The 72089-nt window shown below is 40.1% G+C and overlaps 1 pseudogene; it reads right to left on the bottom strand.

Annotated features, from left to right (window-relative positions):
* Nucleotides 1–30599: 30599 nt before the first annotated feature.
* Nucleotides 30600–58399, bottom strand: LOC117084443 (annotated as a pseudogene).
* Nucleotides 58400–72089: the final 13690 nt, after the last annotated feature.

The following is a 72089-nucleotide window of genomic DNA, read 5'->3' as shown; positions in this document are numbered from 1 at the left end:
GAAAGCCAATGTAAAGGTGATCTATGTTAGAGATGAAGCTCTGACTGCATTTTCAGATAAATCGGTTGGTCAAAGTCAGGAAAGTATATCAAGGGTGTTCTGTAAATGTTTAGATGGTAGCTTGTCACCTCTCTCCTTGAACCCCAAATGGCACTTCACAAAATGGCACCCATGGACTTCATTTGGACAAATCAATTTTGAGATGCTTATTCACTCAAGTGGTGTTTTCAAGTAAGTGGCTGGACATATGAGTTAAAATTCAGTTTAGCGGTCAGGGCTGGAATTACTAGCGGTCAGGGCTGGAATTACTAGCATCCAGGAGATTTTCACAGCAATGGAACCATTTAAAGAATAAATAAAGATAGAGATGAAGTAATATCTCAGGTCAAAGGGCTGAGACACCCCAACCTTTATGATGCAGGCAGTTTAGGAGAAGCCTACAAAGACGACTGAGGAAAGAGGGCAGAGAAGCAGCGGGAAACCCTACTGGAAGCTAAGAATGAGAAGACTTTCAAGGAAGGAACTATGTAAGATGCTGCTAAGCTGCCATGGAAGAGGAAGAATAAAATGTCAGGTTTGGAAATATTGAGGATGTGGATAAATCTGACAAGACTGTTTTCTATGCAGTGACAGAAAGAGAAGCTACATGGCAATGTTTGTAATAAAATAGAAAAACACCAGAGATCACCCATGTGGCTATGCCACAGATGAGAAAATTCTCAGGCCTTTTGCCTGAGCACAAACTTCGATTTGCTTTGACCATGAATACACAGCCTTTGCCACCTCTCCAGTATCAGTGGAATGTATGCTCAGAAAAGTCAAAAGCAGGGCATGAAACTGCATTATTCAACAAGCCTCTTAGGCATAGGATGCCTACTAGTTCCTCCAATATGCGTTATTCATGTTTGATGTTAGCAATTATTAGTCTGGAGCCCATGGACTTAAGGGTTTCTGAGGGACCATATGAAAAATTATGTGCAAATGCATTTTTCTGCTGCAAGAGTCCAAAGCTTTTATCAAATTTTCAAGAGTTCCACGACTCTCTCTCAAAAAAGAAAATATTAAGAACTTTGCCCAACAGCAAAGAATTTATACAGCTCACTAAACTGAGACAGACTTTCCCTGAGATTAAGCTCCTATGAGACCATCATTTCTCATCATCCAGGGCACCATGTAACATTTGCTCCACAGTCAAAGAAACTCCAAATAGCCCAGAGGTCTAATAAATCACCCACCCATCTCATCGAGCACTCCGCTAAGCTTTCAAAGGCTCTGAATCCAGAGAAATGTCACTTCTGAGCATGGAGCTTCAGAGGCTGATAAATGCTAAGTGATCCATTACATTGTATGAAGACAGGGCAGAGACTGAGTGGGACGTCACACTGTGCTTTGCCTAAAGAATTGTAGCTCAAGCACAGAGCACTATTTGACGAGGGTCCTCCTAATTCAATTTCTACAATCAGTTCCCATCAGGAACTCCTGCTCTGGGTAAGATATGATGGCTGTCTTATAAGCGTACTCGGCATTCTGATTGGGTCAATACTATCTCAAGGGTTTCATTCCACTTGGAATACTTGGGCAAAGGCTGCTAGAAATGTTCAGCAATGATGGTGAATTTGCTTCTTCCAAGAATGTGAAGGGATTTTAGGACATTTGTGCTCTTTAAAGTGCCACAGGTAAAGTGTAAATTGGCTCTCTATCCATGCAGACCAACTGCACTCCTTGCAAGGCACTGTGAATGGATCAGATGTGAAATTTCAACCTCACCTAAAATTCAGGTTTAACTCTTCAGCTGCTGCCACTGTGTTTGGTCACTACAGAGTCAGAGCTCACATCTAATCACAAACATGACACTTAAATACTAGTGGAAACATAGCTGGCCATACTGTGAAGTATCCTTCCTTAGAAGTACTCTCAGTCTTCAATCAAAACACACAAACGTACAGCCTCTGAAACTTCATGCCCAGAAGTGACATTTCCCTGAAAGTGGCCAAACTGCCCAAAGTAATTTATAGATTTAGTGCTATTTCCATTAAACTGCTCTTCAAAGAATTAGAAAAAAGAAAAAAAACTCTAAAATTCCTATGGAACCAAAAAAGATCCCATATAGCCAAGACAATCCTAAGCAAAAAGAACAAAGCTGGAGGTATCATGTTATCCAACTTGAAACTATACTACAAGGCCACAGGAACCAAAACAGCATGGTACTGAAGGAAAAGAAACACACTGTTAGAAACATTTTACTGCTTCACACAAACCTCGACAGATGTACATATGAGCACCTTGTGTACACTGCTGTTTTAGAATACTCTGTGTGTGTGAACATGGCTACAATTCTACAGATACTCAGCTTCAATAATGTCTTGCTTGTGTAACTACGAACAAATCATCTTTTTAAACCTGATTATGAAAAACTGGCCTAGCAATACCAGGATCTCTACAACAAATAAGTACAACATATTATGCATGGAATACTCTCAAAATTACTGCCATATTATAAGCTACTATCACATGATTATGAAATTCTGAGAGAGAACATACATATATTTTGGAGACAGGGTGTCACTCTGTCACCCAAGCTGGAGTGCAGTGGCACAATCCCTACTCACTTCAGACCTGAACTCCTGGGCTCAAACAATCCTCTTGCCTCAGCCACCTGAGTAGCTTGGGCTACAGGTACCTGCAACCATGCCTGGCTAATTTTTAGATTTTTTGTAGAGATGAGGTCTCAGTGTGTTGCCTAGGCTGGAGCATATTTCTAAAATACCAATTATGTTAGCAATTTTATGGAATGTAATTTGAGAATAACTTTGGAGTTCAATAATCACATTAGGTCAAGTCTATCTGTAATACAGGCAATTTATTACAACAGAAGATTTATTAAAATGTGAGTATGAACAACACATCTATATAGATTTCAGAAGCTACTAAATTGCCTCCAGTTATAGCTAGTTTTAGCCAATTCTGAAAGCAATTAAAAAGCATAAAACAATTTTCAGGCAAGACATATATTATCTATCATACCAAATAGGACTGATGAAGGAAATTCCTCCAGGGAGGCCAGGTTGCACAGGCAGCTGCTGGAAGACAGCATTCACATATGAAGTCACACCAGCATCTCCAGCCCCCCACACACTGAACTGAACATAATGTATCCACTGGTGGAAGGTACTGGAAAAGAGAGGAATAGAGGCCAGGCGCAGTGGCTCAAGCCTGTAATCCCAGCACCTTGGGAGGCCAAGGCGGGCAGATCACGAGGTCAGGAGATTGAGACCATCCTGGCTAACATGGTGAAACCCCGTCTCTATCAAAAAAAGTACAAAAAATTAGCTGGGCCTGGTGGCGGGTGCCTGTAGTCCCAGCTACTTGGGAGGCTGAGGCAGGAGAATGGCGTGAACCCAGGAGGCGGAGCTTGCAGTGAGCAGAGACCCTGCGCCAATGCACTCCAGCCTAGGCGACTGAGACTCCATCTCAAAAAAAAAAAAAAAAAAGAGAGGAATAGAAACAGTAGAAGAACAGAATTAAGATCTCCACTACAGGTCAAATAGGAAATTAAAGGAAATTAAAAAGTGTATAAATCATAAATTCAGCAGAAACTCAGTTACATGTTGAAACCAACCCCCTGAGAGAGCTAAATTCTTTCAAAAATTAACTGCCTGTTTTTCTGTAGTTAGTGAACCTTATCTCTCCTCCCTTCCCAGGCATTCTGTGAGGACCCTGTTTCCCTTGCTATACAGTTACAAGGTCACAAGACAGATAAGCCTCAGTTGCAAAACATGTTTTCCTTGGAAAACAAGAAATGATGTAATGCATGCCTCAACTGATTAACTGCCTGTTTCTTGCTTCTTTAGCGCACTTCCCCCTGCATGTATCTCCCGCCACGAAACACTTAAAAGGGAGCTTGGCTCTTTGTTCGGGGCTCAGTCTTTTGGATGTTAATCGGACTGGGCTGGTGCACCTAAATAAACATCCTCCTGAACCCCATCGGTCTCTCTGATTCCTTAAAATTTCCACAACACAGGCATATTGTCACTATAGCTCTATGGGATGTTTTTCTACAGACCTAAAAAACAAACCAAAGGAAAAATCAAGTGGAAAGCATATCCAAAGCAAATGAATGTAGGTAGTTCTTGTCCTAACATTTAGTGTAAGACAATTAGTTTATGGGTAAATACCACTTTAAGTAAATTGTACACATGAAAATACACTTGGATTCCCAATGTTTTAGGAGTAGGATATTTATTTTTACCAAATCCATCATGATTTATTTCGGTAACAAGCTCTCCCAGTATATCAGTTTGATTATAGTAAACTGCAGTGTGAAATAGTTTTCTAGATAGAGAAACGGTGGCTCAGGACCATTTCTGGCTTGTCAGTATATGGAAAGGGTGGCTGTCCCATGGTGCTACGCCACCCACTCCTGCTGGGTGCACCAGGATAAAGACATAAAATACAGCCTCTTGCATAGCGTTTTCAAGATCTGATGCCTACAGTGGGATCATCTGTAGTCCAACTGAGAGATGCTGAAGTTCTCTGGAAAGAGTCACATTTATTTGTTTCTCCATAAACAACCGAAACAACAGGGTTTGCAGAGCTTCCGGGTTACTGAACACAAGGAGTTGCTGGGAGGGTGCTGTGCCCGACAGAGGGCATGGAAGCTCTGTGCCCCTCCCCACATGACTTGCCTTATGCATCTTTATTTTCTTTTTTATCAAGACAGGATCTGGCTCTGTTGTGCAGACTAGAGTGCAGTGGCACAATCTCAGCTCATGCAACCTAAGCCTCCGCAGCTCCAGGTATTCTCTCACCTCAGCCTCCCCAGTAGCTGGAACTACGGGTGCACACTACTGTGCCCAGTAATTTAAAAAAAAAAAATTGTAAAGACAGGGTTTCACCATGTTGGCCAGGCTGGTCTCAAACTCCTGAGGTAAGTCCCACCTCAGACTCCCAAAGTGCTGGGATTACAGGCATGAGCAACTGCATCCAGCATGTACGTCTCTTTCATTGGCTGTTTCTGAGATGTATCATTTATCATGAACCAGAAATAGGAAATGAACTGGCCAGATGTGGTAACGCACATCTGTAATCCCAGTACTTTGGGAGGCTGAGGTGGGAGGATCGCTTGAGCCCAGGAATCTGAGGCCAACTTGGGCAGCATAACAAGATCCCATCTCTACAAAAAAATAAATTAGCCAGATGCGTTGGTGCAAGCATACAGTCTCAGCTACTGAGGAGGCTGAGGCGGGAGGACCACTTGAACCCAGGCAGTCAAGGCTGCAGTGAGCTATGATTGCCCCACTGCATACCAACCTGAGCAACAAAATGAGACTCTGTCCCTCAGAAAAAAAGAAAATAAACTGTTTTATGAGTTCCGTAAGCTGTTCTAGCAAATGATGAAACCCAAAAAGGGAGTCATAGGAACCCCTGATTTGTAACTGGTTGGTCAAAAGTACAGGTGACAACCCAGGACTTGCCATTGGCATCTAAAGTGAGGGTGGTCTTGTGGGACTGAGCCCCTGACTGGTGCGGTCTGCACTAACTCCAGGTAGCATCAGAAGAAAACTGGGAGATACCCAGTTAATATCCAGAGCATTGGAGAATTTCGTGTAGAAACTCCATACACACATTCAGTCGGAAGTGTGCGAGCAGACAGAAATACAGGCTTTTCTTTTACCTGTCTACATGCTTAACTGCAAAGTAGAGACAATACATGGTGCTCATGAACAAAGCATGCATTAAAGTCAGACCAGACCCAACATTTGACTCAGTCTTAGTATCCATGTGAGCTTGGGCAAATCACCCCTCACTCCCAAGTCTTCATCACTTCATTCATACAATGGGGCTAACTGTGATACCTACCTGTGTTTTTGAGGATTAGTGAAATATTACACTTGGTGTTATTGTGATTATCATAACTATTTCAAACTATTTAACAAGGACAGCGATGGATGATAACATCAAAAGATTAGAAACTGTAATGAGGTCTCATGAGAAATTCCATACAAGCAAATTAATCTCTCTGCAAAGCATTCCTGCCACACTTAATTCACCATTCCCTGAACAAAATGTGCCACCTTGATTGTCCAGGTCTTTCTAGTGCTGGTTTCCTTGCCTGGGCAGCTCACTCCATCCCAGCCCATTCCCCACCCTCTACCACCACTTTCCCTCCCCACTCTCATACAACTCTTCCTCATCTTTCAGGACTCAGCTTCAATGTCCCCTTATCTGGAAGCTTCTCTCACCCTCCAGAAGAGCTTCCCATTGCATCTGATGCATGCACTATTATTTGAACATTTTTCAGTTGTTGTCCAAGTCTTGTAATACCTGAATAACATGCTGCCCAGTCAGTCTCTCTTCCTGGACTCTGAAGTATTTCATGGTTGATCCAGCTGGAGGGACAAAAACACATTCTTAAAAAAAAAAAAAAAAGAATGACACAGACAAACATCAGTACTTAAAAGTTTTTACAGGTATGTAAAAACGAAACAAACTTCAAAGGCTTCTGGGGAACACTTCAAAGGGAAAGAGCTACTTAGAATGTCATAGAGGGTTAATTTTTATTTTATTTTAGTTTTTGAGACAGAGTCTCATTTTGTAACCTAGGCTGGAGTGCAGTGGTGCAATCAGGGCTCAGTGCAGCCTCGATCTTCTGGTCTCATGTAATCTCACCTAATTTTTCTTTGGTTTAGGAAACTCAGCCTTGGTTGAGTGAGGTGGCTTATCCCTGTAATTTCAGCACTTTGGGAGGCTGAGAAGTGTTGTATTTCTCCTCACACGGCACCGGCCGAGGTAAGGCTCCTCATCAGAAGGTATTAGCTGTGGGATGCTGCCCACAGACCCAGACCCAAACGACAGATGAATAAAACGTACACCAACACACAGATATTCCGTTGTGCCAGTCCAGCTGAGTGTCTGACCATCTGCACACCAACAGAGGTTTGTCACTGTGGCTGGCCTTGAGCAGCTCACACTCCAGACATGTATTTAGTATACAATTAACAACGGAAGCTCTGAGTCAGCACACTTGTGGATAATTAGCATGGTTAAGAGAGTAGTTCTAAGAATGATTACAGCTCAGGTACAGTGGTTTAAAGTAAATACCATCGGGGGCAATCTCCAGGGTCCACCTCCCCCTGAGAGGGCTATTTGGCTCAAAGGTTAGTTAATGGAGGTAGGGTCAACAGACTTAACTGGGGAAGCCTCTCCCATCCCTAGTATTTACTCTATGACCTAATGCTCTAAGGTAAGAACTGGCTGCCTTCAGCCTGTTCAATTATTACAAGCTAGGTAACCTTTCGGCCTTCCTAAAGGTTTGTGACTATTTCCTCTAACTTTCCCTAATATTTCCCTTTAATATTTCTGCCGCCATCCTGAGTGAATCCCAACAGAGAAAGGTGGATTGCTCGAAGCCAGCAACTTCAGATCAGCCTGGGCAACATATTAACACCCTGTCTACCAAAAAAACCAGAGTGAATTTGTGGAAGACAATTTTTCCACAAACTGGGGGTGGAGGGAATGGTTTCAGGATGATTCAAGTGCATTACCTATATCATACACTTTATTTCTATTATTATTACATTGTAATATATAATGACATAATTATAGATCTCATCATAATGTGTCATCAGTGGGATCCCTGAGCTTGTTCTCCTGCAACTAGACTGTCCTATCTTGGGGGGCGGGGGGGTGATGGGAGGCAGTGACAGATCATCAGGCATTAGATTCTCATAAACACTGTGCAACCTAGCTTCCTTGCATGCACAGGGCACTATAGGCTCCACACTCCTGTGAGAATCTAATGTCCCTGATGATCTGACAGGACATGGAGCTCAGGTGGTCATGTGAGTGATGGCGAGGGGCTCTAAATACAGATGAAGTTTCCCCTCACTCACCTGCTGCTCACCTCCAGCTCTGTGGCCCTGTGGTTGGAGACCCCTGCTCAAGTTCATTTGAAAGAATCCATCCCATGCCATTCTTCGGAGTCATCTTTACTGCTGCAGTGGTCAAGTGTAGCACCCTTTAGCTCCCAGGGAATATGCCTCAGCTGCCATTTCATCACAATCAACACGTGGTAGCTTGAGTCACTGTGAGGTCACTTCCTGGAAATCACCAGCATTCCATATCCCACTGGGAAGGAGCTGGGCGCTGCTCCTTGGATAACCAAACCTAGGCCCAAATTCAATCAGGAGACATAAACTTCTGAAATGTTTAAACTGCAATGGGTGCAGTGGCTCACACCTGAAATCCCAGCACTTTGGGAGGCCAAGGTGGGTGGATCACTTTGAGCTTAGGAGTCTGAGACTGGCCTGGAAAACACAGCAACTCACCCCCATCCTGTCTCTACAAAAAACACAAAAAGTAGCCAGGCATGGTGGGACATACCTGTAATCCCAGCTACCCAGGAGGCTGACGCAGGAGAATTGCTTGAGCCTGGGAAGTGGAGGTTGCAGTGAGCCGAGACTGTGCCACTGCACTCCAGCCTGGGTAATAGAGTGAGACTCGGTCTCAAAAATAATTAATTAATTAATTAAATATATATATATAATTTAATATAAAGAAATATTAATTGTAACAGGGGATCAGCATGATGAGGGACACCATAGCATAAATAAAGACAACTCTAGAGAATATACAACTAGCAGAGGCCAGGCACGGTGACTCAGGCCTATAATCCCCGCGATTTTGGAAGCCAAAGCAGGAGGATCAATTGGTACCAGGAGTTCGAGACCGGCTTGGGTAACATGGTGACACCCTGTGTCTACCAAAAAAAGAAAGCATTTAGCCAGGAATGGTGGTGGCACACAACTGTAGTACCAGCTACTCGGGAGTCTGGGTGGGAGGATGCCCTGAGCCTGGGAACTCTAGGCTGCAGTGAGCCAAGATCATGTCACTGTACTCCAGAGCGAGACCCTGTCTTAGAAAAGAAAGAAAAGAAAGTGCTAATCTAATCCCCTTACGGGAATCCTCTTCTCCTGCCCTCTCTGGAACCTCACTTGTCAGTTCTTCCTCAAACTTCCCTGTATGTTTACCATGTCCCCCACCAATCACTTCGGTCACTGTGGTGGCCGAAGTAATGCCTCCTACCAATTGCTCAAGTCCTGTGTTACACAGCGCAGTTACAGAGGAAGGGGGATATTAATAGTGCAGATGGAATTAATGTTGCTAATCAGCTGTCCTTGAAACAAGATTATCCTGGAGTATCTGGGTGAGCCCACGTAATTACAAGGGTTCTTTAAACACGGAAGAGGGAGGCAGGAAGTTAAGAACCAGGGAGGGTGGGCACAACGGCTCATGTTTGTAATATCAATACTTTGGGAACCCCAGGCAGGAAAATCCCTTGAGTGCAGGAGTTCAAGGCAAGTCCTGGCAACACAGCCAGGCCCCATCTCTACCAAAAAATTCAAAATTCACTGAGTGTCATGGCGCTTACCTGTAGTCCCACATACTCGAAAGGCAGAGGAAGGATTGCTAGCCTGGGGGTTTGAGGCTACAAAGAGCCGTGATTGCCCCACTGAACTCCATCCTGGGTGACAGAGCAAGATCCTGTTTCTGAATGTAAATGACAAGTTAATGGGTGCAGCACACCAACATGGCACATGTATACATATGTAACAAACCTGCCTGTTGTGCACATGTACCCTAGAACGTAAAGTGTGTGTGTGTGTGTGTGTGTGTATATATATACATATATATAAAGGACATTGGAATCAGGGCATTCTCCATCCTAAGGTTCCTACACGGCATCTCTCTCTGCAAATGAGTAAACATACTCCAACTCTCTGCAGAGTGGAGCAGCAGGAAAACGCACTCACCTCATTTCCGTGCTGCTTGCGAGGCCTGGACAGCAAAATAACCAGCTCCTTCCTGATGAAGAAACCAGGAAATGGCTGGACTTGAGCTAAGGAGAATTTAGTTTCTTCTTTTGGTTCTCAATAGGCAGGGTGGGGGCCAGGCACGGGGGCTCATACTTGTAATCTTTGCACTTTGGGAGGCCTAGGGGAGAGGATCACATGAGGCCAAGTGTTCAAGACCAGCCTGGGCAACATAGCAAGAACCGGGTGGCATGCACCTGTGGTCCCCAGTACTCGGTAGGATGAGGTGAGAGGACTGATCACTTGATCCCAGGAGTTTCAGGCTGCAGTGAACCATGATTGCACCATTGCACTCTGGCCTGTGTGACACAGCCAGATCATGTCTCAAAAAGTGAGAGAGAGACAGAGAGAGACAGAGAGAGAGAGAGAGAAACTATTGGCAGGCACCAGCACATTCAGCTAGTTTTTAAATATTCTGTAGAGACAAGGTCTTGCTAGGTGGCCTATGCTGGTCTAAAACTCCTGGCATCAAGAGATCCCCCTGCCTCAGCCTCCCAATGCCCTGGGATTATATTTTTTGATTATTATTATTGAAGACACTTGTTCTTATACTGCTTTAAGGCATAAAAGGAAAAAAAATGCAGATAATAACACATGTTGGTGAAGGCCAGGCACAGGGGCTCAGCTTGTAATTCCAGAACTTTGGGAGGCTAAGGTGACCAGATCATTGAGGCTACGAGCATGAAACCAGCCTGGGCAACACGGTAAAACCCCATCACTACAAAAAATAATATAAAAATTAGCCAGGCATGGTGCTGTGTATCTGTAATTCCAAGCTACTCAGGAGGCTGAGATGAGAGGATCACTTGTGCCTGAGAGGTCAAGGCTGCAGAGAACTGTAATGACATCACTGCACTCCAGCCTGAGACAGAGCAATCCTCTGTCTAGAAAAAAAATAATGTCGGTGAAGATGCAGAGGAATTGGAGCCACATACATTACTGGTGGGAACATAAAATGGCATAACCACACTGGGAATTTCTTTTCTTGTTATTTTAATTTCCTTTTTAAAAAAAATCAAGACAGGGTCTCCCTATCTTGCCTAGGCTAGTCTTGAACTTGTGGGCTCAAGTCATCCTCCCAACTGAGCCTCCTAAGTAGCTGGGATTACAGGTGTGAGCCATTGCACCCAACTGGTCTAACCACTTTAGAAAACGTCTGGCAGTTTCACAAAAGCCTAAATGTGCAGTCATCACATAATGCAACAATTTAACTCCTAGGCATGTACATATTTCAGAGGAAAAAATATATATGTCCATACAAAAATCTGTATAGGAATCTTCATAGCAGCATTATTCATAATGGCCAATACACAAAAACAACCCAAATGTCCACCACTGATGAATGGATAAACAAAATGCAGTGTGTCTACCATGGAATATTTTTCAGCCGTAGAACGAATGAACTACTGATAAAAGCCACAACATGAACTTTGAAAACACTGAACTAAGAAGGAAAAAAAGCCAGCCACAAAAGATCACGTATTGTACAATTCTATTTGTTCACATTAGGCAAATATACAGTGACAGAAAACCAATCAATGGTTGCCTAAGGCTGAGGGCAAAGGCAGGTGGTAGGGAGTAGGAGGCAGTGGCTAAGGAGTGCGGATTTCTCTACAGGGTAATGAAAGGTTCTAAAAGTGACTGTGGTGATGGGTGCACAGCTCTGTGAATACTGTAAAACCCACCGAATTGCAGATTTCAGCAAATAAATTGCATGACACGAGTTATATTTTTATAAAGCTGTTATTAAAAAAAATAATAATAAGGGGCTGGGCACAGGTAGTCATGCCTGTAATCCCTACACGATGGGAGGGTAAGGCAGGAGGATCACTTGATGTCAGGAGTTTGAGATCAGCTTGAGCAACCTAGTGAAATCCTGCCTCTACAATAAAAAATAAAAAAATTCAGCCGGTCATGGTGGCACACGTCTGTATTCCCAGCTGCTTGGGAGACTGAGATGGGAGGATTGCTCGAGCCCAGGAGTTTGAGGCTGCAATAAGTCATGATCATGTCGCCATACTGCAGCCTGGGCGACAGAACAAGACCCTGTCTGTACAAAGGAAAGAAATGGGCTGGGCGTGGTGGCTCATGCTTGTAATCTCAGCACTTTGGGAAGCTGAGGCAGGTGAATCATCTGAGGTCAGGAGTTTGAGAACAGCCTGGCCAACATGGTGAAACCCTTTCTCCACTAAAAATTACAAAAATTAGCTGGGTGTGGTGGTGGATTCTTGTAATCCCAGCTACTCAGGAGGGCTGAGGCAGGAGAATCACTTGAACCCAGGAGGCGGAGGTTGCAGTGATTCCAGACCACGCTACTGCACTCCAGCCTGGGTAACAAGAGCGACACTCCATCTCAAAATACATAAATAAATAAAAAGAAAAAAGAAAAGAAATGCAAGTTTTTATCACTTTGTGAGTGTAGCCAAGTTTGAGAAGGAATAGACAAGAATAAAAGAACACTGAATAATGAGGGTGAGTGGCTGGTTAGTCTCAGTTGCTAGCCAAGTGGGTTCTGAAAAATTCATTAGTAAAGTTACAGCCCCGGGACAGTCATGCAGTCAAACAATGAATGCTAAATTCATTACAAATGGCCTTGGTCTTTCTTCACATGCCTTCTAGTGAAAAATTCCTAAGTGCCTAAACAGCAAGTTTGCAATGATAGCAGCTATTTATTATAAAGACTACAAAAGAGAAATGGCATCTTCTTCAAGAACAACATAGTGTTGCGTGATAAAGAAGGTCTAATTTTGCATCTGTTCAAGCGTTGATCTGATTTAGCCAATATGACACCAATCTTGGATAAAGTGCAAACAGCACAATTTCATTTTTCATTAATCTAAACTGATTAGGTAGTGTAATGTCAACTCTGATTTTATTAAAAATTGTTAAGTGCCTGGCATGGTGGCTCACTCCTGTAAAACTAGCACTCTGGGAGGCCAAAGTGGGTGGATCATTTGAGGTCAGGGATTCGAGACTAGCCTGGCCAATGTGGTAAAACCCTGTCTCTACCAAAATACAAAGAAGTAGCCCGGAGTGGTGGCGCGTGTTTGTAATCCCAGCTACTCAGGAGGCTGATGGAGGAGAATCGCATGAACCTGGGAGGTGGAGGTTGCAGTGAGACAAGATTGTACTCCAGCCTGGGTGACAAAGTGAGACTCTGTCTCAAAAAAAACAAACAAAAAAAATTATTCCGATAAAAAGTATGAAATGATGGAACCAATTAGATGTTAAAACTTGTCCCAAAGAGAATTCCAAAACCCACACATATCTGAGACCATCAAGACCATTACTACTATATTTAAAAATAAACTGATTACACAGTCAACAATAATTGGGCAGCGGTCTTCTCATCCACAGCCACACAAACCCAATCATGTGGCTATGCAGTTGAAAGGCCTGCATAGCCTAGATGGGACTGGTCTGACTTGAGATTTCATTTTATTTGTATTTGTATTTTGAGACAGGGTTCTGCTCCATCACCCAGGCTGCAGTGCAGTGATGTAATTATAGCTCACTACAGCCTTGACCAACTGACATCAAGAGATCCTTCTGCCTAAGCCTCCCTAATACCTGGGAATGCAGGCAGGTTCCACCATGCCAGGCTTTTTTTTTTTTTTAATTTTTGTAGAGAGAGAAGTCTTGCTATGTTGCCCAAGCTGGCCTCAAACTCCTAGCCTCAAGAGATCTGCCCACTTCAGCCTTCTGAGTAACTGAAACCACAGGCATACACCACCATGCCTGGCTACATTTATTTTACTAAATTTATTTCTTTTATTTTTGTAGAGAGGCGGTCTTGCTATGTTGCCAAGGCTGCTGACTCTTGGCCTTAAAAGACACTCCCATCTCTGCCTCTCAAACTGTTGGAACTACAGGTGTGAGCCACTGGGCCTGGCCTGACTTGAGATTTCTTTCATCTAGCATCCTTTACTTAGTAGGATTGGGAAAGGCAGTAGTGTTTTTTTTAATTACTTAATAATTCAATTTGAATCAAACTCAACCATGACCCCTGCCTTCTCTTACACCCCATGTCCAGTCTCTCAGGAAATCCTGTTGAGGGTCTTCAACATGTATCCAGGTTCTGACCATCTCTCACCGCCACCATGACCCTGGTCAGGACGACTATCATCTCCTACCTGGATGTTGTGACAGCTCGGCCTCCCTGCTTCTACCAAAATCTCCCTATAGTCTTTCCCAAATCAGCAGCCAGGGGGTGCTTTTAAATAGGGAGACGGATCATGTCACCTCTCTGCTCAGAACCTTCCTGCAGTTCCCATCTCAGTCAGAGTAAAAGTCAAAGCCCCAGCAATAACCTCCCAGGGCTTACACAGTCTGTACTGATCTCAGCCCAACACCTCCCTGGCCTCCTCCGCTGCTTCTCTTCCTCCCTCTCTCTGCTGCACTGGACTCCATCCTGAGCCTTAGACACACCAAGGAGTTCCCTCCTAACATCTTCATTCTGTTGCTTCTGCCTGCAATGCTCTTCCCTAAGCGCCTTGGCCAGCTCCTTTCCCTCCTTCAAGCCTTTGTTCAGTTTTCACTTATGAGGACAACCCTGAACACTCTATTTAATATTGCTGTCTGTCCCCATTCCCACTATGCTTACTCATTTCTTTTCTTTTCTCTCCCCCCAAACCTTTCTTTTTTAAGACAAGAACTCCCTCTGTCAACCAGGCTAGAGTGAGGTGGTGCAATCACAGCTCACTGTAACTTTGAACTCACATGCTCAAGCAATCCTCCCACCTCAGCCTCCTTAGTAGCTAAAACTACAGGTGTGTGCTACCATTACTGTTTTTTTGTTTTGTTTTGTTTTTAGACAGGGTCTCACCATGTTGTACAGACTGGTTTTGAATTCCTGGGCTCAACTGATCCTCCCACCCCAGCCTCCTAAAATGCTGGGATTGCAGGCATTAGCCACTGTGCCTGGCTCCGTGTTCATTTCTTCTTGCTTCTTTTACACGCTACCCTACATTGAGTGGCTTAAAACATCACAAGTCCACTATCTGACAGTTCTGAAGCTCAGAAATCCAAAATAGGCATAACAAGGCTAAAGTCAAGGCATCAGCAGGGCTGCATTCCTCCTGGAGGGCCTAGAGAGAATGTGTTCCCTTGCCTTTTCCAGCTTCATGAAGCCACCCACATTCCTTGGCTCATGGCTCCTAACTCTACCTCCAAAGCAAGAAGCAGAGCATCTCACCTCTGCTTCCATCATCACATCTCCTCCAATTCTGACTCTTCTACCTCCCTCTTGCCATCATAAAGACACTTGTGATTGCTTGGCATGGTAGCTCACACCTGTAATCCCAACACTCTGGAACGCCAAGGTGGGAGGAATGCTAGAGGCCTGGAGTTCAAGACCAGCCTGGGCAACATAGTGAGACTCCACCTCTACAGAAATAGTAGTAATAATGAATTTAGCCAGTCATTGTGATGAGCACAGGCAGTCCCAGCTACATGAGAGGCTGAGATGAGAGAATTGCTTTAGCCCAGGAGTTTGAGACCTGTCTAGGCAACATAACAAGACTGCATCTTTAAAAAAATACAAACAGGATCTGGGCGTAGGTGGCATGCACCTGTAGTTCTGACTACTGAGGAAGCTAAGGCAGGAGGATTGCTTGAGCCCAGGAGTTTGAGGCTGCAGTGAGCTATGATCACATCACTGCACTCCAGCCTGGGTGACAGAGTGAGACTCTGTCTCAAAAACAGAAAACAAATGAAGAAGAAGACACATTTGGTCTCTGCCCCTGGTCCTGGCACAGAGCTTCTAAAGCTCTTATAAAGTCCTCAATGATAGAAGTGATAGGAGCATCTTTTGTTGTAATATTTGGTCTTAGTCCTAGGTTTCTAGCACAAGATCCTCCTGTAGATCACCCTACCCCCTACTTCCTACCCCATCCCCCACAAAACAACCCAATTCTTCTCCATAATGGGGCTATATTACAAAAAGTTGTACTCACTTATATTTTGAATTTCATTCATTAAAATTTTGTGGAAATTTGTTTTATCTCATTATACCTACATGTTATTCTTGCTTTTGTCTCTTAGTCTTTGAAGCCTAAAATATTTAGCATCTGGCCCTTTCATGTGCTAACCCTTGGACTAAAGGAACTGGGAGCACTTTAGACTGGAAGAAAGAACACAATATGACAACTGCCCTCAAATGTTTGCTGGATTCAATAGGGAGCTGGATCCATCCATCACCAGGTCATATTTACTACAGAACACTCCCCTACCTATGAAGAAAGAGGCAGTTCTGTCTCTACAAAAACAAACAAACAAAATTAAGCCATGCAGGGTAGTGTGCGCCTGTAGGTCCAGTGACTCCAGAGGCTGATATGGGAGGATTGTTAGAGCTCAGAAGCTTGAGATTACAGTAAGCTATGATTGTGCCACTGCACTCCAGCCTGAGCAACACAGCAAGACTGTCTCTAAAATGAAAGAGAATAGACACTCTATGGAATGGAATAAAATATTTAGACATCATATAGCTGACCAGAGTTTATTATTTAAACTTTAAAACAGGCAAAATACTTGAATAGTCGGCCAAGTATGGTGGCTCACACCTGTAATTCCAGCACTTTGGGAAGCTGAGGCAGACGGATCACGAGGTCAAGAGATCGAGGCCATTCCTGGCCAGCATAGCAAAGCACTGTCTCTACTAAAAATACAAAAATTAGCTGGGCGTGGTGGTGCGTACCGGTAGTCCCAGCTCTTCTCAGGAGGCTGAGGAATGAGAATCACTTGAATCCAGGAGGTGGAGGCGGCAGTGAGCTGAGATCACACAGCTGCACTCCAGCCAAGTGACAGAGCAAGACTCAGTCTCAAAAAAAAAAAAAAAAAAAAGACTTAAATAGTAATTCCACCAAAGATATACAAATGGCCAATAAGCATATAAGAAAATGTTCAAAATCATTCATTATTAGGGGAAGAAAATCAATCCTAAAATGAGATATCACATCATACCTACTAGGATGGCTATAATAATAATTAAAAGATAACAAGTGGTGGTTCGAAGAAGTGGAGAAATTAGAACGCTTGAATATTCTTGGTAGGAAAGTAAAACGGTACAGTCACTGTGAAAAAGTCTGGAAGTTTCTCAAAAAGTTCAACACAGAATTACCGTATGACTAAGCTATTCCACTCCCAGGTGTATACCCAAAAGAACTGCAAAAATGAACTCAGAAACATGCTGAGTGCTGACATGCAACTGCTGATGCTGGCTGGAGACAAGAGAAGAAAGGGAAGTCCGAGGACAGTATTTACTGCAGCATTAATCACAATTACCAAAAGGTGGACACACCCCAGGTGTCCATCCATAGATGAAGGGATAAACAAAATGTGACATATACATGCAATGGAATATTACTCAACCATGAAAAAAATGAAGTTCTTTTTTTTTTTTTTTTGAGATGGAGTCTCGCTCTGTCGCCTGGGCTGGAGTGCAGTGGCCGGATCTCAGCTCACTGCAAGCTCCGCCTCCCGGGTTTACGCCATTCTCCTGCCTCAACCTCCCGAGTAGCTGGGACTACAGGCGCCCGCCACTTCGCCCTGCTAGTGTTTTTTTTTTGTATTTTTTAGTAGAGACAGGGTTTCACCGTGTTAGCCGGAATGGTCTCGATCTCCTGACCTCGTGATCCGCCCGTCTTGGCCTCCCAAAGTGCTGGAATTACAGGCTTGAGCCACCGCGCCCGGCCAGAAATGAAGTTCTGATCAATGCTATTAGACATACTGTTACAACCTGGCTGAACCTTGAAAGCATTAGGCTAAGTGAAGTAAGCCACACGTAAAAGGGCAAGTATTGCATGATTCCTTTTATGTGAGGTACCCAAATAAGCAAATTCACAGAAATGCAAATTAGATTAAGAAGTTACCAGGGTGTCAGGGAGGAAAGAATGGAAAGTTATTGCTTATTGGGTACAGAATTTCTGTTTGGGATGATGGAAAATTCTGGAAATACATAGTGGTGATGCTTGTAAACCTTGTGAATGTAATTAAATGCCACTGAATTTTACACATTTTAAGTCAATCCTTTCTAAAAACCAAAGAGCAATGGAATGGCATATATTACCTATCAGTTGTGCTAGATACATTATAGCCATTATCTCACTGAGCTTCATGAATGTCTGTGAGGTAGGAGCTCAGAATGGTCAAGTATCTTTCTCAAAGTCTCACAGCTAGGAACGCACAGTACATGTTTTCACTAGACAATGGGTACTTTCCACATAAGGGTCAAGGATCATCTGCCAGGACTATTTAATACAAAGGAGATTTTCACATTACAAAGCAGATTAATACAACCAATAATACTAGTAACATGCAGTTTGCATACATTATCTCCTGAATCCTCACAAATAGGAAAGAAAGAACTTAAGACATCAGAGAGCCACTTAGGATTGCGAATGCAAGCTGCCCCAATATGCATCCTCTGTCCTTAAAGACCTGAGCGGCAAACATGGAAAAGATTGAAAAACACTGCCTTCAGGTGTGAATAAAAATATATTACAACTTAGTAAGAATGCAGGGAAGCAGATGCTTATCTATTTTGTCTTATCTGCTGATAACTAAATTCAGAAATTGTGATAAAAGTAATACAAATGTTATAAATATATTTTCCCCTAATTTTTAAAGAGTAATGATGACAGTCTGAAAAACTGTCATTCAGCGATTAGTATTCAAAGTGCCACACTGAGGCCAAATCTTTTTGGCTTTCAATATCTAGCTTTATCATGTCACAATGACCTTCGGATTCTTTTCTACTTACATTGTAAAACTGAACATGAACTCAAAACTCTAGGTAAATCTATAAACATATACCTATGAATCAACCTTTAGTTCATTAAAAAATATACTTTCTTTACACACTTTCTTTCCCTTTTTAAATGTGCATTATCTTATATAATCCTCAAAGCAATCTCCAGAGTTAGATTTTTTTTTTAAGGGATACATGTGCAGAACGTGCAGATTTATTACATAGGTATACATGTGCCATGGTGGTTTGCTGCACCCATCAACCTGTCACTTACATTAGGTATTTCTCCGAATGTTCTCCCTCCCCTAGTCCCCCACCCCACACAAGCCCCAGTGTGTGAGGTTTCCCTCCCTGTGTCCACGTGTTATCACTGTTCAACTCCCACCTATGTGTGAGAACATGCAGCGTTTGGTTTTCTGTTTGTGTGTTAGTTTGCGGAGAATGATGGTTTCCAGCTTCATCCTGCGAAGGACATGAACTCATCCTTTTTACGGCTACATAGTATTCCATGGTGTATATGCACCACATTTTCTGGGAGTGTACATCAGTCATTCCTCTTTTTTTAACCTTAAAATTTGAATTTATGGAGCATTAAATTCTGGACTGTAGAATCAAAAAGAAAAAAGAGATGTGAGGTCAAAGGAAGGAGAGTGAAAAATGAGCCAGCAGTTGAAAAGTAAAATTTTTCAGTAAAGAGTAACAGTTAAGATGGTTGTTCATGTTATCGAAACAAAAGAGGTTTGGTCTGGGTCCTGCTTCTCACCGCACAGAAACCCAGTGACAAGTATTGCTAAGGGAGAAGGCTGTAACCCAGGTGGTGCAGCCAAGGAGAGGGAAGCTCAGTCTCAAACCCATCTCCTTCACTGACTAAAACTGGGAGTCTATTTGGCAGGAAGAAATGTAACATTGTATAAGAAAACAGGAATTAGGGAAGAGCAAGGAAGCATCTGGCACTGTGATCTGGTGAGTTTCAGCTCTTTGATACTTCCTGAAGGTCTTTCTTTGAGGGAAGGCAGATAAATACAAGTTTCAAGCTTTAACAGCAGGGTTAAATTTCTGTTTATCATATGGGACTACCGGGCTGGTTTCAAAGTAAGCAACGATTCCATAGGCCCTTTCTGTTCTTTTAAAATCCGAAATAAACAACTGAATATATGTTATATGCTGAACCTAATGAAAATCCATTTCATGTGCTAAAAACCAGAGCAGATTGAAGTAAAAGCTGTTACAAATAGCCTGTAAGTATCAAGTTTGGGAACACTACGAAAAATTCCAAAAAAGGTAATCAATTCATGAAACTTACAGATGAACAAGTGAATATTTCAGAATTCTTCTCAATACTAAGTATCAAAACGACCTTATCAATATTTACATTACTAATCATATAATAAGAACCTGACTTCTGACTATTCTAAGGTATAAATGTGTACTTTACCTTAAACAGGAAAATGTGTCATGTATCCATTTTGAGATTCATTACAAGATTCACAGAAGAGAAAACTGATAGCCCTGTATCGATTAAAACATTTTTTTTTTTTTTTTTTTTTTTTGAGACGGAGTTTTGCTCTTGTTGCCTGGGCTGGGGTGGAATGACAAGATCTTGGCTCACTGCAACCTCCACCTCCCAGGTTCAAGTGATTCTCCTGCCTCAGTCTCCCGAGTAGCTGGGATTACAGGTGTCTGCCACCATGCTGGGTTAATTTTGTTGTTGTTGTTGTTATTGTATTTTTAGTAGAGATGGGGTTTCACCATGTTGGCCAGGCTGGTCTTGAACTCCTGACCTCAGATGATCCACCCACCTCAGCCTCCCAAGAGATGGAATCTCACTATGTTGCCCAGGTTGGCCTAGAACTCCCAGGCTCAAGTGATTCTTCTGCCTCAGGTTGGGGAGTGGCTGGGACACTAGGGTGCACACCCAGATGAGAGTAATTTTTCTAACAAAGGGAGTTAGGAAACTTTCTATCAGAGAAACCTCAAGGCCCAGAAGGTTTCACTGGCATATTTTACCAACTTATTAAAAAAAGAACGTAATTAATTCCTAATGTCACAAGCAGTAAATTACTGAAAACTGCTAAAAACATGAAATTCACTTGGACATGGCTTAATATGTGTATATACATACTCATATAATGATGAGCCAGAAGATTTACTCAAAACACTTTCAGTGTTCTCTAGACCTCATAAAGCTATCCTTTGAGAGAAAATAAACCTATTAGGCAATTGCAAATTAAAACCACAATGAGCAATCACTGCATATCAACTTAAGATGGTAAAAATAAGATTGACCATACAAGTATTCATAAGAATGTCAACCAAAACTCTCATACCGTGCTGAAGGAAATGTAAAATAAACAGTTTGGCACTTCCTTCAAAAGTTATATACCTACCACAGATCGCAGCTGTTCCATTCCTAGATATCTACTCAAGAGAAATGAAGGCCTATGTCCACACAAAAACTTGTACACAAACGTTCATAGTAGTTCTATTTGCATTAGCCCCAAACTGGAGGAACCCAAATGGCAATCAACAGACAAAGGGATGAACAAATTTTGACCCAGGTATAAAACAGTGTATTTAATCAACAACAAAATGGAATCTACTATTTATACATGCAACACCGGATGAATTTCACAACAACTATGTAAAGTAAAAGAAGCCACAATAATCTCCACCCCATGAAAATAGTCCACATTTTGTCATATCATATATCATATATATGACTTTCTAGAAAATGCAAACTAAGCTTAAACGGAAAATCAGCATGTTGCCTGAATACTGCGCAGGGTCATGAATTACAAGGGGACACGAGAAAACTTTTGGGGGTATGGATATTTCAGCATCTCGGTTGCAATGAAGATGGTTTATTAGGTATATACATCTCAAAACTAACTGGATTTTATACTTTAAATATTTAATTTACTGTAATTACTCATTGATAAAAAATTAAGCTGATTATATCGGCATTTGCCTAATAGGTTTATTTTGCAACACTAGAGACTGGGATTGAATTCTAAATTGTGCCACAACTTCTGCTTATACTTTTACAAACACGAATGACTATTTTACATATCCTCTGAATTGTGTGAGTTGACCTTATATCCACATTTTAGTAATGTTTTATCCCAGTGACTGATTTACAAATACACATGTCAATCAAGAACTAATCGATAAAATACTACTTTAGAAGTTAAAGCAACTGATAAACTTTAATTTTAACCACAAATATTTTTTATAAAAAATTGCATTAACCCTTATTACCTTGAATGTGATATAAATCATAATCGGGATCTTGATTCTTCCTTTACTGTCACTGCTGCCACTTCCAGGGAAATGCCTATAAAAGCAAATGAAATTATATGATTGCATGTCAGGGCTTTCAGCTAGATTGTGTAGGGAACTCCTCTCCATGCTCCCTGTAAATACAGCAATGTATACCCATTTTAAATAAAGACTTTAAAAGTCTTTGGGCTGGGCGCGGTGGCTCAAGCCTGTAATCCCAGCACTTTGGGAGGCCGAGACGGGCGGATCACGAGGTCAGGAGATCGAGACCATCCTGGCTAACACAGTGAAACCTCGTCTCTACTAAAAATACAAAAAACTAGCCGGGCGAGGTGGCGGGCGCCTGTAGTCCCAGCTACTCCGGAGGCTGAGGCAGGAGAATGGCGTAAAACCCGGGAGGCGGAGCTTGCAGTGAGCTGAGATCCGGCCACTGCACTCCAGCCCAGGCGAAAGAGCAAGACTCCGTCTCAAAAAAAAAAAAAAAAAAAAAAAAAAAGTCTTTGAAAGGACAAAAGTTTGCTAGGCAGCAGAGTGTAGGAATCACCTATAGTCCCAACCAAGACAAAGTTTTAGCCATATATTAATATTCTGCAATTATTTGCTGCTAATTTTTTTTCTCCAGCAAATTCTTATCTTTAGAATTAAAGAAAATTCAGTCACAATCCACATTCACTGAATACTAAAAATACTATAATTAAAACCATTGAAAACCCCTTATATACATCAGTTTTAATAACTCAATATTTCAGCCAGGCATGGTGGCTCACGCCTGTAATCCCAGCACTTTGGAGGCTGAGGCGGGCAGATCACGAAGTCACGAGATCGAGACCATCCTGGCTAACACGGTGAAACCCTGTCTCTACTAAAAACACAAAAAATAAGCTGGGCGTGGTGGCAGGTGCCTGTAGTCCCTGCTACTAGGGAGGCTGGAGGCTGAGGCAGGAAAATGAATGGCGTGAACCCGGGAAGCAGAGTTTGCAGTGAGAACACGCCAATGCACTCCAGCCTGAGCAACAGAGCGAGACTCTGTCTCAAAACAAAAAACAAAACAAAACAAAACAAAAAACTCAATATTCCAGAGTAGAGATGGTATAATTTTTGGCAATTTCTTTTTTTTTTTTTTTTTTTTTTTTTTTTTTTTTTTTTTGAGACGGAGTCTCGCTCTGTCGCCCGGGCTGGAGTGCAGTGGCCGGATCTCAGCTCACTGCAAGCTCCGCCTCCCGGGTTTTACGCCATTCTCCTGCCTCAGCCTCCGAGTAGCTGGGACTACAGGCGCCCGCCACCTCGCCCGCTAGTTTTTTGTATTTTTTTTAGTAGAGACGGGGTTTCACCGTGTTAGCCAGGATGGTCTCGATCTCCTGACCTCGTGATCCGCCCGCCTCGGCCTCCCAAAGTGCTGGGATTACAGGCTTGAGCCACCGCGCCCGGCCATTTTTGGCAATTTCAATGATGAGATACGTTGCTTTTTTTTTCTTCCTCATAAATCTCTTTTATTAACAAGAGGACAAAGCACACCTTTCTGCATAAAGCTTTGCCCACAATTAGGACAGGTAATTTGAAGCGGACTTTTGTGGCCAGATACAAAAGAGTGCATACTGGGTAATTTCTCGCATTTGAAGGTCAAAATAGGCAAACAAAATCCTTGTTATTGAATATCTAGGCTGGGTGTAGTGGCTCATGCCTGCAATTCTAGTACTTTGGGAGGCCGAGGCAAGCAAATCATCTGAGGTCAGGAGTTCAAGACCAGCATGGCCAACATGGTGAAACCCCGTCTCTACTAAAAATACAAAAATGTAGCTGAGTATGGTGGCACATGCTTGTAGTTCCAGCTACTCGGGAGGCTGAGGCAGGAGAATGGCATGAACCCCAGAGGCAGAGCTTGGAGTGAGCGGAGATCGTGCCACTGCACTCCAGCCTGGGTGACACAGCGAGACAGTCTCAAAAGAAAAAAGAAAAAAAAGGCAAAATGCCGGGCGTGGTGGCTCATGCCTGTAATCCAGCACTTTGGGAGGCTGAGGTGGGTAGATTATGAGGTCAGGAGATCAAGACCATCCTCACTAACTTAGTGAAACCCCGTCTCTACTAAAAATACAAAAAATTAGCTAGGCAGGGTGGCGGGCGCCTATAGTCCCAGCTACTTGGGAGGCTGAGACAGGAGAATGGCATGAACCCGGGAGGTGGAGCTTACAGTGAGCCACGATTGCACCACTGCACTCCAGCCTGGGCGACAGAGCGAGACTCCGTCTCAAAAAAAAAAAAAAAAAAAAAAAACCACGTTAATGTAAGGTAGTAAACTAAATAAGGGATAAATTTTTGTGACAATTGAGAGCAGATTAGAATGACTATAGTTAACAACAATGCATTGTATATTGCAAATTAGTTAGAAGACAGAACTTGAAATCATAAATACTCAAGATTACAGACACCCCAACTACTCAGACTTGATCATGCCACAGATGATACATACAACAAATATCACAGTTACCCTATAAATATGTACAAATGTATGAATTAAAAAGGTTAAATCCAAAAAAAGTCTTGTAAGTTGCAGAAACATAGGCTGTAGCAAATATACGTATTTTCTTCCTTTCCTGTTATGAATGTGTTTGTATGCAGATTATGTATTTGCATATATTAACTATTCCCTTCTTTTGTGCAGTATTTTACAGAAGTTTTATTGGAGGTTTCTTTTCCATTTGTCCATTAAACTAGAGATTACTCAAATAGGTTAGGATTGAATCTGAAGAGTATGTGGTACGTCTCATGACAAGTCAGTCTCCCAGAGATGGATGTGGCTGTTGGAAAACTACATCTCCTCATTTTGAGTAGATGGTAAAAAGTGATTTATTTGTAGGAAGTTGCACTTTCTTGGACGGAACAGTTGTGTTGTATAGAAAGTCACATGTGCAGGGAAGGGTGTGTATATTTCCTGAGTAGCCAAAGAGGGTAGCCGGGGATAGCCATCAAAGCTGATGTCTCTCAGCTGCAAACCCATCCTCTGGGTTTCTGTTGAAGCTTGCGCTCTGCACAGCAACTGGCTTTGTGTGAGTCTCTGCCACAGGAACACACTGTGTGGAGACAACAGGCCAGAGAAGGCAGAGGGATCTGTGCCTTCTTTTTGTCTCCTTGTCTGCACCCTAATCCCATCAAGATCACTCTCTGGTACCCTCATTCTGCCTGGTGAAGGAAGGCCCTCCAATAACAAGATGCGTCTGGTTGGCAATGCCTCTGACACTACCGACAGCTTCACTATGCCCCAAAGCCGCCAGTGCCAGCCACACAGTATCCCACCTCCAAAGTCAAAAGGAGAGTGGGCGCAGTGGCAGCCATGGCCTAGAGTTGTTCCTTGGACACCTTAGTATTCTCGTTTTTTGGAAGAGGCCAGGGCAGGTGCATCATTTGAGGTCAGAAGTACGAGTCCAGCCTGGCCAACATGGTGAAACCCAGTCTCTACTAAAAATATAAAACTTATCTGGACACGGTGGCACTCACCTGTAATCCCACCTACTCAGGAGGCTGAGGCAGGAAAATCACTTGGACCTGGGAGACGAAGGTTGCCCTGAGCTGAGATCGCACCACTGCAGTCTAGCCTGGGCAACCAAGTGAGAGTTTGTTTCAAAACAAAACAAAAAGTAATAATACTTCTATGGTTTCTTGCAGCTCTCCCAAAATACACTTACATACACAAAAGCTCATTCACATGCATGCACACACTCATGTTATCACAGTCCTTCCCCTCTCCCCAGCAATTCATTCCAGATGCCATTACATGGTGCTAAGTGTGGCAGGTGGTTGCCCGGGAAGCACAACAGGATGAGAAGGTTCAGGAGGAGCAGGAGAAGTTGCCAAGTCCTTGGGCAGACAGAGGCAGATGAGGGGCAGGCAAGGTGGTAACAGCCCACCAAGGAGTGACCCATGTGAGTAAAGGACATGGGTCAAGCAGCGGGAGGCTCGATGGTGGCACCAGTACACAAGATGAACACTGGGGAAATGATGGAATAAATCAACAGGCTGAGAATATCTGAGTGGTATGGTTCTATGAAAGAAAGAATTATAAATAGGAAAAGAAACAAACAAACAAACAAAAAACAAGCCCTGGATGTTAAGAACAGAAGTGAAGATACAGGTATGAGCTTTTGGCCTTCAACCTGTGTAAGAACACAGGTAAATACAGATGTAAACGTGCGCACGATGATTTTGCTTATTGTGCTGACTGTATTGTGGTTACACAGGCCAATGTCCTTGTTTATAAAAATTACACATGGAAGTAGCTGAAAGATAGGGCATTGTGCTGGCAACTGACTGTCAAATAGTACAGGAAAAGATTTATTGCACCATGTACATGGATGCTTTCTGGGGGCTTTCTGTTAGCTTGAAATTGTTTCAAACTGTAACTGATTTTACAACAAAAATTTTAAAGAATTACAATATTATTTATCTCTTCTATATCAAGCTTTTCTCTTGTAGTCTATCTTACAGGTATTTCCATATGAATATAAACAGAGCCATCACTTTGTGTTTACTGGCAACATGAATGGAATTTCCAGAATGGAACTATAGGTTAATTATCTTTTTTGTAAAGCAGCAATGGTTAAAGAATACATGCATCTTGAAAATAACAGATATCATCAAAGTACCATCCACAAGATATAGTCTATATGCACGTAAACAATGTCTTAACCTGCCTTTTTTTCCAAACCCTTTGCTAAGACTGAGCATAAGCAAAATTTACCATCTGCCAACCTACTAGGTATCAAACATTTTAATTCTTAGATTTTTAGCTCCACTTCTTTAACTAGATTGAGAATTTCTTGAGTCTCTTCTCATTTATCTTGTGGATTGCGTCTTTTAAAAATATATACAGATGGCGTCTTCCTTTGTTGCCCAGGCTGGGTTCAAACTCCTGAGTGCAAGCAATCCTCCTATCTTGGCCCCTCAATGCACTGGGATTACTGGTGTAAGCCACTGTGCCCAGCCTGGATTCGTTCTTTGTAAATCGAACCCTTTGTCACCTTCTTGCAAATAGCCTACTCTTTCTCTTACATGGCCTTTGACACATTTTAGTTGGTTTTGCCATACAAAACATTTAGATTTTTGCTTAAATGTGTGCATAGAGTACATTTCAAGAAACTGAAGTGGTTTTTTTTTTCACCTGCTTTTATTCTAAAATCTTATTATATCTGGATTTCAACATTTCTTGAAGTAATGTCAGATTATAAATGTTTGGATTTTATTCATTTTCTAAATGATTCTGACTGGTTTCCTACATATATAATCATATAACCTGCAAAAGAAGATGTGCCCTTTACTTTCTAATTATTTACAAGTAATCTGCACCGGTTTAAACATCTAGGAAATTGATGAGTACCTGGGAGGAATGTGTACCTTTTTCATATGAAGCGTGCTTCTAGTGGTTCACTATTAGACAATAATGGGTTGGCATTTGCAATAATATTATTGCAATCAATTATATAAGGATTTCTGCTGCTTTTTCATGAGATACCCAGATGATCCATTATTTCTAGTTAGTTCAATAATATGAGAAAATGAATTAAGATTTTTTAATAAAATTATCTTGTGTTTCTGGATAAATCCTAAACCTGAAATTCACTGTAGAATATACATTTTTACTTTTTAAAGATAGAATCTTGCTCTGTTGCCCAGGCTGGAGTGCAATGGTGTAATCCTAGCTCACTTCAGCCTCCAATTCCTGAACCCAAGTGACCCTCTTGCCTCAGCTTCCTGAGTAGCTGAGGCGACCTACATGCACCACCACATCTGTCTAATTTTTGTACTTTTTATAGAGGTGGAGTATTGCTATGTTGCCCAGGCCGGTCTCTAACTCCTTGGCTCCAGCAATCCACATGCCACAGGCTGCCAAAGTGCTGAGACTACAGGTATGAGTCATCACACTGAGCCAGAAGATATTTTTTGAACTCATGTGAAAGCACAGTTAAAAGCCCCACGATGCCAGGATCTGCAACAGTGAAAATTCAGATAGAACACAACTGACAACTGGCTCTCATCCTCTGCAAGAGGTTAAGCCCAGAGACATCAACTATTGTTCAACAATGTAAAATTGGGTTTCATAGATTAAAATTTTTGGACCCCACATATAAACTAAAGACAGGTTAAAGCGCTTAAAGGAACATATAAGCTATAAATCCCTTAATATACAAACTAGTGCCAGGCACGGTGCTGCATGCTTGTAATCCTAGCACTTTGGGAGGCCAAGTTGAGTGGATTACTTGAGCCCACGAGTTGATTTCTGAAAAAGGTTTTATGGTAAGTAAGTGGAGAAGGAATGGTCTTTTCAACAGATGCTCCTGGTACATCACGTGCAAAATGATGACTTTAAACTCTTACCTCATAATATGTGCAAAAAATAACTCACAATGGATCTTACCCTAAATATAACAGATCAAACTATATATTTCAGGAAGAAAATCTGAGTTTAACCATTTGTGACCTTAGGTTGGACAAAGATTCTCTAGATACAACACCAAGAGCATAGTAATAAAAGGAAAACTTGAAAAACTGAATTTCACCAAAGCAAAAGCTTTTGAGCTATAAGGGACACCACCAAGAAAATGAAACAACTAGCCAGACAGCAGCAATATGTGCAGAATCTTATTTCTGATAAAAGACTTGCATGCAGAACATATCGAGGACTCCTATAACTTGTAAAAGAAGAACACAGTTTTTAAATGGGCAGACACTTATATAGACATGTCACACACAATAAAAGTAAAACAAAATAAAATCTTCATGCCTTTGGGGTAGGCAATGGTTTCTTAAATATGAAGTCAAGGCTGGATGCAGTGGCTCACGCCTGTAATCCCAGCACTTTGGGAGGCCAAGGCAGGTGGATCACGATGTCAGGAGATTGAGACTATCCTGGCTAATACAGTGAAACCCCATCTCTACTAAAAATACAAAAATTTAGCCGGGCACGGTGGCACGTGCCTGTCGTCCCAGACACTCGGGAGGCTGAGGCAGGAGAATTGCTTGAACCCAGGAGGCAGAGGTTGCAGTGAGCCAAGATCACGCCACTGCACTCCCGCCTGGGCGACAAAGCGAGACTCCGTCTCAGGAAAAAAAAAAGAAAAAAAGAAGTCAAAGGCACAAGTGCGAAGAGAATAATCTAGTTTCTCTCAAAATTAAAAACTTTTCTGCCTCAAAACGATACTACTAAGCAAGGGAGAAGACAACTTATGTATTAAGAATAATGTAGAATTATTAGAATTGGAGAAAATATTCCCAAATCCTACACCACAGCCTGCATGAAAGAGTGACATCCTGTCTCACACACACATTTTTTTCTGAATCATCAATCAATTAGGGACTTATATCGAGACCATGTAAAACACTCTTCTGACTCAATAATAAAAAGATATACCCAATTTTAAAGTGGGAAGAGGATCTAAATAGACATTACTCCAAAAAATATATGTAAATGACCAATAAGCACACTGAAAGATAACACAAACCTGTAATCCAAGCACTTTGGGAAGCCTAGGCAGATGGATTGCTTGAGCCCAGAAGTTTGACACCAGCCTGCTCAACGCTGAGGAAACCCCATCTCTCAAAACAAACAAACAAACAAAAATTCAAAAATTAGCCAGGTATGATGGCGCACACCTGTAGTCCCAGCTCCTCAAGACCTGAGGCAGGGGGATCACCTGAGCCGGGAAGGTTGAGGCTGCGCTGAGCCCAGATCATGCCACTGGACTCTAACCTGAGTGACAGAGTGAGACCCTGTTTAAAAAAGAAAAAGTGAAAGGTACCACAACATCAGTAGTCACTGGAGAAATATAAGACAAAAGAAAAAAATACCAAAATGAGATACCACTTCACACCTATTACGATGGCTAACATCAAGAAGACAGTAAGTTGGCAGCGATGTGGAGAATCTGAACACTCATAATGTGCTGCTGGAATACAAAATGGTACAGCCACCTGGGAAAACAACTGATCAGCTTCTTAAAAGTTCAGTGCAAATGTACCCTATTCCTGGTCATTATACTCCTCGGTATACATACAAGAGATATTCAGGTATATGTCCAGACAAAAACTTGCTCAAGTATGGTCACTGCAGCATTATTCATAACAGCAAAAAATGAAAACAACAGAATCATCAACTGATGATGAGATGAACAGGTGGTATGTTCATAGAATACTTAATGCTCAGCAATAAAAAGGAGCTACTGATACACGCAACAAGCCCAATGAGCCTGAGGTGAATTATGCTCAGTGAAAAAAAACTAATTTCAATAGAAACGCACCATATATTCATTTTCTGTATCATAATTCAGAGACAGGGGTAATAAAAGCATCCTAAAATTAGATTGTGATGATGGTTGTAAAATCATTTTTAAAAATTTTAAGACTGTAATTTTACTATCAGTGAATTAAATACTTCAGATGGGTGAATTTCATGGTGCATCAATTATACCTCAATAAAGCTGTTAAAAATTAATCTTTTCACTACAATGAAAATAAAACAAAGGTTAACAGAAAACAAAATGTGTGTGTTCATGTGCATGAACACCCAAACCTATGCCCAAAAACACCATGCCTATTCAGTGACATGAGGTCAATTAATCCTACTCATAATGCTTGGGGGGGGGGCAGATCTATGATCTTATATAGAAAACAAGTAGCTGATCTGAAAACAAAAAGCAAGTCTCTACCGTCTCAGCTCAATGAACTTTTCTTGGTTTATATAAATATCTAAGGATAATAAATGAAATCCCAACTGTGTTCTGCAAAATCCATTTCAGGGTTGCAAGATCACAATTCTCAGGGTGTTTAAAGGCAAAACCATCTGGAAGCCCCACCCTATCAAAGCTGACTGGTCGTGTAGCATCTTCTCATATGGTACAGGCACCTCTGTGGGGTTTTGTAAAGCTTTCCCTGGGGCAGGTGAGAAGCAGATAAATATCATTAAATTGTAAGATTAAAAAACAAAACCATCACTACCTTATTATGACATAATAAAGACATACATGATCGTTTGTAATATGTGATTTTAAAATTACTTAATACCACAGCACCCTATTCACATGTAAGAAGTTCTAAACCTGACGCCGATCCAAAGGGCCAAAATGAAAAGTATACTAAATATATGACCTTTAAAATGACACAAAAGGAGAGAGAAATGTCTGATTTCTTGCATTACTGTCTTTAAGACGTTCCTACTCTGGCATATTTCTTGGGTTCCTCCTAACTAGAAGTGGAAAAAGTAAGGTTATTCCTCATCCATTCAGTTTGTGAAAATGTGTGTTATATGACTGTTAAGTCAATGGCATAACATTAGAAAACTCTATTATATTATGTATCTTTTATAAAATTGCCTTTAAGATAGCAAAAGCAGAAATCGTCCTCAACTGTTTTTTCCGAGTGTTGCCATTTCTACAGCTTCTACGCTCATCTGATTCGCCTGGGTTGTAGACTTCATTTTATGCATCTCTGCAACCTTTTCTTCTTCTTCAACACCTGTAAAAAATATTAAGGTGCATATCTATTATCTTAGCACTTATTTGGCTTTTAATAAAAATAGTATTTCCTGTGTTCCAATATTTGTGATCTGTTGTACAAACAATACGTAAGTAAAATGAGGTGGCCCACACTTATAATCCCACACTTAGGGATTATAAGCCCATACTTAGGGAGGCTGAAGTAAAATTGCTTGAGCCCAGGATTTTAAGACCAGCTTGAGCAACATAGAAACAACCTACCCCTACATAAGAAGATAAATAAAATCAGGTGTGGTGGTGCGTATCTGTAGTCCTCGCTACTCTGGAGGTTGAAGCAGGAGGATTGCTTGAGTCCAGGAATTTAAGGTTATGATGAGCTATAATTATACCACTACACTCCAGCCTGGGTCACAGAAAGAGACCCTGTGTTTAAAAAAAAAGCAGGGGGAAGATTTTAAAGGGAACTTTTAAAATAAAAACCTAACATAAGAGTAATTTATTGGCTATAAACTTAAATATGGGAAGACTATCATCAGGAAACAAATTCTAGGCTTACAAAGTCCAGCACAACAACCACTAGACACATGTGACACTTGAAGTGTGGCCAGTCCAATTTCAGATGTTCTGTAAGTGAACAACAGACATTGACTTTTGAAAACTCAGCACAAAAAGTATTCCAAATATCCCATCAATAATTTCTATATTGATTACACACTGAAATATTTTAAAGTATTGCCACTAAAATGATTTTCACTTGCTTCCCTGTATATTATAATATTATAACTAGAAAGCTGTAAATCATGTGAATGACTCACATTATATTAGTTCTATTCAACAGCACTTCACTAAATCCCAGAGAAGGGCTCAGAATTCTCCAGAAGAATTTCTACAACTTCCTCATGAACCTATTGATCATGTTTCAGAAGAACACTATTGCAAACAAATAAAAGGTACTTGAGAATTAGGTACAAAAACCATTCTTCATGGTATCAAATTAGTAGCAATGTAAACAAACTATAAATACCAATAGGCGGGGACTACAACTCACAACAGAACAACTCCCCTAATGCTTAGTTCTAATCAATGGAGAACCATGTATAACCATGGAGCACAGGAAGGGGAGAGTAAGCACAGCTGCCCGCGAGACTGTGGGATTTGTGGGTCAGAGGGCAGGTGAGACACACACAATCAAAACAGCATTATTACTATAAAGACACATACAAGTCATGGACTTCACACTTCTCAAAATTATAATATTGGCAAAATTAAAAAACAGGTTATTACCATAAAGCTTGGAAGATTGTATCACAGGTGGTGAGGGGAGGGTTACAGTGGCGAGGATAGTTTTTTTTAAGAAACTAAAAATGCTACACAGAATACGAATTAGTGAATTGGAAAAATTTGTAATACACTAGTAATTTGCTCAATTTATCATGAATTGAATCTAATCTGACGACGGAAACTTAAGTTTAAACCTTAGTGTCATACAGACATCTGTGGGAGATACTGTAGGTTCATTCCAGACCACCACAATCATGGAAGTATAAAGTGAAGTTACACAAATGTCTTCATTTCCCAATGCATTTAAAAGTTATGTTGAATCTTTCTTTCACAGAAGATCTCTGGGAGGTATGATGCTATTGGGTACCATTTTATACACAGTGGAACTTCTTTCCAAATCGGAGTCAATCCTCCAAAAGCCTGCCTTTGCTTTATGAAGTAAATTTATGGAATATTCTAAACTTTTGTCATTTCAATAATATTCATGACATTTTCACCAGGAGTAGATTTCATTTCAGAGACCCCTTTCTTTGCTCATTGTAAGAAGCAACTCCTTATCTGTTCACATTTGATCATGAAACTGCAGCAGTTCAGACCCCTCTGCAGGCTCCACTCACTTTTTTTTTTGAGACAGAATTTCACTCTTGTTGCCCTGGTTGGAGTGCAATGATAGGATCTCGGCTCATCACAACCTCCACCCCCTGGGTTCAAGCGATTCTCCTGTCCCAGCCTCAAAAGTAGCTGGGATTACAGGTATGCACCACCATGCCTGGCCAATTTTGTATTTTTAGTAGAGATGGGCTTTCTCCGTGTTGGTCAGTCTGGTCTCCAACTCCCGACCTCAGGTGATCCACCCACCTGGGCCTCCCAAACTGCTGGAATTATAGGCATGAGCCACTGTGTCCAGCCAGTAGGCTCCACTTCTAATTCTAGTTCACTTTCTAGTTCCACCACATCTGCAGTTCTTTCCTCCACTAAAATCTTGAACCCCTTAAACTCACCAATGAAAGATGGAATCAACTTTTTCCAGTCCTGTTAATGGCATTTTGTTCTCTTCCCATGAATCAGAAATGTTCTTAATGACACCTAGAACAGTAAATCTTTCCCAGAAGATTTTTGATTTACTTTGCCCAGATCCTTCAGAGGAATCACTATCTCTGGCAGCTATGGCCTTACAAAATGTATTTCTTTCTTCTTTTGAGACGGAGTCTTGCTCTGTTGCCAGGCTGGAGTGCAGTAGTGCGATCTCGGCTTTCTGGAACCTCCACCTCCCTGGTTCAAGTGGTTCTCCTGCTTCAGACACCCAACTAACTGGGATTATAGGCGCACACCACCACGCCCAGTTAATTTTTGTGTTTTTAGTAAAGATGGGGTTTCACCATGTTGACTAGGCTGGTCTCGATCTCCTGACCTCGTGATCTGCCTGCCTTGGCCTCCCAAATTGCTGGGATTACAGGCATGAGACACTGCACCCGGCCTACAAAATATACTTCCTAAAGAATAAAACTTGTAGGCTGAGTGCAGTGGCTCACACCTGTAATTCCAAGCACTGAAGGTGGCTGAGGTGAGCAGATTGCTTGAGCCCAGAAGTTTGAAACCAGCCTAGGCAACATGGAAACAAAACATCTCTACAAAAAAACCCCACAAAAATTAGCCAGGCATGCTGGTGCACCACCTGTGGTCCCAGCTATTCAGCAGGCTGAAGTGGGAGGATCACCTGATCCTGAGAAGATTGAGGCTGCAGTGAACTGTGATTGTGCCACTACACTCAATCCTGAGCAACAGTGAGGTGACCTTCTCAAAAAAGAAAAAAATAATAATCATAAGACTTGAAATTACTCCTAGATCCATGGGCTGCAGAATGGATGTTGCATTAGCAGGCATGAAAACGACATTCATCTCTTTGTACACCTCCTTCAGGGCTCTCAGAGGGACTGGGTGCAGTGTTAATGAGCGGTAATATTTTGAAAAGAACTTTTTTTTCTGGGCAGTCAGTCTCAAAAGTAGGCTTAAAATATTCAGTGAGCAATGCTATAAAGAGATGTGCTGTCATTCAGGCTTTATTGTTCCACTGATAAGAGCACATACAGAGCAGATTTAGCATAGCTAAGGGCCCTAGAATTTTTAGAATAGTAAATGAGCAATGGCTTCAGTTAAAGTCACCAGCTGCATTAGCCCCTAACAAGAGTCTCAGCCTGTCCTTTGAAGTCTTGAAGCCAGTAATAGAATTCTCTTTAGCTAGCAAAGTCCTAGATGGCATCTTCCAATGTAAGGCTGTTTTGCCTACATTAAAAATCTGTTTTTTGAGTGTATCCATCTTCATGAATTATCTCAGTGAGATCTTCCGAAGAACTCGCATTTCTTACACTAAGCACTTGCTGCTTCACTTTGCACTTTTATATTACAGAGACTGTGTCTTTCTTTAAACCTCATGTGCCAACCTCTGCTAGCTTTCAGCTTTTCTTTTGCAGGTTACTCACTTCCTCTCGGCCATCACAGAATTGAAGAGTTAGGGCCTTGTTCTGGATTAAGCTTTGACTTACTGGAATGTGGTGGCTGGTTTGATCTCTCCAGACCAAAGTTTCTCTATCAGCAATAAGGCTGTTTTGCTTTTTTATCATTTGTGGGTTCACTGGAGCAGCACTTCTCATTTCCTTTGATAACTTTTCCTGTGCATTCGCCACCTGGCAAACTGGCCTAGCTTTCAGCTGCAAAATGTCTTCCTCACTAAGCTTCATCATTTTTATCTTTTGATTTAAAGTGAGCAGACTGCAACTCTCTTTTACACGAACACTTAGAGGCCACTGGAGGGCTGTTAACTGGCCTCATTTCAATATTGTGTCTCAGGGACTAGGGAGGCCTTAGGAGAGGAAGCGATGGGAATCCACCTGATTGGTGGAGCAGTCAGAGCACACAACATTTGCCAATGAGGTTTGCCATCTTATATGGGTGCGTTCATGGAGTCCAAAACAAATTCAACAGTTACATCGAAGCTCACTGATCTCAGGTCACCTGAGGTCACATATAATAATCATGAAAAAGTCTGACATATTCTAAGAGTAACCAAATGTGACACCGAGAACCAAAGTGAGCACATGTTGTTGGAAAAATAGCACCACAGACTTGCTTGACACAAGATTGCCACAAATCTTCAATTTGTAAAAACTGCAGTATCTGCAGGGCTCAAAAAAATGAGTTATGCCTGTATGTATTCTGTGCCTATAGATGCCCCGCCTTTTTTGTTCCCTTTCAGTGTTTTTGAGAAAATGCTGTATCACTCAGTTAACACGAAACCTACCAATAGTGTTAGGTTACATACAGATATGAAAACTATCATACTGTGAAAGGCCATAAGTATTAACACCCTATAGTAAATACTGTGTTCCAATGTCAAATAAGCTCACTGCTCTAAATGAGGATTACAAAACCCACTGAAGAGTCAGATAAGGTGATTCCACTCAGTGAGTTCAGAACTGTTTAATTCTGTACCATGCTTAAACAAACTCATCTGCAAAGTGAATTTCTTGTTTTCAGTTCACCATCTTTATCTAGAACTCCTTATCTGAGTAAGAACTTTTAATCTATTCACAATTTCCCGACCTTCATTACTTTCTCTCTAATGTGTCTCATCAATCCAGAGGGAAGTAAAGCAAGGAGCCCCGCACAATAAACACTTGCCATTTTCCTCAATTCTTCAGTATCTACCCTGACATATTACCACCTTAGTGATTCCTTTTGAGCATTGTGAAATGTCTTCATAAACATTTCAGAAAATCATTCATAGTTTAGGCTGTGCACAGTGGCTCACACCTGTAATCCCAGCACTTTGAGAGGCCGAGGTGAGTGGATCATTTGAAGTCAGGAGTTCAATACCAGCTTGACCAACATGGTGAAACCCCATCTCTACTAAAAATACAAAAGAAAAACAAAACTAGCTTGGTGTGGTGCCATGTGCCTGTAATCCCAGCTACTCAGGAGGCTGAGGCAGGGTATTTGCTTGAACTCAGGAAGCAGAGGTTGCAGTGAGCCAAGACCTCACCACTGCACTCCAGCCTAGACAACAGAATGAGACTCCATCTCAAAAAAAAAAAAAAAAATATATATATATATATACACACACACACACACACACAGTTTAAACTTCTTTCTGCTTTAGAAGAAAATATGACTAGTCTTATCTATAAAAATTTAGGTTTAAAATTAATGAAATAAAAATGATAAAAATACAATGCTTACAATATTTTACAAAGTCTATTTGCAAATTCTTTCTGGTATTGAAAAAAATTGTGTCCTCTGTCCTTCAGTTCTTCTTTATAATCTGTGATGCAGGTCACTTTAACCTTAAACTTGGCCAGTTCTTTAAACTACAATAAGAATAGCAAACATTATGTTAAAGGCAGACATTTAAAAACATCATTTCTGCTAGATGAATTAAAAAATCTAACACAAGCCTGGGCAGGAAGCCTCACGCCAGAAGTCCCAGCACTTTGGGAGGCTGAGGTGGGTGGAGCACGAGGTCAGGAGATCGAGATCATGGTGAAACCTGTCTCTACTAAAAATACAAAAAGTTAGCTGGATGTGGTGGTGGGCACCTGTAGTCCCAGCTACTCGGGAGGCTGAGGCAGGAGAAAGGCGTAAACCCAGGAGGTGAAGCCTGCAGTGAGCCTAGATCGTGCCACAGCACTCCAGCCTGGGCAACAGAGCAAGACTCCATCTCAAAAAAAAAAAAAAAGAATAAAAGCATAATAATAATAATAATAATAATAAATAAAGGCCAGATGTGGTGACTCATGCCTGTAATCCCAGCTACTTGGGAGGCTGAGTCAGGAGAATTGCTTGAACCTGGAAGGCAGAGGTTGCAGTGAGTTGAGATCATGCCAATGCACTCCAGCCTGGGTGATAGTACAAGATTCTGTCTCAAAAAAAAAAATCTAATACCATTTTTTAAGTTACCACTCTTTCTAAATAGATTTCTGCCTGATTTTAAACAAAAGACAACACAAAATTTATAAGGAAAAAATGCAGAAATCCCTTGTAATCTGTTATAGGTCAGATTCTCGAAGAAAGAGACTGAGATTTCAAGCAGGCTTGCTGGGGACCACTGTCAATAACAGCACCCAGGAATGGGAGGCAGGCATGGACGAACGGGCAAAGTGCTGAACAGGATGCAGCTGCACCAAGGGCTCAGAAGCCAGTGTGGCCCTCCCCAGGGAAAAGGTGGACAAGGTGACTCAAACACTGGCAGCAGCTGGGGAAAATAGTGTCATCAGTATTGAAAGAAGGGACTGAAACCCACACTGCAACATTCAGTACATAATCCCCTCCTCCAGAAGTATTCCTCCATCTACACATAGCCAGAATCACATTTAGGTGATTACTTACCGACTTTCACTAAGTATATTTCTATAAAAGTCAAATTCTTTAAAAACGTTATAGAGTACATAGTATTCCATTTTATGGATACACCATAATTCATTTAGTGCTAACATTATTTCAAAGGTCAGTAATTCAAACTTTCCCTCCTAAAAATAACACTATTGTAATAGCCTGGGAAGAAAATATTTATGTACATCTTCAATGACTTTCTCAAAAAAGACATGAAAGTCAAGAAAAACAACCATTGACTTGGAGAGCTTCTGCCAAGAGATCTGCTGTTAGTCTGATGGGCTTCCCTTTGTGGGTAACTCGACCTTTCTCTCTGGCTACCCATAGCATTTTTTCCTTCATTTCAACTTTGGTGAATCTGACAATTATGTCTTGGAGCTGCTCTTCTCGAGGAGTATCTTTGTGGCATTCTCTTTATTTCCTGAATTTGAATGTTGGCCTGCCTTACTAGGTTGGGGAAATTCTCCTGGATGATATCCTGCAGAGCGTTTTCCAACTTGGTTCCACTTTCCCCGTCACTTTCAGGCACACGAATCAGACGTAGATTTGGTCTTTTCACATAATCCCATATTTCTTGGAGGCTTTGTTCATTTCTTTTTACTCTTTTTTCTCCACACTTCTCTTCTTGCTTCATTTCAGTCATTTGATCTTCAATCGCTGATACTCTTAATCGAGTTGGTTACTGAAACGTGTGCAATTGTCACGTATTTCTCATGTTATGGTTTTCATCTCTATCAATTCTTTTAAGGTCTTCTCTGCATTGATTATTCTAGTTATCCATTCATCCATTCTTTTTTCAAGATTTTTAGTTTCTTTGCACTGGTTACGTAGTTCCTCCTTTAGCTCTGAGAAGTTTGATCGACTGAAGCTTTCTTCTCTCAACTCGTCGAAGTCATTCTCTGTCCAGTTTTGTTTCGTTGCTGGCAATGAGCTGTGTTCCTTTGGAGGGGGAGATGTGCTCTGATTTTTTGAATTTCCAGCTTTTCTGCACTGCTTTTTCTCGTCTTTGTGGTTTTATCTGCCTTTGGTCTTTGATGATGATGATGTACTGATGGGCTTTTGGTGTGGGTGTCCTTTCTGTTTGTTAGTTTTCCTTCTAACAGTCAGGACCCTCAGCTGTACATCTGTTGGAGCTTGCTTGAGGTCCACTCCAGACACTGTTTGCCTGGGTATCAGCAGCGGAGGCTGCAGAAGATAGAATATTGCTGAACAGCAAGTGTTGCTGTCTGATTCTCACTCTGGAAGCTTCGTCTCAGGGGTGTACCCCACCGTGTGAGGTGTGAGGTGTCGGTCTGCACCTAGTGGGGGATGTCTCCCAGTTAGGTTACTCAGGGGTCAGGAACCCACTTGAGAAGGCAGTTTCTGTCCATTCTCAGATCTCAACCTCCGTGCTGGGAGATCCGCTGCTCTCTTCAAAGCTATCAGACAGGGGCATTTACTTTTGCCGAGGTTTCTGCTGCTTTTTGTTTAGCTATGCCCTGTCCCCATAGGAGGAGTCTGCAGAGGCAGACCGGCCTCCTTGAGCTGGGGTGGGCTCCACCCAATTCCAGCTTCCTGGTGGCTTTGTTTACCACTTAAGCCTCAGCAATGGCGGGGACCCCTCCCCCAGCCTTGCTGCCACCTTGCAGTTAGATCTCAGACTGCTGTGCTAGCAATGAGGGAGGCTCCGTGGGCATAGGACCCTCTGGGCCAGGTGTGGGATATAATCTCCTGGTGTGTTGTTTGCTAAGACCCTTGGTAAAGCGGAGTATTAGGGTGGGAGTTACCCGATTTTACAGGTGTTGTGTGTCTCAGTTTGCCTTAGCTAGGAAAAGGGATACCCTTCCCCCTTGTGCTTCCCAGGTGAGGCGATGCCTCACCCTGCTTCAGCTCTCGCTGGTCGTGCTGCACCAGCTCACCAGCACTGATTGTCCGGGACTCCGCAGTGAGATGAACCCAGTACCTCAGTTGAAAATGCAGAAATCATCCATCTTCTGTGTCACTCATGCTGGGAGCTGGAGGCTAGAGCTGTTCCTTTTTGGCCATCTTGGGTGCGCCAGAGTGGGGACCAATATTCAACATTCTTAAAGAAAATAATTTTCAACCGAGAATTTCATATTCAGCCAAAGTAAGTTTCATAAGTGAAGGAGAAATAAAATCCTTTACAGATAAGCAAATGCTTAGAGATTTTCTCACCACCAGGCCTGCCCTACAAGAGATCCTGAAGGAAGCCCTCAACATGGAAAGGAACAACAGGTAGCAGCCATTGCAAAAACACGTCAAAATGTAAAGTCCATTGATGCTAGGAAGAAACTGCATCAACTAACAAGCAAAATAACCAGCTAATATCACAATGACCAATCAAGTTCACACATAACAATATTAACCTTAAATGTAAATGGACTAAATGGTCCAATTAAAAGACACAAACTGGTAAACTGGATAAAGAGTCAAGACCCATCAGTGTGCTGTATTCAAGAGACCCATCTCACATGCAGAGACAGACATAGGCTCAAAATAAAGGGATGGAGGAAGATCTACCAAGCAAATGGAAAACAAAAAAAGCAGGGGTGGAAATCCTAGTCTTTGATAAAACAGACTTTAAATCATCAAAGACCAAAAGAGACAAAGAAGGCCATTACATAATGGTAAAGGAATCAATTGATCAGGAGAGCTAACTATCCTAAATATATACGCACCCAATACAGGAGCACCCAGATTCATAAAGGAAGTCCTTAGAGACTTACAAAGAGACTTAGACTCCCATACAATAATAATGGGAGACTTTAACACCCCACTGTCAACATTAGACAGATCAACGAGACAGAAAGTTAACAAGGATATCCAGGAATTGAACTCAACTCTGCATCAAGCTGACCTAATAGACATCTACAGAACTCTCCACCCCAAATCAACAGATATACATTCTTCTCAGCACCACATCACACTTATTCCAAAACTGACCACATAGTTAAAAGTAAAGCACTCCTCAGCAAATGTAAAAGAACAGAAATTATAACAAACTGTCTCTCAGACCACAGTGCAATTAAATTAGAACTCAGGACTAAGAAACTCAATCAAAACCGCTCAACTACATGGAAACTGAACAGCCTGCTCCTGAATGACTACTGGGTACATAACCAAAAGAAGGCGGAAATAAAGATGTTCTTTGAAACCAATGAGAACAAAGATACAACATACCAGAATTTCTGGGACACGTTTAAAGCACTGTGTAGAGGGAAATTTATAGCACTAAATGCCCACAAGAGAAAGCAGGAAAGATCTAAAATTGACACACTAACATCACAACTAAAAGAACTAGAGAAGCAAGAGCAAAACACATTCAAAAGCTAGCAGAAGGCAAGAAATAACTAAGATCAGAGCAGAACAGAAGGAGATAGGCACACAAAAAACCCTTCAAAAATCAATGGATCCAGGAGCTGGTTTTTTGAAAAGATCAACAAAATTGATAGACTGCTATCAAAACTAATAAAGAAGAAAAGAGAGAAGAATCAAATAGATACAATATAAAATGATAAAGGGGATATCACCACCGACCCCACAGAAATACAAACTACCATCAGAGAATACTATAAACACCTCTACACAAAAAAACTAGAAAACCTAGAAGAAATGGATAATTTCCCGGACACTTACACTCTCCCAAGACTAAACCAGGAAGAAGCTGAATCCCTGAATAGACCAATAGCAGGCTCTGAAATTGAGGCAATAAGTAATAGCCTACTAACCAAAAAAAGTCCAGGATCAGATGGATTCACAGCCGAATTCTACCAGAGGTACAAGGAGGAGTTGGTACCATTCCTTCTGAAACTATTGCAATCAATAGAAAAAGAGGGTATCCTTCCTAACTCATTTTATGAGGCCAGCATCATCCTGATACCAAAGCCTGACAGAGATACAACCAAAAAAGAGAATTTTAGACCAATATCACTGATGAACATCGATGTAAAAATCCTCAATAAAATACTGGCAAACCTAATCCAGCAGCACATCAAAAAGCTTATCCACCATGATCAAGTGGGCTTCATCCCTGGGATGCAAGGCTGGTTCAACATATGCAAATCAATAAACATAATCCAACATGCAAACAGAACCAAAGACAAAAACCACATGATTATCTCCATAGATGCAGAAAAGGCCTTTGACAAAATTCAACAGCCTTTCATGTTAAAAACTCTCAAATTCGGTATTGATGGAACGTATTTCAAAATAATAAGAGCTATTTATGACAAATCCACAGCCTATATCATACCGAATAGGAAAAAACTGGAATCATTCCCTTTGAAAACTGGCACAAGACAGGGATGCCCTCTCTCACCACTCCTATTCAACATAGTGTTCAAGTTCTGGCTAGAGCAATCAGGCAAGAGAAAGAAATCAAGGGTATGCAGTTAGGAAAAGAAGAAGTCAAATTGTCCCTGTTTGCAGATGACATGATTGTATATTTAGAAAACCCCATTTTCTCAGCCCAAAACCTCCTTGAGCTGATAAGCAACTTCAGCAAAGTCTCAGGATACAAAATCAATATGCAAAAGTCACAAGCATTTGTATACACCAGCAACAGACAAACAGAGAGTCAAATCACGAATGAACTCCCATTCACAATAGCTTCAAAGAGAATAAAATACCTAGGAATCCAACCTACATGGATGTGAAGGACCTCTTCAAGGAGAACTACAAACCACTGCTCAGTGAAATAAAAGAGGACACAAACAATAGGAAGAACACACCATGTTCATGGATAGGAAGAATCAATATTGTGAAAATGGCCATACTGCCCAAGGTTATTTATAGATTATATGCCATTCCCACCAAGCTATCAATGACTTTCTTCACAGAATTGGAAAAATCTGCTTTAAAGTTCATATGGAACCAAAAAAGAGCCCACATTGCCAAGGCAATTCTAAGCCAAAAGAACAAAGCTGGAGGCATCATGCTACCTGACTTCAAACTATACTACAAGGCTACAGTAACCAAAACAGCATAGTACTGGTACCAAAACAGAGATATAGACCAATGGAACAGAACAGAGTCCTCAGAAATAATACCACACATCTACCGCCATCTGATCTTTGACAAACCTGACAAAAACAAGAAATGGGGAAAGGATTCCCTGTTTAATAAATGGTGCTGGGAAAATTGGCTAGCCATAAGTAGAAAGCTGAAACTAGATCCTCTCCTTACTCCTTATACGAAGATTGATTCAAGATGGATTAGAGACTTAAATGTTAGACCTAATAAGTTTAGTCAACTTCCAATAGTTCAGAAGACAAAGTTATATTTCATGTAAATTTAATGTAGTGCTTTTGATGTTAACTATAGGAACAAGTGTAATGTTAGAAGTCAAAGAGTGGAAAACTAACAAAGACTGGTTTTCTTGGCTCATTAATTTTGCAATGCGGTTGTACTTGGATTGTTCATAAAGATACCTAAGAGCAGTAGATACTCTTTCAAAAGCACAGGGCAGGGGTTATTCACCTTTTACACTTTCTACCTAGAAAAAACGTTATATGAATATATTATATGTATTGCTGATAGTTTTTTTGCCTTTGATAGATCTATGAAACTGAGATAAAATAGAAGGTTTGCTTCACATATTGATGATGTACTTTGCATCCAAAGAAACTTCATATCAAAAACCAATAGGTCAGTACGAATTTTAAGATTATTGAGGTTTCCAAATTCTATAGAATTATTATATGATAAAAAATTAGAAAAATACAGTACACTCCATTCAAGAATAAGCTAATGTGATGTAAATAATGTCAAAATATGTATGTATAAATGAATAAAAGTAGTTACACACATAAAAATGGGTCCATATTCAAAATATACTCTAATTTAAAAAATTCTTTAAATATAAATATTTAAGAGTCTGGACTTTTCTTCATAGCTGGAATGTGCCTTTAACCAACATTTATTAAACTTCTACATGGAGCCAATATTGTGGCACATTGATAGTAAAAATAGTTAATAGAGTGTAATATCTGTCCTTCCAAATTTTGATACCAAACTGCATGAAGAACAGAAGATGCAGAGATCAAAGTATAAATGCTAAGGTCATGGAGGAGAAAGTGCTATGGAAACAAAAAGAAAAGAGGAAAAGCTTACAAAAAGATCCTTTATTTCCACTTATACCAGTCAAGATTTTGGGCTTGCTATTCATTCACTCTAGGCTGTCAAAATCTCCATAGGAATGTCATATAATACAAAGTTAGAATTTTCTGGTCTGCAGTTTTGGTGGCATCACAATCTTTAGTTCTCAGCATTTTTATTTACTAATTCAAATTATGATAACTGATGTACATAGTTAAGTATTGAAAAGGCTCATGGGAATACTTAAAATGTGACACACCATAGGCAGCCACTAAGTCCATTAAACAATTATTGAATATCTAATCTATGTCTGGATGAAGGGATATTGAACCCATTAAAAACAGACTGAAGCTATGTGAAATGAATCCCACTTACAGATTCAAAAAGATGGAGTGTTGTTTGGTGGCCAGATTCTTGATGTCACTCATCCTTAGAAACCTATGCATACCTGTTGAGCCACAAATCACAAACACTTGACTGAGTGAGTTGGATTATGAGAAGCTCAAATCAAGGTTTACCCATAAAAAAACCCCAGATGACACAGATTGAAGTGAAACAATTAAAACCTGAGTTCATTGAGCTACAGTCTCCTTAAGTATATTAAATACAGCCTGCTAATTGGACCAAGAAAGAACTCACTCACTCAGAGGACGAAGTGAATACTACAAGATAGAGGCTCATGAAGAGGGCTAATTGTCTGGAATCGCATACATTGTGTTCAATAGATAGCAACTAGTAACTAGAAGGGTGATAATGGAAGGGAATTTGAGATTTATTTGCAAGTTAATGCCAAATCTTCTTCTTTTTTGTTGTTTTTGTTTGTTTGTTTGTTTTGAGGCAGAGTCTCGCTCTGTCGCCCAGGCTGGAGTGCAGTGGCTGGATCTCGGCACACGGCGAACTCCGGCTCCCGGGTTCACGCCATTCTCCTGCCTCAGCCTCCCGAGTAGCTGGGACTACAGGCGCCCGCCACCTCGCCCGGCTAGTTTTTTGTATTTTTTTAGTAGAGACGGGGTTTCACTGTGTTAGCCAGGATGGTCTCGATCTCCTGACCTCGTGATCCGCCCGTCTCGGCCTCCCAAAGTGCTGGGATTACAGGCTTGAGCCACCGCACCCGGCCTTTTTTGTTGTTTTTGTTTTTGGTTTTTTGAGATAGAGTTTCGCTCTTGTCGCCTAGGCTGGAGTGCAATGACACGATCTCTGCTCACTGCAACCTCTGTTTCCTGGATTCAAGCAATTCTCCTGCCTCAGCCTCCTGAATAGCTGGGATTACAGGCATGCACCACCATGCCTGACTAATGTTGTGTTTTTAGTACGGACAGGGTTTCTCCATGTTGGTCAGGCTGGTCTCAAACTCCTAACCTCAGGGGTGATCCACCTGCCTCGGCCTCCCAAAGTACTGTGATTACAAGCGTGAACCACTGCACTCGCAAACCTTCCTCTTAGTGGAGAAAAGGATCCCAAGAAAATCGCAAGCAATGGGTACAGTTTGAATACATGCTGATGTAAATATAATTTATTATTGCAAGTGGGCATGACTGGAATGGTCAAGAACTTACGTACTTGTCTCTATTGTCACTCCCGAGTTTCAGCCAGAGAAGAATTAAAGACAGAAATTGGGAGGAGAGACAAGTTTCATTGCACAAGCTGGGTTCACCTACACACCACTTGAAACCATTTTATTTTATTTTATTTTATTTTTTTATTATACTTTAAGTTCTAGGGTACATGTGCATAACGTGCAAGTTTGTTACATATGTATACTTGTGCCATGTTGGTGTGCTGCACCCATCAACTCGTCAGCACCCATCAATTCATTATTTATATCATGTATAACTCCGAAACCATTTTAATACTGCAGTAGGAAGCTCAAGTCCCAGCTGCTTGGAGGTTTTCTAGAAAACCAAAACTTTTTCATTTTAAGGTATCTTGTATGTCCCCTGAAAACATCAGGCACAATTCCCCCATAATTTATATATAACAATTGAAGTGTTTCACGTTAGTTGTGAGAAAATTGCTCATACCAATGCTAAGTGTTCTAATGCTGCAATTAAAACACATTAGAAATATTAAATAATCTCTATGTAAATACTGAGTTTTACCGTGGCATGGGATTTATTATAGTTATCCAGGAGCCATTATAGGATTAATAATGGTTTGACCAAATACAGTAGCCTTTAAAAAATTTTTTGTATTTTTGGTAGTTAATTTTTTAAATGTGGTTTTCTTTCTTTCTTTTTTTAATTATGCTTTAAGTTCTAGGGTACATGTGCATAACATGCAGGTTTGTTTCATATGTATACTTGTGCCATGTTGGTGTGCTGCATCCATCAACTCGTCAGCACCCATCAATTCATCATTTATATCAGGTATAACTCCTAATGCAATCCTTCCCCCCTCCCCCCTCCCCATGATAGGCCCCGGTGTGTGATGTTCCCCTTCCCGAGTCCAAGTGATCTCATTGTTCAGTTCCCACCTATGAGTGAGAACATGTGGTGTTTGGTTTTCTGTTCTTGTGATAGTTTGCTAAGAATGATGGTTTCCAGCTGCATCCATGTCCCTACAAAGGATGCAAACTCATCCTTTTTTATGGCTGCATAGTATTCCATGGTGTATATGTGCCACATTTTCTTAATCCAGTCTGTCACTGATGGACATTTGGGTTGATTCCAAGTCTTTGCTATTGTGAATAGTGCCACGATAAACATACGTGTGCATGTGTCTTTATAGCAGCATGATTTATAATCCTTTGGGTATATACCCAGTAGTGGGATGGCTGGGTCATATGGTACATCTAGTTCTAGATCCTTGAGGAATTGCCATACTGTTTTCCATAATGGTTGAACTAGTTTACAATCCCACCAACAGTGTAAAAGTGTTCCTATTTCTCCACATCCTCTCCAGCACCTGTTGTTTCCTGACTTTTTAATGATTGCCATTCTAACTGGTGTGAGATGGTGTCTCATTGTGGTTTTGATTTGCATTTCTCTGATGGCCAGTGATGATGAGCATTTTTTCATGTGTCTGTTGGCTGTATGAATGTCTTCTTTTGAGAAATGTCTGTTCATATCCTTTGCCCACTTTTTGATGGGGTTGTTTTTTTCTTGTATATTTGTTCAAGTTCTTTGTAGATTCTGGATATTAGCCCTTTGTCAGATGAGTAGATTGCAAAAATTTTCTCCCATTCTATAGGTTGCCTGTTCACTCTGATGGTAGTTTCTTTTGCTGTGCAGAAGCTCTTTAGTTTAATTAGATCCCATTTGTCAATTTTGGCTTTTGCTGCCGTTGCTTATTCAGTTAGGAAAAGAAGAAGTCAAATTGTCCCTGTTTGCAGATGACATGATTGTATATTTAGAAAACCCCATTGTCTCAGCCCCAAATCTCCTTAAGCTGACAAGCAACTTCAGCAAAGTCTCAGGATACAAAATTAATGTGCAAAACTCACAAGCATTCTTATACACCAGTAACAGACAAACAGAGAGCCAAATCATGAATGAACTTCCATTCACAATTGCTTCAAAGAGAATCAAATACCTAGGAATCCAACTTACAAGGGATGTCAAGGACCTCTTCAAGGAGAACTACAAACCACTGCTCAGTGAAATCAAAGAGGACACAAACAAATGGAAGAACATACCATGCTCATGGATAGGAAGAATCAATATCGTGAAAATGGCCATACTGCCCAAGGTTATTTATAGATTCAATGCCATCTCCATCAAGCTACCAATGAGTTTCTTCACAGAATTGGAAAAAACGGCTTTAAAGTTCATATGGAACCACAAAAGAGCCTGCACTGCCAAGACAATCCTAAGTCAAAAGGACAAAGCTGGAGGTGTCACGCTACCTGACTTCAAACTATACTACAAGGCTACAGTAACCAAAACAGCATGATACTGGTACCAAAACAGAGATATAGACCAATGGAACAGAACAGAGTCCTCAGAAATAATACCACACATCTACAGCCATCTGATCTTTGACAAACCTGAGAGAAACAAGAAATGAGGAAAGGATTCCCTATTTAATAAATGGTGCTGGGAAAATTGGCTAGCCATAAGTAGAAAGCTGAAACTGGATCCTTTCCTTACTCCTTATACGAAGATTGATTCAAGATGGATTAGAGACTTAAATGTTAGACCTAATACCATAAAAACCCTAGAAGAAAACCTAGGTAGTACCATTCAGGACATAAATGTGGTTTTTCTAAGTGTCCACTCAAATTAACACCCATCCTCTAATTCATATAGTTATATGTGTGTATATATATACACACACATATCCATATATGAAGCTATGTGTGTCTTCATATATACATATATCTGCATATATACACACACATACACACACATGCATATATGAAGCTATGTATATCTTCATAGTCCTCTCTCTTGTCTTTAGCTTTTATTTTCTTAATGCTGGGCTGAGCGTGGTAGCTCATGCCTGTAATTCCAGCACTTTGGGAGGCTGAGGAGGGCAGATCACCTGAGGTCAGGAGTTCAAGACCAGCCTGGCCAACATAGTGAAACCCTATCTCTACAAAAATACAAAAATTAGCTGGTCATGATGGTGGATGCCTGTAATCCCAGCTACCCGGGAGGCTGAGGCAAGAGAATCACATGAACCTGGGAGGCAGAGGTTGCAGTGAGCTGAGATCACGCCATTGTACTCCATCCCGGGCAACAGAATGAGACTCTGTCTCAAAAAATAAATAAAATAAAATAAAATAGATAGATAGATAGATAGATATTTTCTTAATGCCTCACTTGCCAGTCAAAATGTCAGCTATCCACTGTTCTACTTTTTGTTTAATATTGACTTGTCATCTCCATCGGGATTACAAACCCTTCAGAATGTGTACTAAGCTGGCATGCCTTCATTTTGTATACATAGTGCTTTACACTATTTTTAGCACAAGTAGGCAATTCATAGCCAAAATTTTGATTTGATTGATATAAATGTGGAGTTCAATTTTTCAGAAACCTTCTGCAGTTTTATAGGATCTATGACCTATTTGATCTTCCCATAAATAAATAGGACTATTCACATAATGTGACACTCATTTAGAATGTTATTACATCAGCTTTTAAAGTCCATGCAAATATTCTTCTTTGCATAGCTATTTGTTACATACAATCCTTCTCTAATTTTATAGCACCACCATTTACACTGAGGTTCTTTGTGATATTTGAAAGCCCTTCTGTACTCTCTCACATGCATGCTCTTTCTTCACTGTGCTGTTTACTTGTAGGCATTTGAAGTCATTTTCCTACATGGTTTTTTAATATATTTCAAGGCATCTTTCCTGGCATTTTTACTGTTTCCCTGACTATATGGTTTTCTATGAGTATCTTTAAAACGTTAGAACTGGCCGGGCGCGGTGGCTCAAGCCTGTAATCCCAGCACTTTGGGAGGCCGAGACGGGCGGATCACGAGGTCAGGAGATCGAGACCATCCTGGCTAACACGGTGAAACCCCGTCTCTACTAAAAAATACAAAAAACTAGCCGGGCGACGTGGCGGGCGCCTGTAGTCCCAGCTACTCGGGAGGCTGAGGCAGGAGAATGGCGTGAACCCGGGAGGCGGAGCTTGCAGTGAGCTGAGATCCGGCCACTGCACTCCAGCCCGGGCGACAGAGTGAGACTCCGTCTCAAAAAAAAAAAAAAAAAAAAAAAAAAAAAAAAAAAAAAAAATTAGAACTGCTTATTGTCTAAAATTCATAAGTCACTTGGAGTTTGTCTATAAATAATAAAAATAAACATGTGAAAATATTTTGAAATTTTGAAATGCTATCTTAACTCTTTGAAATCTTGCTTTGAAACAATATAGAATACTGCTAAGGATTTGAGCTTCTCTGCAGGACTGAAGGAGAAAAAACTTCTAGAAACAGCTTGTTTCTAGGTTGCATTCTAGATTGTTTAATAGGATACTTTATGTCTTTGTAAGTCTCTCTCCAGGGAAGACTGTGGTAACATAAACCTAATTTTCCTGTTGACTCAACTTAAAGATTTAGTGAGAATTTTGTTTGAATCATTTTGGTTCAATTTTTTGAAGATTATTAAGAGAAAATGATTATTTGAAGATTATTAAGAGATAAACAATTTTTGAGGATTATTAAGAGACAAGACAATTTTGCCTGGGTCTGCATTTACTCAATTCATTTGTTTCTTTATTTTAATGTTTCTTATTCTTTAGTGTTCATTAGTTGATTCCCTGAACAAATATTTATTAATTGACCACTGTGTGTTAGACTATGTACTACATTCTGGGAAATAATGGAGAGAAACTCCACACAGGATCTCTGCCCTAAATCATGCATTTGGAGCCCAGGAATCTGTACTACAGCAACCACCACGGGTGATTCTGATGCTAATGATTTACAGACCACACTTTAAGAAATAATATTTTAGTGTAGAAATGCATTTAAATATAGAACTGGTCAATTGTGGGCTATGGAATTAATCCTTTAACAAAAATAAATTGTGTTCAATGCAGCCAAAATAGGAGCTGCCCTCCCATCCTCTAGGCCCTGTGTCCCAAAGTGTGGCAACAGTGGGGTTTGCAGTGACTTTACTATATCCTGCAGCGAGACAACGCTGCTTTCCGAACACCAGCAGTTGCAAGTTTAGTTGCTACATCAGGAGGAAATTCATGGCTTCATAATTTCCATGTGGATCTATTTTAGATATGAAAATCCCATCCATATGGAAAACATTATAACAGAGAATACAAGTAAATTAGTAATTTCACAGCTTTACACACCTAAACCTTTAGAATTAAGGTAATTTTCACTAGTTAAATTTGGAAAATAAAAGAGTAAATCTGCCTTGCTCTTGAGGGTCACTATTTTCTTTTAAGTGAAAATAGACATGGTGCCATAATCATATTAAAGGTAAAGAGATAACTGTTAAATTTGAGGAGGTATCATTTGCATTGGTTCTCTTTCAGTCTTTCTCTAATCCTACCCTACTCATGGGCTTTCTATGACTCATATTTCTTCAGAAAAAGTTAAATCCACTTAACAAAGAAAATTGTTGCATTTACTTCTTATCTTTCCTCCTTTCTTGGTGGAAAAACATATTATATTGATCATAACATTATATAACATATTATAATGTATGATTGATATAATATCTATAAAATATATATTTATATGCAAATAGAAATATGTTGATAGACATACCAACTATATGCTTTGTATAAATATGTATTATATATAAATTATCTGTATTTTGACCAACTATGTGTGTACATACACATGTGTATATAATATTAATTAAGAATATTAACTTTCCAAGCTTATATATTAGAGCTAAAATTAGGGTTGCTTTTAAACATTATTTATAAATGACTTGAAAGAAACTTTATATTAGAATATAATTTTTAAGTCAAAAAGTTGTATTCCAGTATATGTGTAATTGCAAAACCTGCTCAGGACTGAAAAGACTAAAATTCACAATGTCAGTCCTTGTTTATACAAGAAACATTATTTGAAACTGAAGTTAAAGACCAGAGAGTTGTTTTAGTTATTTTAAAATTGTTATTGTTGATTGAGTGCACAAAACTGTATGAAACATTGTGACACTTTTGCATTGCGCCCTGTATCTATTCTAGTGCCAATAGAGAAGTCAATACATTTCTATTTTTAGAAATCATGAGTTTAGAATCTCATCTTAAAACTGAAGTGAAGAAGGAATAAAATCTGCCAATGCCTCTTGTGCTCTCCTGTGAAGCCCTGAGCTCATGTCCAAGTGCACAGAGTTGAACATTTAAGCTAGAAGCTTTATAAGTCATCTAGTGACTTTTATTTTATAAACAAGGCAACAGAAACATGAAGAAGCTTGCGCTAAGATTGTTGGTGATGAAGCCAGAAGTAGATTCAAAGTCCTTTAATGTCTACCAATGGAACACAACAGAAATGAGCTATTCCAGAAATGTCCACATGTTATTATTTTCATGCATGAACTCACTGCAGTGCAATATGAAGGATGGTGGGTACTCAGCATCCAACTCGGTTATCATGTATCCACAAACAGTGTTCTAGCTGCCTGTGTTAACACTGTATGATAATGGAAAGCTCAGTGCTTTTACCATGACAGATGTCAATCATCAAATCAATCCCAACATCAAAACGAATACTAAAGGTTTTTAGATTCACTTATTACCGAGATTCTTGGTGGTAAGTGTAATAATATAATACATATTAGAAATATCCAAATCCCAAAGAATAAATTTGTTTAAGGACAAAAAACTTGAGGGATGTAAGAATGTACTTACAATGGAATAAAAGTGACGTGATGAATCAGGGTCAGCCCAGAATCGCCAAGGCTAATCTTTCAAATGTAAAACCCGGTTTGGAGTAATCCAGGAGCCCCAAACCTTTTCGCCTCGGGAATTCTCATAGAGAGAACAGGCTACTCTTAGGGATTGTTTGAGTTGATGCCACAATCCGAGTTCCTTTATGAGCCAACGTATAGAACAACCCACACATCCCTTTGTTTTTGTGAGCTACAGATGGATAAGCAGAAAATAACCATTTGACATTAAAATTTACAGTTCACTCATAAACAGTACAACCAAGCATTCACATTTCAGCTACAGTGAGGGGTCTTCCAGAAAATTATATCAGTGGTAACAGTCATGAGTAAAAGTGCTTAATATTCCAGTCTACAACTAAAAGAGGAACATTACTTCCCTAATTCGTGAATGGAAAAGACATTAGTATAACTGAAATGGCTATATAAATCAGTTTCTTGTTTTAAAAGATGAAGAAACAATTCTTATTCTGAGAAAGATGTGAGAGTTTGCAGGCATCTCAGTTGGACTGTTAATTTCATTTGTAAATTGTGTGAATATACCTAGTAAGTGTGTGCAAGCCTTCATAAAATTATATTGTTGCCCCAACAGAAACATTTTCAGCAATGATGAGCAAAGTCATATTCCTATTGTTGTCACAATAAGTTGTCCTTAAAAAAATCTCTAGAGAAAATGATTAATTAGATTTCAATTATGCTGCAGAACAAAAATGTACTTTACATACTCACACACTAAAAAGCATTGTAGTATTTCTTTAGTGTGTTTAAAAATTCAAAAATGTTTTTAAAAGCCACTTAAAAAGTCAAAGCAAAAGCAAGCTAATGGAAGATGGTGTCATCCTTCAAGTTGATGTATGTTGAGTTTCCCCACGTCCTTTTGTATGACATTACACAGACATTGTTGGAATTTTTCTAAATTATCTTAGAAAATTCTGAAATACCCATTCTGATCTGCTGACAGACACAAGGATGATCTCTATAGTTCTGCCATGGGTTGTATGAAAGACCAAAATTAATGTTACTCCCCTTTAAGAGGAAGGCAGATTAGGTGGGCATGGCTGCTATGTTTGGCTTGACTGCATATTGGGATTAAAAGCATCTCTCTCTCTCTCTCTCTTTCTCTCTCTCTCTCTCTGTCTCTCTCTCTCTCTCATGCTCTCTCTATCTCTCTTTCTCTCTCTGTCTCTCTCTCTCTCTCTCTCTCTCTCTCTCATGCTCTCTCTCTCTCACACACACACACACACACAGTCTTCCTCCAGCCCCCGAGCTTGAATATTCCTTGTCAAATTTCATTCCTCTTTCTCCCTTCTTGCCTTTCTCTTCTCTCTTTCCCTCCCACCGTTCTCCTTACCCCTGCTCCTCCTCATATTTCCCAATTCATTCACTCATTATTTCTTCCTTACTGATGTCTTTTTACCTTTATTTTTATTTTTACTTCTTTCTACTCTCCTTACTTTCAATTCTCATTTTTCTTCTATTTCTCAGTAACCCTTTCTTTACTTAAAAATTATGAAGATATTGCCAGCAGCTTTAATGGACTTTGTTTGTCAACATGATTTGGTTAACAAGAGATTAAATTTTAATGGCATATAAATCATCTTATATGCTGTTAATATAAATTTGATACATTTTTGTATCAAATATGTCTAGAAATAAATTTTGGTATTTGCTTCTTTCATATGACATTTAAAATATTTTTAAATGGCATTTGTTTGAAAAAGCCACATAGGAAATTTATATTTCTAAATCCATATTTCTATAGTACAGTAGTACTTGTTATATTAAGAGGCTTTTTAGATTTTGAATTATAATTTTCACAACTCTGCAAACCATATTGTTGCTATAAAAATATTATTTGCATGAAATACATATATTCTCCTTGCATTTTTTTAAATAGGCGAATTACTGCTGCTTTGTGATGTGCCAATGCGTTCTACATTTTAAATTTTAATATTAAAATATTCTAAATACAATGAGTGAAATATTGGTCTTAGAATTTATTTTCTATTACTCTAATAAAGCATCCTTTGTTCCACTAGTGTTTTTAAGACACAGCCCAAGTTACCTTTCTCTTAAAATAGTTAAGTATATTGCCTCTTATTTCCAATTTTCTCCTTCACTCCATTCCATACATCCAAAATTATTTAGTTTTCAAATAACATCGCTGCTGGAGGTGAAGCCGTTTCATCTCCCATGCTTAGCTGCTGCGGGAGGGGACAGATGGGATAAAGCTGGGAATGGGAAAAGGATGAATTGCATTTTCAATCTCAGGTCACTCGGGTGACTTCAAGTGATCGGAAATCCACTTCCCAAAGAGATACCTCTTTCACAGAAAATACTTAAGTGTCAGCTCGTTCTCCACTAGAAGACTCCCTTATTTCCTGGCTTTGTTCCTCTGACGGCCACTTTCCTCTGACAGAATACATTTACAGACTATCGTAATATGACTTTCTAACTCTCTTTGGGGCAAACTTACCTACTCACAAGTTCCAAATCACCTTAGCATTCATGCCCTACCCCTCCCAGTATTCTCATAGTTCAAGCCATGGAACATAGTCGATTGTAGCACTCCATGTCCCGAAGTCTGAGTTACCCAGCATAGAACCTCATGGGATAGATGCTCCATCAGGATAACCCAAGGTGAGATTTAGCACTCCCAGAAGAGTGAAACCATTAGACAGCGTTGTGTCATTTCAAGTCTGATGTTTTTAAAGGTCTCCCACTCTGTAGGATAGATATAAGCCCTCCTTTTCCTGGTAGCCCAAAAAGCACTGAATCAAGAGTGTCCGCGTGCACACACACACACACACAGGCATGCACGCACGTACGCACACACACAGGTATGTGCACACACAGGTATGCACGAACACACACAGGCATGCACACACACAGGTATACACACACAGGTATATACAGGTATGCACACACACACAGGTATGCACGAACACACACAGGCATGCACACACACAGGTATACACACAGGTATGCACACACCCAGGTATACACACACACAGGTATGCATGAACACACACAGCTATGCACACACACAGGTATACACACATGCACGCACACACAGGTATGCACACACGCACACACAGGTATGCACACACACGCACACACAGGTATGTGCACACACACGCACACACAGGTATGCGCACACACACAGGTATGCACACACACGCACACACATATGCACACATGCATGCATGCACACACCCACAGGTATGCACACAAGCATGCACACACAGGTATACATATGCACACGTGCACACACACAGGTATGCACACACGTGAACACACATACAGGTATGCACACACACATGCGTGCACACACACAGGTATATAGATGCACTCATGCGCACACACACAGGTATGCACACACACACACAGGTATACACACATACAGAGGTATGCACACACATGCACACACATACACATACACATCCACACTACTCAAAGACAAACAATAATTTTCAAAAAGAATAAACATACAAGCATAGTAAGGAAAAGCAGTATTTACCTAACTAAACACGCTTAGGAAAACATCAGTACCGTGTAGGGTTGGTCCTGCTTTCATCATCCTCTGAAATCTAAGCCTTATTCAGAGGCCTGTCAGTACATAAAATACAGCGACCACTGCGACATTTAAGTCTACAAAGCTACAAAGTCTACAGAGCTGTTTGCGTCTTGACAATTATCTTCTAAATGCCCGAAGAGAGCCTGGGTCATAGATTTTAAATGATCTCCAAAGTCACTAGCCTACCTGTTGAGCAGACCATCAAACTCAGAGCTCCAGTTTTAATGACCCAGCGTACCTCTTTCTGACCAACCCAAGAGAAAAGTCAACTCAGGGCACGTCTTTCCAGCCAAACCAAGAGAAAGGTCAACTTCAAAGAATTTAAAGAGGCAGGAACCCACAGTGGATTCTCAGGCTTTTAATACCTTACAAGAGAAGGTCTTAGCAAATGGGAGCACTAAATAAAAGCGGGATACTGATAAACCAGGTGATGTGTGGACACCTGATTGGCTGGACACGAATAAGTCAGTGTTGTGTGGCAGAAGGAATAGAGAACTTCACGTCAGAAACCTTAACTTCTTTTACTTCATTTATTACTCAACACACATTAATAACTGGGTACCCCCTGAGTGGCAGGTGCTATGTTCAGGTCCTAACTCCACCACTCACTGACTGTGGGACTTTAGGTAAGTCATTTACTCTTTCAAGGGGTTCACTTTTCCTATTTGAAATTTTTCATGGGGTTCGCTTTTCCTGTTTAAAATAAAAAAAACAAAATCTGGCCTTCTTGTTTGTGGCAAGGGGTTTATGGTGAGGTACCAATGAGATATTTGTGGAAGCACTTGTAATACATAGCCTCCTCTATAAAATAAATGTAAGTTAATCCCTTGTGCTATTTCATAATTATTTTTCCTCTTCAAAGAGTTAGGTAATGTCTACATTAGAAGAAAACAACTCAAAATAACAGGAGTCTGTATTAATATTTCAGCGCTTTGTATATACGAGGCAAGCATTACACATATCATCTCATGTAATTCTCACAAAACAATATGAAGTTGCTGTTATAATCCTGGTTCCTGTTTTACAGGTGACAAAGTGAAGATGAGCAACAGCTTAAAAATCAGAAAGCCAGTGTAGTGGTGATGGTTTCAGAACACTGTGAATGTACTTAATGCCACTGAATCTTACACTTAGAAACGGTTAAAGTGATAAACGTTATGTGTATTTTACCACAATAAGAATAAATAATAAAGCCAGGAACCAAAGCCAGACAGTATGCAAATACCTTAAGAGGTGAGACCACTGAGCCATGCCAGTTATCTCAGACTAGTAAAGACAGGCATTTTTCTAAAACAAACAGGCATTTGTAGATCTATAGTTTTATCTACTTACTTTTCAGTGTTTAGAAAAACTGAGGTTTGTGTCCTCAATGTCAGGTAATTTTATTGAGTATTTGATCTCTAACTGTGGATCTCCTGGACATGAGTTAGATGCATGATCTCATAGGAATTTATCTCCACAAACTGGATTCATAGAGTTTTAAAAACAAATATCTGATATTCTACTTTCTCATTTGAGCCAAAGTATTTTGCTTTATTGTAATTTTACTTAAACTTTTACGTTGCCAAACTAGAATTATTCATGAAATCCTCAAAACTATATTGGATTATACGTATTTAAACCATGTTCCATGAAAATATAAATGATCCTATAACATTTGCAATCTAATCGTAATTCATTTTATAATGGCAATCTCAGAACACGTTTGTTAATTGTGTTAATTATATCACTCTCGTTGACTTTCTCAGCTTACTTTCCCTTTTGGTGAAGAGATACTTATGACATTTAGTGTTTAATGTCATTAGCTTTTTTTCTGAATAAGGGTGGGAATATTGTTCAGCAATTTTGAAATCTAACAGGACTAAATGCAGGATGTGGAGGCATCTGTTGACTATACACATGCTGAAGAATCACAGTTGTTAAGAAATAACAGCAATCTAAAAAGGAACAGAAATATACTGGAAAAAAAATAGTCCAGGAGGGTTAAGAGAAGGTTCTTTGGCAGCTTGCTCTGCCCAGTGTGCTGTAATAGCCCTTTCCAATGCATATTGGCAAACTATGCTGAATGATCTTGATAACGGAGATTTAATTAAAATGCTGCGAGCATAAGATCTCTGCCTTCGTGCTATAGAAGATTTTGTTGAAAGAATCTTATTACAAACCTAGCAGGATTTTTTAAATGTTTTATTCACTTGTAGCCATCCTACTGATTACAGTTGGAAGTATAACACAGCCAGTTGGTTCTTAATAAGGGCTTTTAAAAATCACAGCATGTTCTTCAGTCCCTTAGTACAGGATGAATGTGACATCAGGGACACAAATATCGTTACCTTGATAAATTACTGACGGCATAATGATTATGGAAATCGTCATCGACCGATCATCAGTCACAATTTATTTCAAATCAATGTCTACAATTTGTAGCCTGGATGGAAGTTTTATCAAAACCCCTCTCTGGTATAGTACAGCTCTTGGTAGCTAACTTCCTCCTAAGAGCATTACAGCCTTGTCATACATCATCTGCTGTTCATGAATGGAACCACTCAATGATTCTGTGGCCTCAAGCGATCCGAATTGGTCAGAAGAACACTGGGCTACCACACACTCATAGGCAAGCTCATTCAGCAAAGCACTTAATTTAAGAACCAGCCAATGTGCCAAACTACAGAATCCCTCCTTAGACACAGAGTTTCCCATTTTTTTCCCCTTTCCAACTGGCAATAAATGGTCATGTTTGAGTTTACCATGCTGTTAAGTTGCAAATCAATTGTTGCCGAATCATGCCATAATAGACGTTTACGTCTTTAAAGCAATCTCTGTGCGAGGAAACATAATCTGCATACCTTTGAGACTTGGTAGTTTTCCATTACCCTTGTCTAACACATTTACCATTTCAAGTAATTTTAGGTCAGTAGGGCCCAAGAAGTCAATCCCTGTGATATTCTTATATAATATTTTCCTAATTTTTAAATTGGCCATCGTTTATGAAGGATCACAAAATGATCAGTGTCAGTGGTAGCCAGTGATGGACTTACATGAGGAATACTCTGTCCCCAAAGGGCCGCCTTCTCAGATTAATAACAGAGACTACAGAATACGCTTTAGCTAGCATAAGGGTTTGATTGGAAAATTGGCAAGAATGGATTTTTTTAAGGCTATGCTTTCTACTTTTGCTTCTTTACAGGGAAACTGAAATAATTGGTTGGGTATATACTGTGGTTAAGATAGACAAGCTAACATGGAGAAATACAACAGAAAATAAACATACAAGCACTGAGTTTTGTTCTGTGAAATAATGTTGATGCAATATTATTTTCAGAGAGAGAATAACATGATATTCGCATAAATGGGCCAGTGGAAGTAGGTTGAGTAAAATTTACCATTTAACTTGTTATTGTGTTGTTAGACGCTGTAAGCTTTCTTTGTGTTTTGGATAAAGTTTGGTAGTAGTAACACTACTCCTTAATTTTACAGTTCGACTGTCAAAAGATCACATGAAATTAGACACTTGATAGATGTTTTCTAATGAAGTTAAGGTAAGATTACTAGTTCAAGTTTAAGGTTGGCATGTACTTCTCTAAACTTAAGTAACAGTTCTCAAAAGCCCAACATGGAATGAGGAAAACTGAGGCAATATTAATGATTCATCACTTATTAAGTGTCAGTTATGATTCAAGCATCCTGCTGAACGTCCCAAGTACATTATTTTTGGTAACTCTCAGAAGAACCCTACAGGGGTTTGTTTGGCTCCAAATTTCAAATAAGAAAAGTGAATCATAATTGCCTAAGATATTGAGAAAGTGTAGTGGGCAGATCTATTTGAACTTAAGGTAATTATTCTTCATGCTATGCGAAATTCCTTGGAACATGAATGATATTTAAGATGTAGAAACTAGTTAAGTCTTGCTTTTCAAATCTTTAGGTGACTAGTATTTATGGACTGTGTCGTATTAACAATTGTATATCAAGTGATATGAAGAAAGAAAGAAAACAGAGAAAATGAGAATAAAGGAAGGAGAGAAAGGGAGAGGATAGAAGGAAAGGAGAGAGGGAGGGAGGACAGGAGGAAGCAAGGAGAGAAGGAGGTAGGAAAGAAGGAGGGAGGAAGAAAGGAAAGAAAAGAGGGAGGGAAGGAGGAAAAAAGGAAGAAGGAACAAAAGAAGGAAGGAAAAGAGGGAGGGAGGAAAGAAGGAAGGAGGGAGGGAAGGAAGGAAGGAAGGAAAGAAGGAAGGAAGGAGGGGGGAAGAAGGAAGGAAGGAAGGAAGGAAGGAAGGAAGGAGGAAGGAAGGAAGGAAGGAAGGAGGGAAAGATGGGCACATGGCCCCAGACCTTAAGGAATTTACAGTTACCCCTACCTCAATGTTCTCCTTCCTCTTAACTTCCCAAGGGAATCTGGGACATTGGACAAATCTTTTCTGAGCACCAACAATATGCCAAGACCTATAAATCTAAAACAGTCCTCAGTGTTCCCCTGGCTTCATCTGCAAAGCCTCCTCTGCTTTCTCAGTGCATGAGCTCTAACAATGACAACCCCTCTTCCTAGTCAACCCATTTGAGATTTTTTTATTGCCTGCACCTACTCTCTCCAATATCTCATGAATGAGTAAATCTTGCTGATTTATCTTCTACAGTGTACCCCCCATAGATGTTTCCCTTTTCGCCCATTCTATCAATGCCCATGCCTTATGCACTGGCAATAGTGCCGAATTGTTTCTAACAAAGTTATAAGTGATTTGGTGTAATTGTCCCTCAAACTGATACTTCTGGGATGACTTCTTGGTGTGGCATGAGGTTCTGTGGTCCCAGTCCTGTGTGATTCCCCGGGCAGGCTGCTCCTCCTGGACTGACAGGCATACTGGCTCTCTCTGTTGTATTTATGTTGAATCCCCAGCTTCTGCTCTGTACACACCAGGGGAGGTCAGCACTCAGCATATGGATGGTGAAGTGGAGTCTGGGGCATGGCAGCACCTGGACAGAGTAGGAGGTTATGGCGACAGGCAGACTTGGGTTTCAGGGCTTATTCTGTCAGTTATTTGCTGTGTACTTTAGGCAAGTTTATTCATTTGACAAATATTTACCACATGCTCCATGCCAAAGCAATTTCTGGGGCAAACCATGGTGATCAAAACAGAAAAGATACTAAGCTCCATGGTGTCTACTTCTAATGGAAGATGATAGACAGGCAAGTACATTACTTAATAATTGAGATTATTTCAGATACCAGTAGGGAATATTTTTTCCAATTGGGTGATGTGATGGAGGGTAAGGTGAGAGAATGAGAGCCACTGAATTTAGATTTGGTGATTAAGAAAGACCTCATTGAAGAGAAATGTTTGAGAATGAACAGAAGGAACCAGCCAGGAAAAGATCAAGGGCAGAGGTTTTGGTTGGGCGAACAGTAAATACAAAGAGAGACAGCAAAGGGAAGGCCAGGGTGGCTGGAGGGGGCAGGTGAGGGGAGGAGTAGTGGGCAAGGGGAGGGGTGGATGAGATCTGAGCAAAGGGCTGTTTTAGTCATGAAAAGACACTGGATTTTTAGCCAGGGGCAGTGGCTCATGCCTGTAATCCCAGCATTTTGGGAGGCTGAGGTGGGAGAATCACTTGAGGTCAGGAGTTTGAGACAAGCCTAACCAACATAGTGAAACCCCATCTCTACAAAAAAAAAAAAAAAATTAGCCAGGCCAGGCGTGGTGGTGCACGCCTGTAGTCCCAGCTACTGGGGAGGGTGAGGTCGGAGAATCCCTTGAGCCTGAGTTGCAGTGAGCTGAGATCACACCACTGCACTCCAGCCTGGGTGACAGAGAGAGACCCTGTTCCTCCAAATAGGAAAAAAAAGAGAGAGAAAGACTGCAATTTTATGCAGGTATCATGGGGAAGCCATTGGCAGGGTTTAAGCAGAGGAGTGGCGTGGCCTAATAATGTTCATTAGAGAAACATGCCTCCGTCTGCTGTGAGGAGAAAGGACAGAGAGAGACATGTGGAGCGGTGAGTCCTGCTAGGCAGTTGGAACCAGAGTCCCCTCCCCAAGCCAGGCCATCACACTCACAGCCAAAACTGGACCCAGATCCTGAGTGCATGCTGCATTCAGCTACTTCTAAATATCTAGAGTATTTTTAAGTTCTTAAATAACTATTTACATGTATTACAATCATTTAATGTTGGCATATATATGTATATATTATTTTGAGACAGAATCCCACTCTGTCACCCAGGCTGGAGCGCAGTGGTGCAATCACAGCTCACTGCAGCAGCACAAGGCAGCACAATCCTCCCATCTCAGCCTCCTGAATTTTGGCATATATCTTGATATGCAATAAATGAAGTGTAGATTTATAGGTTTTGCAAATTCAGCCCAAATACTTTGCAAGATTTATTTGCTTTATTCCTTGACTTGCTCTTACTTTTAAGGATGTTACAGGAAAATTTGTGGGGGGCAGAAATTAGGGGTTTTGGTAATGAACCAGCTATTTCTAACGGATACTAGTGAGGCACATCAGATGCTGGGCTAATGCTTTGCGTGTTAGAGTAACCATTGTTATGTCAACCAATAGCTATTTATCCAGTGCCGTACAATACAAGATACCGTGCTAAAAATGGTAGCAGACACAGAGAAGTATATGATACATTCCTGCTCACATGGAGCTTGAAATCTCATGCAGCGCCAGGATGCATTTGCAGAACAGGTAATCCTACCTGACAGCCTGTGCGAAGGCCCAGACCAGCGCTGAAGGATGTGCCAGGGGATGGAAGAGGGGAGCACCCCAGTGAACAGCTTGAGGAAATGACAGCAAAAGAAGAAAGGTATAGCTTTTTCAAAGGTGATTGACCAGACAGGCCAGAGAATTCACATGGGCTGTTACATTAGAAGGGAATAGTGGGAAATGAGGCAAGAATAGAAAATGGAAACCAGTTGTACAGGGGGCTTAATGCCTGGCCAAGGAATGTGGGCTTTGTACTGTTGGAACTGGACAGCTCTTGAAGGGTTTGGGGCAAGAGAGTGACATGATGAAAAGGTATTTGGGAAGATTAATCCAACAGCTGTGTGCCAGACAGGCAGGAGAGGAGGCAGGAAGCAGCTGCTGTAGGTGATCTTCAGTTGAGGGGCATGTTGGTCTTTTTGGTTCTGGATTTTCAAAGTAAAATAATTTTACATATATGTCAAAATTCCCTCATTTTTGGCCATGCGCCTCTAGTCCCAGCTACTCAAGGAGACTGAGGCAGGAGAATCACTTGAACCCAGCGGGCAGAGGTTGCAGTGAGTCGAGACCGTGCCACTGCACTCCGCTCTGGGTGACAGAGTGAGAGTCGGTCTCCAAAAAAAAAAACCCTCATTTTTCCTTATGCCGTATGAACTATCTGATGATATGATAGCTTTTATCAAGAAGTGTCCTTTCTTTATATAACATTTAAAAATAGTCCCTTTCTAGAAAAATTATTCACCCTTTTCTCCATTATTTTCTTGAGTAATCGTGACAAGCTAATAAAAAACCGACAAGGAAATAGCAAAAAAGTAGGAAATTATGAAAACAAGTGAGTGTTTTGCTAAGGAAATGTTTATTACTGTGGTTCTCATCATTATGAGTTAATTACAGACTCTCAGCAAATATCCCATTGTGAACTCAGAGGTGCAATATGTTTTATTTGAAAAAGTGAAATAGTGATTTCCTTTCCAGTATTCAGTTGCATTTCCTGCTATTTTAAGACTACTCAGTGGTACCAATGTACTTTGACAACCAATTATCCCAGCATGTCTTTGCAGTGTATTTTAACTATAATGCTTTTTAAAAGCTTGAATTGCAAAAACAGAGTTTTATCTTAATTGATCAGATGTGCTTCTAGAATTGTCTGAATACTATTTGTGTAATATCTGAATAACTTAACTAATTTACATGAGCAGAAAAAAACACCTGTTGGAGTAAGACACACAAAACTTCCTTCAAAGCTGTTATTTATCATTTTTTTCCTCAGACTTTCTTTAATGTCTTGACTCTTAAGAAAGGACGACATGTAGTCCCTGAGTTCTGGCCAAAATAAAGAGTAAGATGTCCCTTAGACCATCCCCGGAAACTCATAATCTGATTTCCGGAAGCCAATTGCCATCTGATTATTACTGTTACAGGCAATGAAAACCTCAAACTTTGCCCATATCATCTTATTCTGTCTGGTTCCATCTAAAATCTGCTTTCAAGAATGGCATGGTACACACTCTATAAGCAAAAGGTGACTTTACCAAGTAGGAATTCTCCATGTTAATGTTGCCTTAAGCGCCTGTTAACTACAATGCATTGTTTAAAAGCTGACATCTGTGATTATTTCAGGCACAGGGCCATTGTTTAATTTACTTCGGTTTGATTTTTTTTTTTCTCTCTGCCCTCCCAGTTGGCTTCTCCAGAAGAGTAAAGCCAGACAGTAGTTACTGCTTTGGAAAGAAAAGATAAGCCGAGCCCTTTGGAATGCGTTTTTCTAACACTCCTTCGCCAGGTGTTACATGACTGTATCAAATTTCTTTAGACTTTGATAATGAGAAACAGACAATGCCATAGAAAATACAACTAAGAGATCTGCAGTAATAGAGGATTTCAGAAATACACATGGTTCTAAATGGCTCTAAGATTATGTGCTTTAGAGTTCTCAATCTTTTATTTTTTTCATGTTTGAGTAGGCCCTATGGTTGATTATCAGGTTGATGAAGGGCAGAGGCCCTGTCTGCTGATTATAAATGTGCATGTGTGTAAAATTTTCACACATAATATAATATTTCAAAGTTATTTTATGGGGTCTCAGGGGTCCCAGAATTTAAACAAAACTGCTAATCATTGGCTCCAAGAAATACTTAGAAGGAATCATAGTTTTTTTAACATCATATGGAGTCATTTGCAGACTTTTGGGCTACAGATCACATTATGTTTATTTATTCAGCTGGCTTTGGAGATTTGAGCAATATTTGGAGGCACACAAGTCTTTGCCTTGCTTAATAAAAAGTATACTCAAAGGTATTGCTCCAGCATTTTTATACACAAAAGGTTCTCACAAGCAGGGGTTGATATAGAAAAAAATGTAATTTTGAAATTAAAAAGAAAGAAACTAAACAATCCTGGGGAAAAAAATCATCCAGCATTATCTTTCTTAAGAAATCTTCAGCAGACCTTGCGTCCCTCATGCTATAAAGCTTGAAAATACATTATTATCTTTTACAAGAACACTGTCAACTTTAACTTGCATTATTCTCTGTGATCATCTATGACACAAAAGACCTGGCTCACCTTGTAAGAATAATCATTTAACACAGGATGTGTAATTTTGTTGGCATTATTAGTAGAGCTTTATGTCACGAAGTCAATTCAGTCTTTTCCATGAAAGAAGGTGGAGTAAATATTTCATAGCTATGGCTTTTGAGGAACATTCGACCTTTCAATCTTGCGACAGTCTTTCAACATGTATGCCAATCAGAAGTCTTTAACAGATGTCAAATGCATCTTGTCTACTTGTCTTTGAAAAACATAAGGATCTCAAGATGCGCCTGAAATATTCATTATGTGGACAAGACTTCAAGCAGGGCTAGAACTTGCTGAGTGTTTCAACCAACACCTATTTGTTCAAGTTTTTTCTCTTTTTCTGTTTTTCCTTGTTCTTTCTTTATTCTTTCTATCTTTCAACATCCCTAATACTTCTAAGTCCATGACTTGTCAAAATGGCTATAATATACCCAGAAAAGTAAATTTATTGATAGCATTTAACATCTCAAACATTGTCTTTGATTTGGTTAGCTTCGTGATGGTTTAATGGAAGAACATATTTTGTACCATGAAAATATTTTACTTCCATTTTTCCTCTTTTGACCAACCTACCTCAGTTATTTTAAGTAATCACTTTATTGTGAAATTATCCTTTGTGTGAGTTTCTCTGTTAACATACAACTAGTATAGGATAATTTCACTGTCAGCAGGAAAACTCATTTGTGGAATTTTGCCACAGTGATTTTTGTATTCTTTGCTTTGAGTCTCTATGAGAAATATCCCCACAGATTGAACCCGTGACCTCCTCTTCTGATCTATGCTCACCTCTTCAATATTGATTTGTCTTTGGCTTGGGTGGATACTGTTAAATTTTGTGTTAATATTTAAGATGTATTTTGTAGATACTGTCATTATTTGATAAGGTGTTACAAAGTAATGTCTCTTTAAAGCGTTTCTTAAAGACAAAATAGGTATTTAATTAAGCTTAAAAAAGAGCAGGGCAATGTCTTTTAATTACGCAAACTTACACAACACACACACAATCACACACACACACACTTTTCTATAAATCTGAAACTAGGGAGAACTGCATGTAAAAGAACTTAGGGTCATGAAAGGCCATAAACTAAAACCATTTTCCCACATGCTACTATGTTTCTTATAAAATGCAATAGAACATTTACAATTCCTATAAATCATTTTATCTGATAACACACTAAAATATATTTTCAATTTCCCTTTTCATCTCTTTTTATCAGTACTACCATTTTCTTTTTTCTCACCCGAATCTAAGCTTTTAAACTTCATTAACAGAAATACCTCCCTGCAGAAAAAAATATATCTCAAGCTTTGTCACAGAGCCAATTGCTATGAGAAGCAAGACAAAAAGTGGACAAAACAAAACATATTTTCAGGTCTTACGATGTGTCAGGCACTGTAGCAAATTTCTTTTCCATATGTTTTCTCAGTAAAAAATGGAGTAAAAACAATGTGTTTTTCTAAATTGCTACTTCATTATATTATAAATGAAACTGTATTATATTTCTTTTATTATTGTTCCTCAATTATTTTGATGACTAGACTATTATGTCCACTTTACAGCAATAGAGCACAGTTCCCAGGGAATAAAACATATGAAACATGAAAGGTAACTCTAGTGGATTTAGTTTTTTATAAAATAGTCTATCCCATAAGAAGTAAAGAATATCCTGGTTCTCACTGAAGTTATTGATGGACATAAATACAGGTACAAACAAGAGAAATTAAGCTCAGACATCAGAAAGAATGCTCACGTGAATCATGTTTTTCACAAATATGCATGAAAAATGTTAATAATTTGGGGGTGTTTTTATGAGAAACTAGGTAGCTATATTTGTGGGCTGATTTATATACATTCTTAACTTTTTAAAGTGCTACCTTAACCCTAATTTAATACTTGAAGAATTTGAAAGAATAGAACTGAGAATAAAATTAACAGTTCAGTGAATATATTAATCTCACCAATGCAAAGATGAATTAGATGGCTTCTATGACAGTGTTTGTTCCTTTGTCTTTTTAGCCCAACATTCAAACTTCTTCAAAGAACTGTAAGCAATGCATTTTTAACAAAATCACAATGATTCTGCTACTCTCATGAAGATTTATTAATACTGACTACTAAATAAAAATGTCAAAGACAGTAAATATCATGCATAAAAGCATGAAGAAACGCTACATTGGTTTCAGGACAAATAGGAAATGTAATATACATTCTACATAGAAAATGCATTTCTAGTAAAGTTAGGTGAAAACAAATTATAGGCAAAAAAGTTAATGGTTCTCATGATACCTGAATAAGAAGGCAAAATTGAAAGAAATGTGGGCTCTCTGCAATATACAAACAAGGCTGACCCTGAGCAAGAGTGTCAAGTGAGTTACCTGCCCTTGACACTGGTCCTTGTGTACCAGTTCCCTTAAGCCTTTCTCCTGGGTAATTCGCCACAGGCAAGAATCATTATTGCAGGTCCCCTACTCATGAAAGTTTTTGTATGCTAACTTCCATCTTTTTATGGCAGTGATACTTAAGCCTCTCGACTGTGGCTCACTTACAGATGTACATACCCCAGACTATTTCCATTTTCTGAGGGAAAAAGACCCCATAATAAAAAAATACTTTGGGATAAACAAAATAACAATCAACATATTCTAATATAATACCAACACAGCACAGTCCATGATGAGTACAGATAAAATCTAATCATAATGTCACAAATATGTTAATTCATGTCAGTTTGCAACCAAAACAGCAGTAATAACCACATGTGCCTTCCTAGATTTCAAGAACTCTAACAAGTTTCATGTGAACATGAATCTCAGGAGTACTGCAAGGCTCTCAGGCATGAGGTTGTGATCAAATGTCTTCGTGGAATCCTGGCTTAGAGTTCTCAGTTAATTCTGGTAACACACTAATATTAGTTTATGAATAGTATCTGCCACCAACTCAGCAAATACTAGTGAGTATCCGTTAGCCTCTATGAAACTGCACATTATTCAACTATAAGAAGCAAAGAACTACAAATTCTGTCCATCAGGTTGAACTTTGAATTTCTGCAGGAGTACAAGAGGCATACTTTGCGTTTGAGGGATTCCAGCGTCAATGCGCTGATCATGACCTGATGGAGTCAGAAGCTGTTCCCAGATGGAGATTTCATTTTCACCCTTGTTTACTTGGGTGCCAATGGCTACAGACTTGAATAACCCAAGAGACAAAAAGAGAGAGAGAGAGAGAAAGCAAAAAAGAAAAAGAAGCTGGGCGCAGTGGCTCACGCCTGTAATCCCAGCACTTTGGGAGGCCACGGCGGGTGGATCATGAGGTCAAGAGATCGAGACCATCCTGGCTAACACGGTGAAACCCCGTCTCTACTAAAAATACAAAAACATCAACCGGGCGTGGTGGCGACGCCTGTAGTCCCAGCTCCTCGGGAGGCTGAGGCAGGAGAATGGCAGGAACCCGGGAGGCGGAGCTTGCAGTGAGCAGAGATGGTGCCACTCACTCCAGCCTGGGCGACAGCAAGACTCTGTCTCAAAAAAAAAAAGGTAGTTATGTCTTAGTAAGCCACAATGGTCTATCCGAATAATGATCTACTTTGCTATACATAACATCTTATAAGCAGAATTCAGTTAGACCACGAACTGGGAAACTGGTGCAGGTAACAACTAGAGGCGACAGCGAAGTTGTCAGTGGTCAAATGAGCTGAGATATGGATCAGGGCCCAATAAAATAGGGGAGTTCTGATAGGATGACAACAAGCTGATGGGTTAAACCGCCTGTATAGTTTCGAACTGAGATCTTGGAGCCCTAATACTCCAGATGGGGAATTGAGATGCCCAGCAATTCCTTAACTAGAGCTTTGTGTGTTACATTGCTCTCACCCATTTAAGTCAGTGTTTTTCAGAAGGCACCCTCCTTTTCCCAAGACGCTGAGTTATCAAAGCCAAATCAGCAAGTAGCGTCTTTTTCTTTATTATTATTATACTTTAAGTTCTAGGGTACATGTGCACAACGTGCAGGTTTGTTACATATGTATTCATGTGCCATGTTGGTGTGCTGCACCCATTAACTCGTCATTTACATAGGGATATCTCCTAATGCTATCCCTCCCCCCTCCCCCCACCCCACAACAGGCCCCAGTGTGTGATGTTCCCCTTCCTGCGTCCAAATGTTCTCATTGTTCAATTCCCACCTATGAGTGAGAACATGCGGTGTTTGGTTTTCTGTCCTGGCGATAGTTTGCTGAGAATGATGGTTCCAGCTGCATCCATGTCCCTACAAAGGACATGAACTCATCCTTTTTTATTGCCACATAGTATTCCATGGTGTATATGTGCCACATTTTCTTAATCCAGTCTGTCATTGATGGATATTTGGGTTGGTTCCAAGTCTTTGCTATTGTGAATAATGCTGCAATAAACATACATGTGCATGTGTCTTTATAGCAGCATGATTTATAATCCTTTGGGTATATACCCAGTAACGGGATTGCTGGGTCATATGGTATTTCTAGTTCTAGATCCTTGAGGCAACACCACACTGTCTTCCAACATGGTTGAACTGGTTTATAGTCCCACCAACAGTACAAAAGTGTTCCTATTTGTCCACATCCTCTCCAGCACCTGTTGTTTCCTGACTTTTTAATGATCGCCATTCTAACTGGTGTGAGACGGTATCTCGTTGTGGTTTTGATTTGCATTTCTCTGATGGCTAGTGATGATGAGCATTTTTTCATGTATCTGTTAGCTGCATAAATGTCTTCTTTTGAGCACTGTCTGTTCATATCCTTTGCCTACTTTTTGATGGGGTTTGTTTTTTTCTTGTAAATTTGTTTGAGTTCTTTGTAGGTTCTGGATATTAGCCCTTTGTCAGATGAGTAGATTGCAAAAATTTTCTCCCATTCTGTAGGTTGCCTGTTCACTCTGATGATAGTTTCTTTTGCTGTGCAGACTCTCTTTAGTTTAATCAGATCCCATTTGTCAATTTTGGCTTTTGTTGCCATTGTTTTTGGTGTTTTAGACATGAAGTCCTTACCCATGCCTATGTCCTGAATGGCATTGCCTAGGATTTCTTCTAGGGTTTTTATGCAAACCACGTCTTTCATTAATTGTTCTCCACTTGCTCTAGGGTGAGGTGATTCTATGGCTCAGATGAAGGCTCAGTGACACCTGCTTGTCTGAACATATCAATCCATCCTTACAAAGTAATATAAAGTGTGTTCTAATGTGAAATAACTATTGCTTATCCTGTTCTAATTTCCAGTTACATTATTCAAGTACTACTGGAGTTGATTTACAAGCATCTTTCACCGTTCTTTGGAGCTTACAGATAGAAAAAGCGTTTAATAAACTTCACCTGAGTCACAAGGCAAGCTGTGCTGGCTGTCCATTGCCAATACACTGTTTGGATATTAGCTTAGAGCACAGCATTTAGATCTTACTAGCTGTTGTGAACAGTTGTCATTTGTATTAATAAATCTTTAAAGGAAAGCTTGTTCCTGGAGATTTAACATTTTATTTCCAAAAAAGCCAAGAACAAATGTGAATATGGCTAATAGCTAATTTTTTCTTCCTTCTTTCTTCTCCTTTTTCTTGTTGCCGATGATGATGGCCCTTCAGGGGACAAAGGGACAGAAGACACAAAATGCATTATTTGGCGTTGGTTTTAGACACCTTCAGTTTTCTGCTAAAAAGTTCTAGTCTGGTTGACCCCGAATCCTCTTAGTGTTGGATCGTGGACACACTGACAGTACCGTCATCCTCATGCCTACACGGAGGATGGCAAAGATGAGGGGTTGAAGGCTTGCTAAAGCACTTTCCTCATTGACAAAATTGGCAGTGACCTTAATCAGTGACTCTCTAAGCTTTTTAGCACTGACAGAAATAACCATTTTTTTCCACTCTGTCTATTTTCATCATAGACACTTTTTTCCTCTGATCTTCAGAAGTGATACTCGTCCATAGGTTTGTAGAGCTTTAAAAATCTGGTCACTGTACTCTTCTTCCATTTGTATTGTGATTCTTATCAAAATCCCCCAAATATATATTTAAGGAGGCTTGATTGGAAAAAAAATCTCAGAATATAGAAAAATGTCTATCTATGAACAGAAAAATTGGTCAGTTTAAGTCCATTTTAAATAATCAGTTTGGTTACCACTGTTTATAAACCTGTACAGAATACAAATGGCTCTAAATTGTATACTATATTCATTTTCTTTAAATCTGTAGATCTTAGTTATTTTTCTAAATATTTGCAAGGGGTATGAAATTCCTGAAAGCTGAAAATAGTTTCTGTAAGGGAAAAGTTAACAGTAAATGACTATTTTAATTCACTTGATATTTGGAAACCATAATCTTGATTGCATGGCTAAACTCAATCGCACCCTTAAGTAATTATTCTCCCTAAATTAACGTGCTATTTCTATCTTCTGTAATTTTCAAGAAATCAAGGCTGTTAACTATAAGCTATGGCTAAAATCACAGTGAATCTAGAAGTTTCTAACATCCTCCTGGTTAACTGTATGGTGATCTGTTGTGTCTAATTCCTAATTAGGATGGACTAAACAACCAAACCAACTGCTCCTCCACTCAGTTACTTAGTTTATCTAGATAACTGCCTTGGTTTGTTTCTTTGGCATATAATTGCAAGTAATAAAAATCCTGTAGTTGGAGAAGAATGAGAAGTCACTGAGATTATAGATTTACAATTTGTAGCTTTTGAAATGATTATTTTTGTCATTTATTCTAAACTGTGAACCCTAGCCAGGCGAAGTCCTGAATCACTGCATGACGTTTAA

This window comes from Trachypithecus francoisi, unplaced genomic scaffold (assembly GCF_009764315.1).
Source record: "Trachypithecus francoisi isolate TF-2019V2 unplaced genomic scaffold, Tfra_2.0 Contig00487, whole genome shotgun sequence".
NCBI lineage: Eukaryota > Metazoa > Chordata > Mammalia > Primates > Cercopithecidae > Trachypithecus > Trachypithecus francoisi.
This window is presented reverse-complemented; position numbering and strand designations above follow the sequence as displayed.